General features: G+C 44.1%; 2 protein-coding genes and 1 long non-coding RNA gene across 6 annotated transcripts; 1 reads left to right on the top strand and 2 right to left on the bottom strand.

Moving 5' to 3' along the window:
* Window positions 1–1866: 1866 nt before the first annotated feature.
* On the bottom strand, window positions 1867–17839 carry dbnlb (drebrin-like b). Of its 4 annotated transcripts, none has more exons than XM_064347409.1 (15): window positions 17593–17839; window positions 13272–13327; window positions 12559–12671; window positions 12389–12463; window positions 11621–11767; window positions 10220–10297; window positions 9943–10094; window positions 9677–9731; window positions 9173–9247; window positions 8533–8644; window positions 7545–7724; window positions 5687–5758; window positions 5220–5350; window positions 3949–4024; window positions 1867–3276 (listed from the first exon to the last, which is right to left on the bottom strand). In XM_064347409.1, the coding sequence occupies exons 1-15, from the start codon at window positions 17673–17675 to the stop codon at window positions 3140–3142; spliced, it is 1542 nt and encodes a 513-aa protein (XP_064203479.1). In that variant the 5' UTR covers window positions 17676–17839; the 3' UTR covers window positions 1867–3139. The 4 variants fall into 4 exon arrangements, with proteins under 4 accessions (XP_064203479.1, XP_064203478.1, XP_064203481.1 ...); XM_064347408.1 differs by having other exon boundaries at window positions 5193–5350; window positions 17593–17838; XM_064347411.1 differs by lacking the exon at window positions 7545–7724 and having other exon boundaries at window positions 5193–5350; window positions 17593–17836.
* On the top strand, window positions 13861–15206 carry LOC135261278 (uncharacterized). Its single transcript, XR_010331862.1, has 3 exons — window positions 13861–13927; window positions 14046–14144; window positions 14303–15206. It is a non-coding gene; the product is annotated as an uncharacterized LOC135261278 (long non-coding RNA).
* Window positions 17840–18421: 582 nt separating the features above from the next.
* ube2d4 (ubiquitin-conjugating enzyme E2D 4 (putative)) lies at window positions 18422–34397 on the bottom strand. The gene is made up of 7 exons (XM_064347413.1): window positions 34147–34397; window positions 25823–25886; window positions 25277–25308; window positions 25093–25170; window positions 24546–24651; window positions 22655–22748; window positions 18422–22409 (listed from the first exon to the last, which is right to left on the bottom strand). Exons 1-7 carry the CDS (start codon window positions 34168–34170, stop codon window positions 22364–22366), a joined length of 444 nt encoding a protein of 147 aa, XP_064203483.1. The 5' UTR covers window positions 34171–34397; the 3' UTR covers window positions 18422–22363.
* Window positions 34398–58253: the final 23856 nt, after the last annotated feature.

A 58253-nucleotide genomic window follows, 5' to 3' on the forward strand; every position in this document is an offset into this window, starting at 1 on the left:
TCTCATATCTTCACACATTCTAAAATAGCATACAAGCAGCCAAGCACAGCCAAGCGTAGAAAGGCACAATTGCATGCTGCTTTAAACTACAAGCCACAAAGGCACCTAACTCCATGCATGGAAAATATCTATTTATTGTCTGTTGTAAGTATGGCTGTTTGGAATGAAACCTCTTCACTTTCTCTGCAAAACTCCCAAATGTGCCATTTTCAACCAACTCTCTCCTCTTCTCACACAGAATGACCTTCACCGGTCTGGTTTCAAAGGTAGGAAACGCAACACAAGAAGGCCCTGACTTTGGGGATCTGTGGCATAGTTCATGACTTATTTGCCTCCTACCTCACCACTTCCTAGCAATGCCTCCCCTCCCTTGACCTTTCAACTCACTCACCACCTACTTAACCCAGCTGTTGGTCCAGTTGCTGGTCATTTCCTGAAAGTCAGTCCTTGCACTTTAAAGACCCAGCTCTTGAGACTGCATCACAAGTCCCTACTGTGTAAAGATTAGCCGTGCTACAGGTTAGCCACGTAGTTGTATTTTTGTTTAGAATACCAATATTGTGTGGCAAACTTGTTGATCCTAAATGGGAGTTGTGTGACTGCATGTTGAGACCACACTTCTGTATTCCTGAGACTAAATCTGATATTCTCCACTTTAAGTTGCTTGGGATAAGCGCGTTAAGCGATGGCAATGTGGTGTGAAAACATGTAATAAGACGACACAGACTAAAAACATCCAAGCAAAGAAGAAAGGGTCACAAACCATTCTAATATGAAATGTGTAAGGACTTGCTAATTACATTGCAATATTTCATTGTTTGACTCTGGAATTTAGAATTTTACAATTTACATTAAAATACAAGTGTGAAAAATGAAATTGGAGAGAATTATACAGAATGAAGAGGGAGGGGTACAAGGGAGAAACACAAATAATCTCACTTTTCTTTTGAAACTGAAACCTAGGTGAACACAACAAAAATCCCCAGCCGTTATCTCACTGACGTTCTTATTCCAGGAAACAGCCTGCTTTATTGAGCGTGTACAAAACGGTCGAGGTTTGGGCAGAATTGAGACGAAAACTGATACTCATAACTGTAAAAATGTTCAAAACCGCCATCTTTCCCAGCTGTGTTCTCAGTAGTTTGAACCGATTTGGCATGTTTATATTTAGGGGGGGGGGCATTTTCAGACCGAACAGACGGCGGCAGAGGCAAAAACGTTTAGTCTTAAATATACAGTGTCGTCCGCGTTTCATTTAAAACCTACGTAAACCTAATGAAGCCTATGCAGTTTAATTATTTCTCCAAGTACAAATTAAACAGTTTAGTACTTTGACTACCTGGATGGCTTGCATCACTTGACCAAATACGGTTTTGAATAGCAGACTAGCATGGCAAAAGTCCACAGTTCCACTCCTGGAGGGCTGCGCATTCTAGTTCTCATTCAAAGCAATTATACAAACACCTGTAAACACAAATGCAAGTTCAGTTAACAGTACATCAGACCACAATAAAACATTTTCACCAACGATACATGCACAGCCTATAGCTGTAGCACATGACTTTATCATTTTTTACAGGTTGAGTAATTAATTTAGCAAATAACAATAAAAGCAGAATCTGTCAAGTCATCTTGAAACATACTGGCCCTCGCTGTGTAACCTGTGGTCTGCTTAGTAATAATATTCAGTTATTTCAATTCAGTCGTCAAAAACCAGAAGGCATACTGCCCCCCTGTGTCTCATGTAATTAATTGCAGCCATGACCTCAAAATAATTAGAAGCACAACTTAAAACGAGCAAAATTAAGTCATTCATTTCTTCGATGGTGGGAAAATGAGGTTGGAGAAAAAAAAAGTATGAAATACTTTCCACGATTTTAAATTCCTTTATTATTAATTAAAGTGACAAATGTCCCACAGAATGATTATTCTTTCACAATGATTTTTTCATACAAGTTTAAAAAAAAAAAAAACAAACAAAAAAACTAAACAAGACAAGGTCAGGTGAATGCAATTGGCAGAAAGACTGATTACAGGACTGTGGTTAGAACAAGTAAGTGAAAGCAAAGACATAATTTCACTCTGTGGCCCTTGCTTTACCACCATCGAATGACACTTCCGCGTCCGTAGGCTCACAACCGCAAAACCAGACAACCTGGAAATAAGGTTGCTAACAATAATTTGCAGTGAACCAAAAAGGGGAAGTTGAGGAAGTTTCCAAATTATGTGGGCATGCAAGCAGGTCCGTTTCTTCAGAAAAGAAACGGACGTATAACCAGTTAACTGTGTGCCATGCACCTTGCCCTTGGTTCTGCAGGTTTGTTCGAGTCTTATAACATTAAACGCTCATTCCCAACACTACAGTAAAGTTCTGTTCCAATATCTAATCCGACTGCAATGCAAACTGTGGTCTCCGATTCACACAAGCTATCTGTTTTAGCAATCTCAATTTATATAACAGCTTCAAAGAAAAACAAAACAAAAAACTGGAATTTAAAATCTCCTTAAAGAGTAAAAGGCAACACAAGGCTAGTAACTTCAATGCGTGACTGGTAAAGAAGGCCCACGCACCTTCCCTGCAATGTCAAATCATGGGTACCTTCTGTGAGCCTTAAAACATCCTTTTGCTAGGATGTCCGTGAGGATTTCAAACTGACCAAAACACAGGGGGAAAATAACGGAATTGGTAAAATAATGGAAATGGTTTTTTTTTTTTTTTTAGAGGAATGTGATTTGCAAGTGCACTCAATTTTTCACAGAGGACTCCTAAGCTAAAACATGCACATCGGCTCATAACCTTTGGGGAAACTTCTCAGTTTATAAAATATCTGGTGTCGTGGAAGAACTGGTCTAATGTAATCACAATAGTAATAATAACAATAATAATAAAATCATAAGACCCCTTTCAGTTCAGCTTTCTTTGATGTGGGTATGTTTAAATTTCCCATGGTCCCTAGACTAGTTCTCAATATAGCTGGCCCATATGGAGTTTTTCTAATGATACACCAATCGAATGTAGAAGCCGGTTTTTTTTTTTTGGTCCAATTGGTCCCCTGTGTAGCTAGCCGGAGTCCTAGTCAGGGCTGGGGGTGCAGCCCGGCTCTGATTTGCTGATCCAGTGAGTGGGCGGAGCCCAGGTTTAGATAACCTCCACGTAATTGGCTGGGAACATTCCGTAGCCCCCGTCGGGGCTGTAACCCCGCCACCAGCCCTCGTCGATCATCTCGATGCCCGTGATGATGTCGTCGGGATCGAAGGAGATCTCCGTGTCGTCGGCTGTGGAGGAAAAGGAAAGAGCGTAAAGGTAAATCATCGAATCCCATAGCAAGGGAAAAAATAAAACACCGCCGTCTGCATGGGAAACCGCCTAAAACTATTTGCTGTAATTGATGCTGGTGGACCAGAAGGGGGCAGTATTCTAAGCAAGCCTTAAGCAGTGCAGGAAAAATAAGGGACTTCAAAGCTGCTTTGCTGAACTATCAAGGGGCAGGGAATGGAAACCAGCGGGGGGGGGGGGGGGGGAAGACACAAGCAACACTTGAAATAGACCAGTGCATTACTGCAGTGACCTTAATCAGGGGTGAAACGCCTGGTTTGAAACACAGGAACTTTCTTCTCCTCTCTACTTCAAGTGTAATCTTCGGCAATGTGACAGAGAAGGCAGAACAACGGCGATGGCCCAAGTAAAAACCAAGGCAGACTGAACGCGCAGACACAATGACTAAAAAAAGCGTCTTAATGACAGGTCACGGAGAACAGGCGCTTTGACCGGGTAACAGGGATGAACGATTGAAAAAGCCGCGCTGTAAACCGTTTGCACGCATCGCGCGGCGTCAAACGCGGAAAAGGGCGACTCAGGATAGGCGTGTGGGGGACTCCGGTCGGTGGAGGGAGCGGGCCTCCATTACGGCTCAGACCCGGCGCTTACGCGAGTGGACGCCCACTCACCAGCCTGGTAGTCGTACAGGGCCCTGGCGCAGATGCCCCGGTTGGCGGTGCCATCCGCGGCGTTCTGCTCCTCCGCCTGAGGGACAGAAGGAGCCGGGTCAGAGAGCGCCGCCTTTTTTTACTCACCAAAGTAACTCGCCACACGCTGCTGTTCGGAATAGACCGTTTGAAGGAGGGAAAAGATCACAGGCGTCACCGAAGCAGGGATATTTTTGCAATTTTGCGGACAGATGGTCATTTAGAGCACACTAAAGGGGGTAAGCCAAGTTTCCATCCGAAACACCAGCTTCTAGGAAGAGTGAAATTTGTCAGAGCTGTTAAACAGATTTAGACTTTTCACCATTTACGCACATCTCAAGTCTGTCTGATCCTGGGGTCAGGATTCATTTACAAGGAAACAGGAGCACACATTACTACAATAACATTTCTCTACAATGATGATTATGATAAGTAAGCAGTCCACACTAGCTCGGTTCGGTTGATAATGGTCATCTTCCTTCTCCATAAGTGGCTATACTACTGGCCTTAAGTAAAAGGGCAATCATATCTGCCTCTCAGAGAACAGCACCATGCTGATCGCCATTCCTTCCCCCTCTCATACTAGGCAAGAGCAGATTACTATGCACATATTAATAAATATTTTAATTATGCCACATGAAAAGAATTACTGGTTGCGAAAAATATTACTTGCAAGATATCTGAAGACATATGTGAAGACCCCAAAACTGATGATAATGTACCAGTTACCTCACAGCAAATAAATGCCAGTGTCTCATCCCACAGTACACAGTATTAGTCTCTTTCTCTATCATCCTAACAGTGGGGACAGTGCTTTTATGTATACAGCCACCGGGGAATTGAAATTCCACACCATCAAACTCCATTGTCTGAAACGGATCAATCGCAGGGACTATACAATGAGATCAACACACCAAATGGTCAATACACCACAGCAAAATAATGAAATTCAGTAAGGCAGGTCACGCACCAGCGCAAACCCCCCAGAGAGCCCTTCCCATTGCATCTGGCCAGTTTAATTAGCGCGCAAACATCTGGATACGAGTCATTACCCTGGGGTAAGCGCTGCACGTACAGATATTTACATCACATTCCGGGACGTTCCATCATTACTTCAGCCCTGAAAGGACGAGCCGAAGACAGGCTCGTGAAAAAGCACGTGTCGACGTGCCGCTAAGGGCAGGCGCTCGGCGCAGCGCTGGTTCAGAGGGGGGGGCTGAGCTCACCGTGGAGGCCGGGGGCTCCGGCCCTACCTGGGGGGGCTCCTCGTAAATGCTGTCGGGCTCAGGGACGGCTTCGTAGAGCTCTTCGGCGGGGGCGGCGACCTGGTGGGAGTTATACTGCTTGCCCGCGGCCGGCTGCTCCTCCGGGACTGCCTGCACATCTGTGAGGCGAGAAAGCGCACCGTCACGCTCACTTCCACATGCTCGCCACCAGGTGGCAGCGGTAACAGCGCTCGCTACGCCCAAGTCCTGGAGAGTCACGGAGTCTGCGTTACAGTCGCTAAACACTAAACTGCGCAGTTACAGCAGCTGATTTCCGCAGATAACTTGCCTCACCGGGTCTCTTAAGTCTGGACTGACTGCTTCTTTTTGTGTGAAAACCAAAACTAGCAAACCCAGTGGCTCTCCATACATGTGGCTGTGACATGGGGGATGGACGGGACCAGCAGACTTTCGAGGTGCGGACGCGAACTTGCGTTTGAGGAATTGGACCCCACCTTCGTAATCCTCCTGGGGCGCTTCTTCCTGTTCCTCCCACTCAGACCTGGACTGCTCTTCGACAGTGGGCTCTGATCGTCACAAACACACACGTACACACACTGACACAATGTATGGCATGCAACAGACAACACAGACACACTGGCCCGGACTCAAACCGGACAGAGTCCATGGAGGCCAACTCCGGGGGGAAGACTTGCTCCTCACCTTGCCGAGATGACTCTCATACAAACCTATGGCGGGTTCTCAGAGGCCGGCCTGTTATTTGACATGGATCTCTTCCGTGTTTGGCTCTCATTGTTATCTCCATGTGGATGACTGTTTTAGCTGAATGGTGTCCTGTAGCATTGATGGAGTGACTCATGCCGGCATGGACACAGCCTGAGGCCCTGACACTCAACAGACTGCTGCACTGACAGAGTGGAGGATGAGGGTGAGGAAGACTCAGCTGGTTAGAACTAGTCTCAGTTCCAGCTGTAAGTCATAGTTATGGCAGATAGGCAGAGAGGCAGCTGTATGAAGCAGGTATGTTCAGACCATATGAAACAGAAGAACTAAAAGCGTAGTCACAAAGGGTTCCAGAGAGCGGGGGGATGTCATAAAATGGCCTTCAGGCTAACGTAATGCGCGTGTGCAGTGCTTACATGAATGTGCTTATAATAATCTCCGGTTATGGACACCACATTTCTGTCCGTTTAAAAGCAGGCTTCCCGGCCGCGTGGGAGCAGCGAGCGTGGAGCGGAGCCAAGCGGCCGACTCCACGTCACCCCTCCCTGCTCCGTTCCTGGCGGAGATTCACGATCGCCGCCACAGAGCAGCTGGACCGCGAAATTACCGCGGACGTCGTTTTCAAAGCGCGCGCAGGAGTTCAAAGACACCACGCAAACGTCTCTGGTGCGAATACAGAACGCTCGACGGGGAATATACTATGTGACGTGGTTGCTTATCCGTTTTTTACATTGTAAAGGAGATCAAGAATATAGACTTTAAAGCAAATCAACAAAATCTAAATTATATTTGTAGATGTATAATACTAGAATTCTGGTAGGGATAATACAACTATTAAAGCAGGGCAGGAGAAAAACAGAAACAACTTGTATAATTGGAAGCAAGAGTGACGATAATATCAATATTGTCACAATTGCTAGCGTACCACGAGATTCTGGCATCAAACAAGACTGTCTGCATACAGATGTCTCTTAGGAAAAGCATCCTTATATTTAATCCTGTCTTCTACATCTCAATGTCAGTAAGCCCGTTACATCACAGATCCAAACACTCTTCTTTAGCTATCCTGTTTAAAGGTGTACAGCCAACATAAATACACAGGGGCAATCGCATAACCTGTGCTCAACCTTATCTATGAAACTGGTTCAGCGGTTGGTTCCTTTCAGCATCACTAGAAACAAATTAATTCCCTTTGCTTAATGTGTTTGAGTCTTCCAATATTACAACAGAATCCGGCAGCAACAGAAGGTATTTATCCCTGCGTGGCAACAGCTTTAGACGCCAACAAAAAAATAATGCATAATCTACACTATACTCACGGTATCTTTCAAAACGTTGGGCATGTTTACATAAAGTGGGGATATTTCCAGTGGCTCACATTAAGAGTGTATATTCCTGACTCTCTGCTTATTGGCCAGGTCGTGCTCGTGACAGTTATTATAAATCCCCCTGCTACAGAAGCGGACTCCAGCCTCATCCTAGCCCAGGGCTGAAGGGGATAATCTTTCATATAATTATAAGCTGGCCCCGAGCCCAGACTATGTAATGGGGGGTTTCTTGCTGAGGACAGAGTATTTGCTGCATATGTGATGAGTTTTATTGAGGGGGGGGGGGGGGTGTGACTCAGACCTGCGGCGGGGACGGGCGAGGCAGGGGCGGCGGGTACGGGCGAGGCAGGGGCTGCGGGGACGGGCGAGGCGGGGGCGGCGGGGACGGGCGAGGCGGGCACAGGCGAGGCTTGGCGCAGGGGCGAGCTGGACCGCTCCGGCTCGCAGGGCTGCTTGGACAGAAAGGGGCTGTGCAGCCGCCCTGAGACAGACAGACAGACAGACAGACCCACAGACAGACAGACAGAGACAGACACCCACGCAGACACACAGAATGGAAGAGACAAGAGCAGCCAGGGGGACAGAGGGGTTACTCACAGAGCAAGAGACGGCGTAGGCCCCAGCGAGGCGGCATGGCAACGAGGCGGCACGGCGACGCGGCGGCGAATGAGACGGAAAGGTGAGGCGGGCTCCCTTCTCCCCAGACCGGCTGAGCGCCACCGCAATTAGTGCAGCGCAAGCAATGGGCTGGAAGAGCAGGAGTGTCCGCGTGCGTGTTCCCACACGCCACAGCATGCGTGTTCCCACACGCCACAGCGCGTTTCCACACGCCACAGCACGCGTGTTTCCGCACACGCACCTCATGCGTGCGCGTTTCCCCACACGCACCTCAGTGCACATTTGCACACACGCCAGAGCGCGTGTTTTCACACACACCATAGCGCACGTTTTCAGCGCGCTGCAGGTACCCAGAAGAGGGTGAGCTCCACTCCAATAATAACAGGGGGGAGCAGGCTGTGCAGGACAGCGGTTTCATTTGACTCTCTAGAAATATCTTCTTTTTATAACCACAAAAGGAAAAACACTGGAACTTTCCTTCTGCCTAAAGGCTTGATTCCTGCTGTAGTCACCCAACCCAACCCCCCCTCCCCCCCCTTCCCACCCCCCACTGAGGCAGAATTCCTGTGACCGGGAACTCAGACTGAAATGTGCTTTCTCCGTGGAAACGTATGGATTTGGAACATGCACGCCAAGTGGCTTTTTTATTCGCTTTCCTTTCCGGCTCTCACCTGGCTGGGGGCTGGGCGGGGCCTCTCTGTTGTCGGGGGCCACGCCCCTCTCCCTCTGCTTGAACATCTCCCTGGGGTTCATCGAGCGCTGGGAGATGACGGAGGCCGCCTCCTGGAAAGACAGAGGGTCAGTCCCTGCACACTGCCTTGTGTAGAGCGGAGAAACCTACTACGGCCCAGAGCCAGGGGACATGCAGCCTGCACAGAGCTCAATGACACTCCTGGAAGAAAAGAGGACAGAGGCTGCCCTGCTCTAATGGCAGAGGTCCAGAGCACACAGTCTCTCTCAGGAGAAAAAACCGCAAGCCTAGATTTCACAGAGAAGCCACGACGGGTCGAGCCAAAAGGGTTTGGCTGCAGACAGACGGCAGAGGTATGAAGAAGGAGAAGGACAGAGAGAGAGAAGGAGAGAGGGAGAGAGACAGAGTGAGAGAGAGAGAGCAGCCAGAGTGAACGGAGACCCAGCCTACGCGCTACAGAGAGGAGCGAGAGCAGTGTTCAGATTCTGAAGAGCGGAGCACAGGTCACTGCAAGGAAGAGCAGTGCGGCACCCCAGCCACTGAAGAGGAAGCAGGAGAGAGCAGTTAGCCGTTCTGAGGAGGAAAGGAAGAGAGGACGGCCGCCGGGTGGATGGACTCACTTGGGCTTTCTCCACCGATTCGCCGCGCTTGAACCCCTTCTTCTGCACGGCCTGGAAATCTTTCTCCTGCGCCTCCTGAGGAGAGCGCCACACACACACACACACGTACACACGTTCAACCAGACACCCCGCACACCACACACAAAACACAAGGGGGCGCCAACACACACTTGCCCTGCTCTCTCAAAATGACGGGTCTTCTGTGAAACTAGTGTGAAAATTCTGTGTGTCAGTGCATAATTTCACATTAAAAACACACAGAAAACGATTTGTCTGTTAGCACTAAAAGGAGAAAAGCTCTTTCTCCACTTGTACTGGATTAGCCCCTGAATGTGACACTGTACCAGCGTCATTCTCTGTGGTCCTTGGAGGATATTCGGTAAGAGACGGCTTGAAAGAGGCTTAAGCTCTAATCTCAGAGTAACTGAGTCGCAGAGCCGACCCCAACAGGGAGATGGGACCGAAGCCCTTTAAAAGCTCTGCAGGTAGGACAGGCTCACTCACCCACTGGTGCCTCTCCTGGTCTCTGTTTTCAGAGTCCTGCTTCTGCTGGAACTTCCTGTGAAAGACAGCCAGTAAAACAAATGAGTCAAGCCACTTATGCCAGCGATTCGACTAAACTTTTTTTTTTTTTTTTTTTTGCATTTACACTACGGATGCAGGAGTGTAAAAGAAACCTTAGGAACGGTTTTATCAGACCAAGGGACTGTTTGTAGAGCACCCCTCTAACCACACAACTCCTGTCGCTATAGTAGCTCCGAGCGGCTCACTTCTGCTGGTCGATCTGATTGGCTCTCTCCTTGTCCCTCTTGTCCCTCAGCGCCGCCTCCTTGGCCTCCCGGTCCTTGCGCTCGCGCTCCAGGTGCTGGCGCTCCTCCTCGGCCCTCCGCCTGTCCTCCTGCCTCCGCTTCTCCTCGTCTTTCTGAGGGAGAGAGGGAAGGTGAGGAAGAGAGCGGGACAGAGAGAGAGAGGAAGAGGATGGGGGGGGGGGGTTCAGTCACAGGAGCACGTCCCCCCCCCCCCCCCCAAAAGCTGGTGCTGGCTCACCTCAGCCTGTGCCCAGAACGTGTCCTTGTTGATCTTTTTGATTTCAGATATGGCGTTGGTCTTCTGATAGACAGAGCCCTGTGAAAGAAATGTCAAGTGAAATTAATTTGTGAAGCATATTTTCATTTATCATAAATGCAATACTACAGCACTGTATGTACAATGCAAGGGCCTGTTGAACTAATGCACATTCCATATAGGTATGATAACAGCCTTCCATATCTACAACAGAGGAGGACAGAGCACCAAGTTCTCCGCACAAATGGTTTAGGACGACTTGAAAAATACCTGCTTAACAGGCATGTTAACTTCGTAAACAAATGCAGTCCGGGGGAATGCACGCACATCCGAAATATTCCAACAGGTGCAGGATAAAAAAATATAGCGAGTAAGAAGACAGAGTATATCCGCACGCTGTTTTTTCTGCTCCCAAAGTGATTTAATAGTACAACGTTTTGACCTCAAAGGTTTTCATGAGGTACAACCAATGTACCTGACGAAGACCATTGAGGTTGCAATGTTGTACTATTAAATCACTTTGGGAGCAGAAATAACAGTGTGTGGATATACTCTGTCTTCTTACTAACTTCATAAACAAAAGCATGTTTGCTAGAGGAAGTGGACAGTACAGCCCTTTCGCCAGGCACAGGCGCGCCCAGAAACGCACAGAAACCCCCTGGGACTGCCCCGCTCCAAACAACACCCCCACGCCTGCGCCCCTCACTGCTCCGTAAACAGCCCTTAGAGCGCCGCTGGCAGCGACCGCGCTAGCATGTGCCCACAGCGCCCCTGCCAGCCATCACGGGACGTTCCGGAAAAGCCTCTGGATTACTGCAGTAAAGCCCCAGTGAAGCGCTGGCTCCGCCCCCCCCCCCCCGCACCGAAACAGGAAAACACAACTGCAACGCAGGGAAGGAGTCCACAGCTTTGGCTTCCTCGTGTGGCCCGTTTTTCCAGCAGACGTCCCTCGCACACGTTCTTTCTGTACACAGCGCGAGGGCCGACTAATTTTGCTTTGACCCACTGGATTAAAAAACATTTAAAGGGTAGATTAAGACACGCATTTTTCCAGTTGAAAACTACCTGCCCGCCTCCAATAACTGCTCTCGAACTATGCGGTTCTCCAGAGCGCAAGAGCAGTTTACTGTAACCGTGTCTCGTTTATGTCCTCCGTTTAAAAAAAATAAAATAAAAAAAAAACCCTGAAGGGATACTAAAGCGCTGTTCCTGCAAAGACGCGCACAAGAGAAAACAGATGTCAAATCACAGTAAACATGAAAGAACGGAAGACAGGAACAACATTGCAGGGATTTAAATATTTTAACGCGCCTGCAGGACTCGGGCTTTCCAGCGCAGCCTCGGCGCGCGAGGAGAGACGGGGGGCGGAGCCGCGGAACTCACCACGGGCCCCTGGGGGCCGGAGTCTCGGAAGCGGTTGGACTCTTTGTGGAAGCTGTAGTTGGCCCCGGAGGCCTTGGCCACCTTCTGCATGATGACCTCGGGCTCCGCGTCCTCCTCGGCGCGGGCGTTGATGGTCACGTGGGCCCCCTGGAAGGACACGCGGGCCGGCCGAAAATAAGTCAGGCGCTCCTAAAAAGGCGGGAACGCGGCGTGTCGCGGGAACGACAGGATATACAGCAGCAAACCAGCAGGCTTGTGCTGCGTAGCCTTAGCAGCTGTCTTGGTACGCATGTATTATTCAAGGAAAGAGACCCTGCGGAGCAGCCTCTGAACTGGACATACGGCATTACAGCTGAGAAAATATATATTTTTTTTAATTTTTAAAAAAGACCCCGGAAATTTGGTCAACCCTTCAGGTCATGAAATGGGACAGTATATTTTACCCGGGTTTACCATGAGGAACTGCAACATCAGCATGGCATTTAGTGATATTGGCTGTTCCACACAGTGCTGAAGCACCTTCAGTGAAAGGGAGTTTTATATGACCTGCTGCCTGTGGAGTGGTCTCCGGTTTCACATCCTGTGGTGGGTTTTACGCACACACAGACAGACACAGACACAGACACAGACACACAAAACCAGAAGTGCAAGAACCGACTGATCATGAAGAAGCAAACACCTGAGTGGGTCAGGGACAAATTGGAGTGCGACACAGTTACAGTGCTGGGACTAACAGCTCAACACGAGGACTGTACGAGCTCCACCCACCTTTAGAAAATTGGCCATGGAGCTGACGTGATTGGCACACAGGCCTTTCCTGGCATCTTTCACCCCTTCACCAGTCTGAAACAAAATTTCAGTCAGTTCCAACTCAATTGAACAAGGCGGATCATGGCTGCACACGTAGACTATAGATGATATGATACTGTAGCGCTCACCCAGTTTATGAGGACATATTTGGGCAGGCCGGAGTTGGGGTCCTGGACCCGGCAGAAGGCGTACATAACCTTCCCACTGTTCAGCTCCTCCACCAGCTCCTCCAGGCCCCCATCTGATAGACATTTGACACAGATGTCAACAGAATGCATGAGCGTCGAGAAACAGCCACAGAGCTTGTGCAAGCACAAATAGAGCAACAGAGCGTGCGCACGCACAGATAGAGCCACATGCATATGCATGCACGTATACAGCTACAGAGCGTGTGCATGCACAGATAGAGCCACGTGCATGCACAAATACAGCCATAGAGCATGAGCATGCACAGATACAGTGACAGAGCAAGCATGAGCATGCAGATACAGCCACAGAGCATGTGCATGCACAGATACAGCAACATAGCACCTTCATGCACAGATACAGCGCAGATGAGCACACACATACAGCACAGATCCTACAAACACATCAATACATATCAGATATATCAAGACACTTTTATACTCAACACAGATTTAGCACCAAGATTACTATAAATAGACAGAAAGGACAGCCGGCAACATAAATGCAATACAAACAGTGCAAACATCAAAATACCAGGAATAACATAAGAAATAAAATGATCATGAACCCACAACCTAAAACAGTTAAAGCTGTGGTGGTATGGAGATGCACTCAGGCAGCGTCACTCCAATCACAGGAGCCCAGAACGACTCACCTCCCTTCTCAGCCAATCGAATGTCATTGGTGTTTCCTTCATAGGTGAACAACGCCCTAGAGAGAAATTACGCAGGTTAATCAAGCCCGATAAGACATGCACACAAGACACATTCCAAGGGGACAAGAAAACTTGATTGCAGCAAAACCCTCCCCCATTTAAAAACCTAGAGAATAGCTTGATCCTGGTACTATTCCTATTATTTGAGAATGACATCACAGCAAGTTTTGCTAAAAGGAATTACTTGAGGAATGACTCATTTTTTGTCACTAAAGGAATGTCTGGGGAAAATAAATAGCTCTGAATACATGGAGCTACACATTCAGTGAAAACAGATGAGAGTGAACCCTTGGTGATCAATACTTCGCAAACACCACAGAACACTAAAGAACCGAGGCACTTGTGGGGCCCAGTACGGTGCCCAAGTATAACATTAACCCGTTTGGGTTTTTTTATTATTTATTTTTTAAAGAAGTGTCAGTTTCACAAAATGTTTGAGTTTCTTGCAGTACTCCTGCTTCTCAGTGCACTCTGATACGTGCACTGATCAAGCCACATCCACTTCCTCTAGCTCAAACTGAGCATGCGCAGACAAAACAGGTCACGGCCGCGGTGGAGACAGGCAGTGGAGAAAACCACACCGCTTCTATACATTGGTAAAACTACCAACAATAACCACGCTCCATCTATATTCAGAAACGGTTAATCAAAGCAGTACAATCCAGCATGCAAAAGTACAGGGGTATTAATGTCTCAATGTGTTTACATGTTCAGGCTGTGGGAGACACGTTGAACCACAAAGGCTAGCGATGACAAATACCCATCATCTCCACATAAAGCAGTTCATGTAGAACCATCAACCTTAAGCACCAGGTAAGAATACAAAATAAACGTTGTATCTTCATATTAAGAACGTTGTTCGTGTTAAAAAAACAGCATTATCTAAAGATCCTACCAAACAGACTAGCTTGCGTTAAATCTCTTGATGCTGAAGGCTTACTTTTTAACTTGCTGTCCATTTGTTCTACCAGCTTCAAATACAATCAAGCTTCACGGCCAGCCGAACACAGGGGTGCTACAATTCGGTTTCCACGGACACGCCTCAACGGCAGGTCAGAAACGTGATGAGCCACCAGCGTGTCTGCAGGAAATTAACTGACACTGAAGACGGCGCCAGGAAACACAGCTGCCTTGTGCCACCCCGAGGCCAGCGGCCTGGTGGAAGGCACGTTACGCAATGCAGCCACTGACACAGTAGCTCCTGCGAGAAAATAAACATTTCAACTTGTGTGCCGTACACCAGCTCAACCTAGGATAAACAACTCCTTGTGGCCTTTCTGAAAACAGAAAGTGTACATGGACGATTTTTTAAATCATAAAATAGTTAATCTTATACACTTTTCCAAATACATTGCTAGTTTTTTGCTAATTAAATATTATCCATGTGAACACAGTTAATAACAGTAAAACTATGGTTCAGTCAGCACTTGAGGAGCCCGTGAGACCTCAGGTGAAATACAAACTGCCGTATTGGGTTGCGATAGAGCCACACCCATTCAGCCAATGCAGGATAGGGAAACTACAATAATATCTCCAGCAGCCTGCTTTAACAGGTGTGCCAGGAATAATGACTGTTCTACTACTGAAGCTAGAGCTAGCAGGCAACAGACAGGCTACTTTCTCCATTATAGCTTGTGAATGCCTGGAGATAAGGTACTGTAAACAACATTCAATTCTTGCACATATTTTACATATTTTTGTCAATATTTTACATTCATTCAATGTAATAACCAATAGAAAATGGTTATAATTGCTGTGTAATACACATGTGGATTTGTTTCTATCCTTTTGGCTGTGATTTGGGTATTCAGACCAGCAAGTTCTCTCAGAGTAATAGGTAAACTTGTTCTGGTTGGGCCAGGCATTTGTAGTCTAGTAACCTCCGGTACAATGCCAGCCAGTATCATAACTCTGCTGGAACCTACGGCAGGTAGGCCAGGACAGAGCGCTATGCATACAGCTATGTTCTTTAACCTTTAAACAAAGGCCGTCTGCGTCGAAGTGGAAGCTTTGTGGACTTCCTCTTTGCAGAGCAGGTCCATATACGAAAGAACATTCTCCCTTTCGGTTAGAGGAATTAGCCTATGGTCTCTAAGAAAAGAAACCGAAGAACTCTCCGCAGGAGATTTCCGCAAAATAAGAGTGCATCTTAATTTAGCACGCTCAACACTAGATTAGAACACAAATTTAGCTTCCTTTCAGCTTGTAATCAGGCGTCAAACATCAAGCGCAGTCCTTTCCTGCTTGCCAACAAACGTCCCATCCGCCCTGCTGACATGGTTACGATCCGTGTGTGTGCGCTAGATACGCTCAGCTGAACTCGAGCGGGGAAGTGCGATGGCAAACCTCTCGATGCAGAACTGAGGTTAATTAATATAGGGCACCGTTAAGCACCGCCATCAACAGGTTTCACTGTGGAACTCGTCTACTGCTGCTGTGAAGTGGGGACTGTATCTATCTGAATAATGCCTCTGCTCATTTGGTCTTCTGTTCTACATATGTCAGCAGAAATGTTGCCTGTAACGTGCAGCTAGTTACTGTGTTGCGTACTTCGACGCGTAGGCTAAACAACCCAGTTTATAATTAAGGACTTAAACTGGCGGTGGAGAATTTGAAACACCAACAGTCATCTGCACGGTAGGGTGGACGTCCACTTCATTATCTGCTTGCTTTCGGCCTGACTCATACTCCTCCCTCTATCACTTCCCATAATGAGTCGGCATTGACAACAATTAAGCAAACGCTGAATATGCAGTCACCGTGTTATTTCAAGTTAAGCAAGGCATTATGGCTTCATTTTGCACCCAGTGTAGCAAACACTGAGCAATTAAGAAGCTCCATGCAGCATAATCTACAACTCGATGACTTGGGAGCGCTGTCACCCAACTGATAAACATCTACCCCGTCAAAAATAGACAAGTACAGACTCACACAGCAGCTGAAGGCTGTGTGCAGTGTACAATATGTACAGTCTGACAGAGAAATAATGAACAATGCTCAAACAAAGTAGCCATTGCTAGTAAGGAATCTATTGGCCAAATTGCTGTTCTTTGACAATTTCTTCAAAGGCTTCTCTACAGGAAGCCCATGAGTGTGCCCACTATAAATCATGTGTTTTATTATTATTTATATTAATGTTTTATTAAGGTCTGTTTTGCACTTCCCTGAAGCCTTGCATACATGTTTAGCGTAATAGTGCTTACAAAACTGGCCCGTGAGTATATACAGACCAGTTCCTCAGTGATACCTACTCCTCTGGAAGGATATCTTTGAATAACTTGATTTTAAGCACTACTCTATTAACTGACTATACTTCTTTATTGACACAATGAGGCAATCACTTTGGTAGTTGCATACACAGTAAACGACAGTACATGGTGCATTAGAAGACATTCCCGTTAATACGAGCATGTCAGAATTTTAGTAGGCTAATGTATCGGGCCAAATCGTTTTTGTTACAGCACGCAAGAGTTACGTGTTGTCCGTAGTGAGCTCTGACTAGGAAATGTTACAGTCCAGCAATGTCATTGTTCTACCCCCACCTGTAAGAAAACAATTTTAACATGATGTCCTTCTTTTGGGAGTGGCCAGAAGGCAACAAGCGTGGTAAACCAGATAAAGAAGCACGATTTCCCGAATCATTAACAATAAAGTAAGGTTAATAAGGGTTTATCTCCCTGCGCCAGAAAACGAATAAGTAGTAAAGGGGTGCATTTAAATGAAATAAGTAGCTACTGTGAATTCAACAACACGGGGTTGCGAACAAACTAATCTTAACCGAGGAGGAAGTCATTTTAGACACAGGGCCAAGGAGAAAAGTCTAACATTCCAGCGTAACCTCAAAGAGAAACCAGTGTGTGCAACAACGACATTAGCTTGTTGGGCAACTCGCTAGCTAATAATGGCTGTCCAGCTAGCAAACCATTATAACTGAGATGAGATAATTCGCAGTCTACTAGCAACCTAACTATTTACCCTTTTAAACTGACATGCAAAACCAAATGTGGCTAACAAACAAACTGCGCCAAGACAAATCAGAAGCTAAAATAGTCTCCTCGTCAGCGTAGATTATTTGCCAACCAGGAAATCAGTGTAACGCGTTCGCCAGCTGTAGATGTACATATGCTAATGTAAGATTAGCAAGCACCAACCTAACGATATGTTAGATTTCAGCAACGAATGCCTGCAAGTTACTGATGACAAAGACAAAATAACAGGCTGACGTGAATCGGATAACGCAGCAAATCATTTCGCCCCTTACCAGTTGGTATTGGATTTTTCGTCCACCACCTCCTTGTAAGCAGCAGTTAGTGCTGGGCCGTTTTTGCTTAGGTTCACAGCCATGGTTCCACCACCCTAACCACCGTGTTTCGCCTGAGAGCTCCCGCACCGTAGCTAACGTACAATTCAGAAAAACCGGAGGCGGCTGAATGAACACTGCCGCTGACAGGGACCTCAGTTATGCACACACAGGAAGCGAGCCTCACCACACGTACTTCTCGCTCTCCCCGCTGCGAGCGCTACAAAGAGCCCAAATTTCATAGAATAGACGCCCTCTGCCGGATGGAGGGGAAAATCGTCTTGTGCCCATTAAACTGCAACACGTTAACTGGAGTCTTGCCTGTATTAGTGTAGTTTAATCATACATAAACTCCATACATATGAGAAAAAAACAACTCCGACCTACTTAGTATTACCTCTAATTACACTTTTATAAAAATTTGTCTTAACCTGAAAAAACGTAGTTTGCTTATCAGAAACGTTTTTAATTACCTCGGCACAATAATGATAAATAAAACAAAGACAATGTATTTATCTTAATTAGTTAAATGACTTTGTTTTTTTATTTAGTTTGCAGATAATAAACCATAGAATTATAGGAAGTTGACCAGAAATGTACACCACGATTCATTGAGCATAAATAGGTCCCTTCAAGTGGTGCCAGCAAAAGCCACATTTCATTGTGTTGGCTCAGAAGTACTCCTGACTGAAGTTTAACAAACCTGAAAGCAAAAATATCTCCGCCAAATATTTAATTTGAATTCTGCCAAGAAAGTCTGTTGGTAATGTACAAAAGACATCCAGACAACTTATAAAACAAAAGGAGCTTTATTAATTTAGTGTTGACACCTTGGGGCTTCCTTTCAGTCAAACCAAACCTGAATGCAATAGGAGGGAAACAGTGTTAGTGATTGGGCGGGGGTTGGGGGCAGAGAGCTTCAGCACATTCAGACACATTCGTGATCAGAGTGGAGAGGCGTCTGAACAGTTCAATCTGGGCTAGTCCAGGATGTCAACTTAGCAAGGCCGCTGATTTGTTCCGGGGGAATTCTCCCTCCTCCTCCTCCTCCCGTACTTCTGCTAAAATGAAATGGTGGCTTCCCCCTCAGTTTATTTCAAAAAGAAAGAAAAAAAAAGAAGAAACACAAAGCCCTGATAGAGATTTTACAGTATCTATGTACAGGATAACATAACAGTTAAGGCTAAGATTTCATCAGAGGTGTCAGAGAAGAGGCAAACAAACCGTTATGAAATCCCTGAAATCTTGCAGATGGCTGTATAAAGGTTGCTTTTTTTTAGTGTGCAGAGAATACCAGTAAGTTGCCAGCCTCCTCTGAGAGATCACAGCACCAATCAATGGGACAATCCAACAACAAAGTATGACTCTGAAAATAACAGGCTACGAACTCGGGCTGATTACCCGCAAGCTGACGACCGGAAGACAAATAAATAGCAAATAAATAAAATAAATACAAAAAGCACAAGTGAGCTACAGTTAGTGACTTTTTCCAGTGATTTATACACTAAAATAACTGTCCATTGTTCTACCCAGTGACAAAAGTACTCGGCCCACGTAGAAAGGTACATTCACACAAGCATTCTGGGATACCGTAGGTATGCTGAGAAGCCTGTTCGGTGACATTTCCGTACTTTTATTCCCTTCTCAAATCTGCAAAGGATTTGTTGTACCAGAAACAAACTGGATGCCAAAATCACAGCCTTAATTATGCAAATGACAGTGCCATGCTCTTGAGGCAAAAACAGAAGTTAGTCAAAACTGGGGGAGAGAAAAAAAAAAAAAAAATAATTTTAAAAAAAACCTCAGCCCTTTTAACAGAATGAAGCAAACCTGTGGCATCCAGTCATAGGTAATAACCTGGAATCTGAGTGTGGGGTGGGCTAGAACATGCTGTGAATGCACTGTTCCACCCCCTGTAGCTGCCTGAACTACCAAACCGGTCAATTAACAACCACTGCTGCAGTTACGACATTGCCCATTGAAGGATTGTACCGTTTGTGAAATTGGCTGTTGTGTTTGAAAACGGTTGCCCATTTCCCCCAAAATGGCTATATCAGTCTCCCTATCGATGTCCCGTTATTGCAGATATGCACACTGAAGAGGACCTCAACAGCAAATAATGTACGTTCCACACATTTACCTTAAGCACCTGAATTGTGCAACACGGGTAAAAATGGGCTCCATTTGAATTGGTCAAGGGCAGGCAAATCACATTGATTGGCATTTCAGTTTAATTGTACCCCCAAAAACTAGTGCCTGGATACATTCATTACAGTAAAACACAAAGTAATGGAGAGAAAACAAATGCACTGCTTAAATACAGTTTTTGATTGTGTATACTCACTGTACCTAACAAGGGGATGCTCTAAAATGAGTCTCTTGCACTTGATCTAAACAACTGATAACAGCTAATGGTGGAGGTAAAATGATCAATAGAGGAGTTTCCATTTAGATTCTTGGCCTTTCTATAATATCTTCAAGAGCATTGCGAAGCTCTCAACTTCCACAAGCGAATTGCATTGGAGTTAATAATTCTACATTATGCCAGCAATCCTTATAGTTTTTTGTTTTAAACTGGAGTGAATGAGGTAGCATTCCTTGCTTTCAGATATAAAACCTGTGTTGCCACCTTGAAGCCATAAGACCCATAATCGTCTTGTCCTAATTTTAATGCTCTATCACCACATGCAGATATTTGTAAAGCATTTATGAATGGCCTTGCCAAAAAGTATGTTAAAATTATCAGAATGGCATGGAAACTTGAATCAACTTGAAAAAAACTGGGTCTCCATGCCAACGGGGCAATATATGAATGTTTGCTGGAAAGGAACAAATATCCCACAATACTGACAAACATATACAGTAGCCTCAGCCAAAAAACCTGGTATGGAAACACCTCTATTGAGAAACATTGTTGAAAAGTTCTGTTTGCATCTTCACAGTATATCAGGGTGAGAACCTTGACTATAGTTAGCATTCAAAAATTGTTAGGTTAGCGCAACAGGTTAACAATCTGACATCTCACATAAAAAAAGCATGCTTTTTAAGTTTCATGAGCTTGGAACAAGTCTTTGCCTTAAACATCAGACCAAAAGGGAGAATAAATATGTCAAACCAACAGCCTCTTCAAAGAAAGCTGACGAAAATGTTAATTGCACCTAGATGAGTGTTTATAGTTAGTCCATCCTTTTTCTCCCAGGCTCATCCAATATCAATCTGAAAACTGAATTTAACAACATGTGAAGATGCTGTTTACTGAATGGACTACAGGTGTTAAGCGAGAAAGCACCATTCATTCAACAGTGATGTTAATCAATGCCAATGTGTGCAACAGACTTGTCTCTAAACTGGAGGGGACACTGAAATGGGACCCTTCTATGATCCTCTGTAATGCAAGACTCCTGGAGGAAGCTAGTACCGTCTGAATTGAACCAGCAACTCTGTTTCCAGTGCACACCGTGCGGTTCTTTATCTCACACCATAAAAGCGAATGACAGCTAGTTTAAAAGCAGTTGCGTAACAGCAGCGCATTGCAGTCAAGATGGTGGAGAGTTTAGGGGTGGGGGGGCCCGGCGAACAGAAGCTGACGCTCCGCCCTGCTCTATGGCTACGAGTCCGGCTACGCTCTGAGGAGCAAACACTTCCCAGGTCAAAAGGTCACGGTGTCGCGTCGCCAGCCCCTGGCGGCTCTTTGCGGTGGTTCGGAGACTGCAGAAAGGGGAACAGGTGGCTTCCATTCCAGAGGAGTCAGCTCTACGGTGTCACCGTGACCGAAGGAGTCATCCCAGCTCGGGGAGGAAAGCTCCAGTTGCTGTTTGTGGGGGTTTGGGCCATAATGGATGCTCGCCTGTCACTGCACAAACACAACTACCCCCACATACTAGTGCACCTATGTATAAATGTGCATACAGAGTTCTGCCTTATTAAAATGAGCATCTTTGAATAGAAAAACTATTGCCGGATCCTTTCCCACAGCGCTCGGAAGGCCACAGCGCGTCCTTCGGTAAGACCCGTTTCCCATCAGGCCCGGCGTCACTCGCCGAGTCGGGCTGCCAGACGCAGGCGTGCTCGTCCCTCCTCCGCTTTCGGGGGCTTGGCGGTTTTTTTTTTTGTCGTCTCGGTCCGGTGGCGTCAGAGAAACGGCTGCTCACATTAATACGGCAGAAGGCCACGGCATACGTACACATACAGCAACGCACAACATCCACAGGGTCTCAGAAAGTACAATACGAAAGGAAGAGGGGGGCCAAGCAAAGACCCTCCCTACCTCTCAACCCAATATGTATCATTCATTGTAACAATAACGTATAATAATAACAATGTATAATAATAATCATAATAATAATAATAATCATAATAATAATAATAAAGACAGTTCGCACTTCCAGGGTGGTGGCCTAGGGCACTCAGAGCTGAAGAGGTGACCTCCTTCTCTAAGGTGGTGGCGTGCAGTAATGCCCAGGCCGTATATGGCGGACCCACACAGGTCATGGTAAATGGCACATGGCAGACGCTCAGCAGTCAGCAGCCAGGTACAGTAGCACTGGTGTCTCTCTCTCTCTCTCTCTTTCACTCTATCTCTCGCTCGCTCTCTCTCTCTCCCTCGCTCTCTCCTTTCTCCAGAGTGTGTGGTTTATTTCGTTTCCCCTCTCTCGTCCTCTCTGCTAGTGTAAATGTAAAACATTTTGTTTCTGTGTTCCTTTGCTTCTTTCTTTGAAATTTTCAGGTCCTCTCACATTGCGTACTTTTGCGTCCATTCCCTTGCTAGTCTGTTATACCTGAAATGAGAAAAAGAGGGAGGTTGAGCCAGCTGCATTCACTTCAATTCATTTCACATTTGACGGCGACCACGAGCACAACATGGCTACACTAAGGTCAATCAACCAGTTGCAAAATATAAACTTATTCCAGACACAGTGATATCCCACAAAGTGACCTCAATCTGCGGAACACAGAAACACACAATCTTTTCTAATGAAAGTTTTGTAAGTGAGTGTCTGTGGTCAGAGCAGGGGACACTCACTTTTCCCTGTCTGCTTTGTAGGTGTGTGCGATCTCTGGTACCAGCGGGTCGTCTGGGTTCGGATCACACAGGAGGGAACAGATTGACAACAGTACTGCGGGAACACAAATCAGACAAGACTCTTTTAGTACCTGTCCAAAAAACGTACTGCAATGTTGCTGTGAGGTTTCCAATCTTCCTTAAAAAAAAGACCATTTTAAAGACCACTATATAAAAGGTCACTACAGCAAAACAGAATTCTTACAACGAATGCAGAAAAATATAAATTTCATAAAACATCAATAATTGGATGAGGAGTTTCGGGTCAGGTTCTTCATTTTTGAATGTTAAAAGCAGGTTTCAACATTCAGAAGATTACTTAATGAAGAAAACAACATCAAATATCAGCAAGCAAAAGTACAATGAAACCTACCCTATTCATTTTTCATTTATTTTCAGTAATTCGATAACAATTCTTCAAGGAGATAGATGTTCACATCGACACAAAATCCTTTCTATTTAATCCATTTTGTAATTGAATAAAATCAAATGTATAATACCTACTGGATCAGACTTTCAATCATTCTCTTGTCTGTATTCTCAAAGGAAAACAAAGAGAACACATGAAGGGTATTTATTCACTTCATTTGATGCTTGACCATTTAAAAAGACACCATGGCGTGGAATAGACCCACACCAATTCAGTTTTATAACGGTGCCGACACAACCTTTACCATTTATTTCACTGTCTTCTATTCACTACAGGCACTAATTCATTCTGCACTGCTTCAGTTAACTCACTGAAGAGTAAAAACAGTTAAAGCTACATTCTGAGTAACGTGAGCAGACCAATACGTATGCTTTTCCCAGGAGCATACAGATGCCCAATACAAGCCAATGAACACTGAGGTGATTCACTGGAACAAAAGACATACAGCTAGCTAAGCAGTCAGCCTGGTCTTAATGCGCAAGAACAGAGGACCGAATTCCATCCCACTGAAAAGGGCCCGACTCAAAGGAAATGGCACAATAAAACTGCCGTTGCACCGCACCATAAAGGCCCAGGTGTAAAAATATAACCCTGCTAATCTGGATAAAAGCATCTGATTGCCCAGAATATTTCCCTGTCTTTGGAGGCATGAAAAGCTCTCGAGACACCTACACACAGAGCCCGGGGCTTTCATCTCCATCACTATGACAACAGTTGCTGTTGACCACCTTTCTTCTCCTCACAATGCCACAATAGCGGAGGGACGCACATGCCTGGGAACTCCATTTGGCCCTTGCTAATCCAAAAATAATGCCGCTGTCGCTAAAACGCCACTTTTACAAGATTTTAGCAACTCAATGACTAATTTTACTTGCTTTTATATATTCCACCCCCCCATGTTCTCGGTGGTAACACAAAACAAATACCACAAAACGGAACGGTCTGTCTGCCAAAGCACTTTCTGAACCTATTTGTGGATTTAGTAGAAAAGCAGCTAGTCTCTAGCAGGGAAACCTGATTATTGCTGGCACTGTGTCCATCAATCACAGCTATTATGCCCTGTGTTTGCTTTCAAGTGTTTCCATTTTTAAGGACCAATTACAACGTGTCACTCAAAATAACGAGCTCTAAATTGCATTCTGGTAACTGTAGTGGTTTTCTGAAATGAGCCAGGTGGGGAGCTAGATCTGTACATGCCAGGACTGGATATATCCGTTTAACCTGTGCAAAGTATTAACGATTTGCCTATCAGGACTTTGGCCTTAAACATTAGGGATCTTTCCTCGTTATATTTCCTTGTGTCACAAGTGAAGCTCTGCAAAAATACTGCATGGGTGTACAGTCTCCTGCAGTAACTTTCCCACCCATCACCCTGCTGGAATATTCTGATCAGTCACTCTTGGAATGAGAAAGGGAACTTACCTTTAGATACCGTGAGAGCAGGTGACCACTGTGACCTCAGGATATCCAAACAAATGCTACCGTTGCTGTTAATGTTGGGGTGGTAGATCTTTGTGGTGAATGCAACCTGCAGTACATAAGAGTGACCGCATGAGAACAGTTCTGAGTAAAACGGAATTGCTGAAATGCCTCGGTCTGCAGCGTTATACTTAAGCAATACGGCACGAGAGGCCGGGCTGTATCGTGAATACAGTCCTGGCTACAGGGGTGTTTTAGGCACGACGCGAAACGCAAAGGCACGTCACGAAGCTAGCTTTCCTAAAACCGAGAATGTAGCTCTACAGTAAATGAACTCACTTTAGTATGCACCGTAACACTTTATAACATCAATGCTTTGTTTTGTCCAGCTTCTACAGTTACTCGCTCATTTTATATAATCTGCACTATCGCTGTAAATTCATCACTTGAGACTTGCCAGTGCAACAGTACGTAACGTATGCTAACGCAGGCCTGTCTATTCCCGTGCTCTTAGGATGCAAGCGGTGAAAGGATGTGAAATGTGTCTCACCTTTGGCGGTTTGAAGGGGTAATCTGTGGGGAAGTGAATAGTCAGAAAGAACACCCCGCCTTGGTAAGGACTGTCATTCTGAATGCACACGGGAGAAAGAGAAAATCAGGAAACTAGCTGGTAGACACGCGGAGGCACACAGCTGAGGAATAAATCAATATAGAACAGGGAAGAGTCAACCTACCGGTCCCATGATAGTTGCCTGCCAGTGAAATACTGAAATGCAAGAGATCAGTAAGGTTTAGATTTACTCCAGTCAATTCTGGTGAACAAATATAGGCTTGTACACAATATGACCAAAAGTATCTAGGGCTACGTTTCATGGTTTGGGGTAGGCCCCTTCTTCCAGTGAAGGCAAACCTTAATGCTACAGCATACAATGAACGTTCTACATGATTCTGTGCTTCGCCAACAGTTTGGGGAAGGCCCTTTTCCTGTTTGAGCATGACAATGCCCCCGGACACACAGCAAGGTCCATACAGAACCCCATCCAACATCTTTTGGATCAACTGGAAAGCCAACTGCAAGCCAGGCCTGCCAATGAGTAAAAATCACTCAGTTGTAGTCTGGTTAACTTCCAAGAGGGTAAGTTACTTTTAAGAAATGGATAATTCCTCAATATCAGGAGCCTGGCTTCAGATACAGGGACAAAAAAACCAACAGACCTAAGATATACCTTTGTGGAACACCGTGCTGTATTTTAAATAATGAGATTTGAGCTCACACTTACAGTCATCCCCTACTGGTCCCGCTGAGCACTGCGCTGGAGGATCTCTTTGTAAATCTGTCAGTTCCTGGAAAGAGAGATACCAGAAAAAAAAACATACGCTGGTCATATTCTTTATCTTGACCCAGAGTTAACTATAGAAACCTTGCTTATTAAATAGCCGAGGAAAAACTACAGGTATGCATACAAACTGATATATACTGGAGAATGGCTTCCATCACATCTGGTCAACTTGGCTGAAGTTTAACAAGCTATGCTTACTTGTATCTGTTATATGGCAGGTCTCAATTACACGCAAAAACATTTACTGCTTTCATCTCTACAACGTATGTTCATGCCAATACCATCAAACATAATCCACAATACAATTAACTGGATTCTGAAGTGGCGCCAGATATGGAAGTTTTGACATTTTGATGGTTCAGTTTATCAATGGACAGTTTATTGATCAGATGACAGCACGCGGAATTGCTTAATGTACAAAGTAACATTTTCATTAGGTAATGGTTATGTGCTGCCAGTTTCTTTCGCATTCAGGAAGTCAGTCTTTGCACACTACAGCACTATGAGCCCAAGGCATTTCTGGAAGGAAGTGCGACACATTACCATATTTTATCAAAACTGTACTGTTCATTCAGTCCAGAACACACAGCAGATTTGGCACACACAAAGCGTGAACACCTGGTATGTTATTTCACATAAAACAGAAAGAGAAATATATGGCTTCTGTTTTGCATTTCAGCAGTTGTCGCTCAGTGATAGCATTTTATTAATTTGATACGTTTTAAGTTTCGGGATTTGTCTCCGGAGAAGGATAATATTCAAGGAACCTGGAAACTCATCATTTTTTGGGAATTATATATAACCTGAAAGAATTGAGTCGTCTTTGTCTTGTGTAGAAAACAGAGACCAGTGCCAGTTTTTCCCCCTTTTTTCTCTGCAGTGACTGATCAGACAGGTAATTGTCTTAGACAAAAAAAGAAAAATTAAGGTGAAATAAGACGTCAAATACCTCTACTCACAAAGTGTTTGCATCTCAAAAGGTTTTACTATATTTATTTACTCATATTGCCCAACCACCCTCAGGGTCATGACGAAAATCAGAAGGCATATTTCAGTTACAATACTTCCAGTCAGCTTTAAAGTTTGCTTTTCAATTAAAAATACTATCATTGCACTGAAACTAAACACTCCGACTGTTTCACCTAAAAACCTTAAAATCTGTACCACAACTCACCACCAGACATGCCCATAACAAAAACAATTCTGAAGATCTCTCCGCCAAGTAATATGAGGACCAGTTATTCATGTTCAGCTTCTGGAACTTTCTCATCTGCTCTGACACTGCCTTCCCAGCAACCTGCAAACTTCACTGACGTGTGTCATTTTGGACAAACACATTGCATTAGCATCTGACTCATGACACCAGAAAGGGTTTTTCTAAAGTTAGCCCTGACAACTCTGGTGCAATCAAGCTCCGACGTGCCTAGATTCAGCACTGGCAGACGCCAATCCTAAATAATGGATACTTTATACCTCAAAAAGCAGACACCTGCTTATACATTGGCACACAGTCAGTGGACTCACACTGTTCCAAATAAAGCAGCAAAGGAAATTATTATTATTATTATTTTTTCAGATAGCATAACTTTAATTGTAATTGTATGAAGCAATGCAATTTCCCAAAACCATAAAGCATAAAGCGATTCTTTCTGCTTCCAACAGAAACGGCTGTATTGCTGTACTAAGAACTGAAAAAAAAAGTGTGGCATTAATACCGGGTCTCTTCTCTCCTACGGCTATATATAGCGCCCAGCATGCCTTGCAATATCCAAACAGAGAGAGAGCCAGCATTACCATTGATTAGCATATGCTGAGGGCCGAGATCCGATGGCTTACGAGAGAGCGAGATGCATTTCCCAGAGAAGCACAGCCGGGGAACTACACGCGCTGGTATGACCTCTTACACACGGGGCCTGAGATCACACATTAAAATTAGGCCTGATTGTTTGGTAGATGTGATGTAATTAATAGGGCTCGGTGGCTACTGTGTCTGCCTCGGCTCAACTTCGGCATTTGGGACGCACGCTGGCGCCCGCCTTTTAAAAAGACAGGCCCCTGCTTTAAAAGGCCTGGACCGTCGAGGCACTGGGGCGACAGTAAATCTGCCAATGCAGCCGAAAGGCTCTCTCTGCAGCCCACTGCCCTCCAGCCCACTTCATTAAGGGCTCTCTGACACAACCTACGTCCGAAAGTTGACCGCGCTCGGGATGCAGACGGTGGGGCGGATGTGAAACCCGAGTGAATCGGAAGCCGTCTCTCACAGAGAGCCAGATCTGCAGGCAAAACCGCGCTGCCCTCTAGGCAGGCGAGACTCCTCACTTTTTCTACTCGTTGACCCAAAGTCAGCGCATTCAAATAAACAGCCGTTTACACAAATTTCACCTCTGATGAAAGGCACGAGTAAATTTTACTGAACATCACTGAACAGGCGTCAAGTCCCCAAAATTTATCATCGACAGAATGTGGCGGTAAACGTGTGGTGGGTGAAACGCACAGACCAGAAAAAAAAATTTTTTTTAAGTGTGATATTTGCATCTTTTGAATTTTCCAGTCTCACTTAAAATAAAAAAACAAAGTAGTCTCATTAGCCTTGACATGGTTGAATGCTTGCAGGTTCCCGAGTCATCTTGTGTGCTGGAAAATAGTTTTTTTTTGTTTGGTTATTTTATTTTATTTTTTTTACAAGTAGAGGTTACTTCAAGATCACACATTTGACACATTTGATAGAAAACGATGCACAAGGATTCAGTTGTCAGATATGAACTCCATAGACTCCTTAGAACGGGGCTTGTTTTGGTATAGCCTATAACCTAATACCCTTTCATCTCCATGCCAATCAAGCCTGTTTCCCATGGTTTCATGCTGAACATATGACATTCCTTCTTTGCGCTACTGTGTCTTTAAAAGACAAAATGGCAATACATTCACATTTTACATTTTTAATAGAGAAGAAGGATTTTTTTATGTTGCATGGATCAAATTAGATTTCTGCCAGGTCAGTTTCCACTATACAGTCCATGCAAGAATAAACAGGAGCTTTTAATGAAACCGCAGCTGGTTGAAGGAATCAACATACAAGACACAGCTGACCCCACTGACACTACCATGCTACAGCTACACCATAACTTTTCACGCCCCCACCATACTAAGCGCATTCTATAAATACCTCTGGCAAGTCAGTGGAAAAAAAAAAAAAAAACTTGAAAACCATGCTTCATATTCACTCTGCATATAGTGCCAAAGATCATGCATATTAGCTTATAGCCTGTGTGTACCAAATAGTAAAACATTGTCCCTCCAAAATGCAAACTTGCTGGAAAACCTGTCGAGCAGCTTGGTGCCTCTAAATGCAAAGCAAAAAGTTGCTTTTAGCAGGCTGGTGAAACTCCAGACAATTTCTGACAATTGAACGCTCAGCTGTGACAATTTAAACACTCAATAAAATGACATCTCAATGCGCTGGTAAAGGGATCACGCCACTCCCCTTTAATACCATGTTAACGACGGACAGGCAAGACTAACCACATTCAAAATACAATGGATTTGGCTGTTAACAATTTCTCCTTTGTACAACACTGAAGGGTGGCATTATGGTTAAGACGGAATAAGCTAGGTGTCATCTGAAAATAAAGAATGCTTATTAGACTTGCTTTTGCTTTTGACTTGTTTTTGTATAAAAGATTAGTTTATCAACATAACAGTCCAATGAAACTGATATAATTCCATGTAAATGGTATCATTTCATATAGGCCTATCTGCATCTGTGTAAACACCCATGACCGTAGGGGTGGGTGATATGGCCAAAATATCTTATCACAATATCATATTTTCAGCCATTTTCCAGATACACAAAATGTATTGAGATATTTTACATTTAGCTGTTCCATTGCAAATTTACAAGTTACCGAACCGGCATAATGCAATTGCTAACTATACAGTACTCAAATGGCAGCCTTTAAATCCAAAAAAATACAAGAAAGCCCAAATGAAAGATTTTAATAAAATAACATGCTGATCATCTTACTTTCTAATGTTTTACATAACATTACACAACAAGAGAACACTGAACAAACACCAAAAAAAATTTTAATGTCCAGGTAGACAATTAGGCTTCTTTGTGGTAACATGGTACAGTAAGTGCATACCGAAGGTCACTGGAACAACTACAAAACACAAGTCCGATAAGGTACAATACTAATTTTGTAATAGTTATTCACAGCCAATCACCATGCCGGGAAAAAAGAAAATTGTAGTGAACAGTGACTCATTTTGTAATATCACCCAGCCCACAATGGCAGTATCGGGCATGACGAGCAAAACACGATGCACCAAAAGTGCCATCACTGATGACGCGGTTTGTGTCATTTCCTTATAAACAACAAGCAATCCTCAATAATCTCTGCACTCAATATCAGTACTTACAATCCCGGCATGCAATTCAGGTCATTGCCCCATGTTGGGGAGTATAAGATTTGGAGTAAAACAGCAAACCTGTGCCAACAAAACAAGGCCACGTCTTCATACAATGGGTCAAATCTTGATGATCTCTATCTTTGGGAAAAGAGAAAAACTCATGCGCCCCATTCTGATCGCGGTTGCAGGCAGGGGTGCAACGCTGGCTCCGTTTACAATACGACGCCCACCCACAGTCTGCCGTCGGCCCACAGAGGTGAGGTTTGTGCTGCTGTGAAATCACGATTTACCAGCGCAACTGCAGTCACTGGTCCATTCTTTTGAAACGGGTTTATTTTCCTTTGAATGCAGGAAGTTCAAACCAATTAATTACCAAAGAACACAGATGAAGGCTTACTACATTCCTATAAAAGGCATTTTGTCCATTCACAATGTCCATCTTCAGTGACAGAAACAAACTAAGGCCTGCTAAATGCATTTCAATGCTTCCGCCATAAACATTCATATCTTTGCTAAAAAAATGTATGTCTACGGAACCTAAACCCAAAAAAGAGGAATCATTCTGTTTCCGGATATAAATAATGCTTTGCAGATGGGCTATGTTATTCACGGTTAGGCCACCATATTGTTACACTTTCCCTTTAAAAGGGCTGAACGAAATATAAAAAGACGAAATATGCATTAGGACAAACAAGAAAACGGCTCTTCCTCAAAAAAAGAAAATTTAAAAGATAAATAGACAGAGAACTGAATAACATTTAGGCCCAGTCTCCTATGACCTCATGTTTTCTTCCTTTTGCTACTGTCCTCTCCGTACAGGAACCTTACAGGTCAATCCATTTTCAGTTGCAATTTCCGCTAGATAAACTGGATAAACGCGAGGCTCATAACTGTCACTCAACACAAGGGGGGAAAAAACTAAAAGCAAAAACACTCACCTTTAACAAAAGCACACAGTGAGCCACATAAACATTAGTCCTACTACAACTTACATCACGAAAGCACAGGTCTAAATGAATGAGGGATGTCGCTCTTATCTATGGTCTTTTATCAGAGTAACCTGAACCCAGGATGGCATTTCAGAAATGCCTCTGGACTATACCAGTGACAGGTAAGCACTCAAAATAATATACTCTAAAATATCTTCACAGATAATAAATAAACGTTTGTCATTGTATTGTATCCAATTTTGTAGCCTCCAGCTCAGGCAACATAAAAATGAGACGTTCATTAAGCAATAACATAATTTAGTAGTCTCTGTCAAATGCAAGAGTAAGAGGCAATTATTTTAGAGGGAATGTGCACTCTCTCATAGGAACACAGAAGGGTTCCATAACATAGGAACTGCAGGCACCTTCTCTATAGGTCTCACACAAAAAGGCAAAAACAAAAGCCATGAACATTAGTTAGACAATGCAGGAGAAGTGAAGCCCTATAGAAACCATGACCGATAAAATCATTTCCTCTTGCACCGGCTATTGAATAGTACAGAATACTTCAAAGTGTGTTCAACTAACGTCACACTAATGGCCTTAACTAGAATCTGTACATGTTGTTCCTTTATTCGTTTTTTTTTTTCCTTCTTCTGATATTTTTTGGGTCAAGACTGGGTTTTAAAAGGCAACACTGCAACTGGAAAACACTGTCCATAGTATCTCTTACATAACATCTCTCACCCCCCCCCCCCCCCCCCCCCCCCCAGCTACTACATAAATCACTGGTCCTGTCCTCCCCCTCATCTTAGCAGAAAGCATAAGATACACACGCGCAATGGTTCACAAAACTCACAGTTCGGTTCACGGTTTTGGTGTCACCATTTAAGTTCGGTTCTGTACATTTTTGGCAAATCAGAGAAAGAAGTACAGTTCCTATGCCACTCTAATTTTAATTTATTGGACAAAAAAATATATATCAACAAATGGTTATCAAAATGTAATTAAATCAAAATCATAAAAGAAACGTTCCACTCCATTATTCTCAAATAGAAAATAATACCAACATTATAGACTATGGCCATGAAAATAAAAAGCAGCATAAGCTCAACCTGCATAAAACTATGTAAACAAGACGAAATAGAGTACATTAATTAATTTGAATCTCAGATTAAAGATGGTCAATTCTTAAATAAATAATAGTTTTTCGAATTGAAATTGAAATGCAGTATTTACTCCATCAAAATGAACAGAACATCGTTCTAACTTAAGTTTAGTCTCAATAGGCAAAGAACCACTTTTTAAATTTGTGCTTCATGAGGTTGTAAGGGGGGACACCGGGGAGACGTAAAAGGGCTATCACGTTCTACGTGTTTTTAAACATTAGTATTGGGCAGAGTTGCGAACCAATGCTTGTATATTCATTACTACCCCATTACTACTGTTGTTACTTTAAATAGCTACATAATGCTCCCAAACAGCAGATTTAAACGATGTTGGAGTATCTTCCAACTGGTTTTTCTTGCCCACATCCCATTTGGCAAAATGACCGACTGACTGGTGCTTTAGCTATAAGCTGTACTCACGGAAACTTCATCTGTGCAAATAGTTCCGCTGGATTTTTTTTTTTATTTAAATAAAAGGAACACGATTTAAGTGATCCGTGTATTCCTAGTTTTCAGTGTTTGTATGACATCAAATAGAAACGAGAAATTTCGCTGCTAAATGGCAAATTTAAAAAAACACTAATTTATGAGTGCCATTTTTAAAACATAGCTAGACATAAAAGCAAATCGTTGAAACAAGCGAACAGAACACGTGAGAACCGAACGGTTCGATTTTTACATGAACCGTGGCGTGTCTAACACACACACACACACACACACTGCATCAGCTAACGTGTCATTTTGTCACTCAGTGTTAACACTTTGGGGTGAAGAAACTCACAAAAACACTGTGTACGATTTCTGACATTTCACATGCACACGGTGGGCTGTCAGTAAAAGAAGCACCTGACACTTTCTGGAAAGCACTTTGGCTTGCTGTCAAGTTATTGCGAGGCACGACTTGTATCAAGGGCTTTCGTTTTATCCCATGCCTGGCTACAGCCACAGAGCACACCGTGTGCCATGGTGGTAGAATGATATTTCCATTTCATAAGGCACAAGCTTCCTGAATCAAGGAAATATATTCTACACTACATTGGGTCCAATAATGTAGCTAAAAGCCTGTGTATGCTGTGCACTTCGTTAATTCTGTTAAAAATACCCTTGCCTGCCCCAGTGCCCCATTTGCCACGCCATATATGGCAACATTGACATTGGGCTTCAGTATTTGGCAACCTGCATCCAGCTGTCATTCATCACGCCTGCGCATCAGCTTTTCACTCATTCATAACCGACGGAGGGGGGGACGCGATTTAGCAATCCCCTCTTTTCCTCCCCCACCAAGCTAGCTAGGAACCAGCCATAATAATAAAATCGTAGCTAGCTATTTAGCCATATAAGCAACTATCAGGTTGTAAAAATGGAACGCTCAATTCACCCACGTGATATTTCTAGCCATCATGGTAACAGTCGTTACATAAAGTGATCCTCTAGCTAGCTATCTAATAATTTAGCTTGCCGGCGAAAAAAAAACAGCTGTCGGTGCTAGTTAGCAAGCAAGCTAGCATTGTTAGCCTATGCTACGGTGCGTCAATATAAAAAAAAAAACCATTGGCTGCTGATCTTTTGTTTTATTTTCTGGCCTTTTCAAGAAAATGGCAACAAAAATGTTAATGGATTGGGTAAACCAGATAGCGTGAAAAATATCAGCTTGCTTGCAAAGAGTCTTAGTCAAGCGATCAAGTAAGCCATCTAGCTTGCTAGCTAGCGTTAGCCAGCAAAGCAAAAATAACCAAACAATACAAACACTCACCTTTTGAATTCTTTTCAACGCCATTGCTCGTTAATACACCAGGTCTTGCTCTGTAATAAATACACTTGGTCTAAATATTATAAATGAAACGAAGTGCGTCTGTTTTTGACTCCCGTGTCAATACCCCTTGACAAAATTGTATGTTTTATCGGATTTAACTGCAGTTTCTACGGCACTTCTTGGTCTCGTTCAATCGTACTCCTCTCTCCTCTCGCCGCTGACAGCATCCAGCGTTAACCACTGATACCGCGAGAAATGCCGTGAATACGCGTAGGACACGTGGATGGTTAAATGGACTGGAGGGTGTTGTAGTTTTCCCAAAAACGGCGGATTTAATGGGACGGATGCATTACGCAGGTTAATGTGTGTAACTTCAGGAGGTTATAAGAGTGAGCGGATATATTATTATTTTTACTTTGCAGGAAATATGCAGAATAAAATACTGAATGATGCAGACCAAATTGCATTTAACTACGGATTGTTGTCACTTATGATCAATCAAACTATGCTAATTCTCTAATATATGTAATTAGCCCCATCATTTATAATTGTCAGTTGCTACTGCTTTAGACAGCACAGCCTAAATGAAAATGTCTTACAATGCTCAAATATAGGAGTGTGAATCACATCACATATACCTATGTTTAGAAAAGTAAACCAAAATAACTGTCTACAAAAATACAACACACAATTAACCCCTTATTCTTTTGCAGGCAAATAATTTGCTTACAAATACTAACAGTGATTTATGCACCAAAACATATACAACTTTAAAAATACAAAATCCAGTGAACCGATATAATGTCACTAGCAAAACATAAAATAAATCCTAATTTAGATCTCGGTTTCCTGAAGTTCCAAGACAAGGTATTAGTTTAAAATGAGATCCTTCATTCAATGGCCTATTTAGGGATGGTCTATACTACCCTTATAGTATCAAAAAAAAACCATGTTAATGTAATGTTAATATTTTATTTCTCCACAAGATGTCCCTATATGGCTTGCTTTAAAAAGACCTGCCAGTTATCACCACAGTATACTTACCAAGATTCAACTGAAACTATTTTTTAACAGCCATGTGCCACTTTAAGAACTAAAGTAAAACACTGAAAAGTTTATCTTTGAGTTGGTCCTTGAGAATTATAAGACAGACTGAAAAATACAACTGCAAGAGGGAGCAACAGCCATACAACTGAGACTGTTGAGTTTTCCAAATACGTTTCAAAAAATCTTTTAAGTTATGAGTTTTAGGCCATACATGTTGTATACATTTTATTCTTTTTTTTTAAATGTTTTGTTTGACTAAAGTTAATTAACATTGTAATTAACATTATTAATTAACATTAACAGCAAAGGGATTTGCTAAAGCCTTTTGTGCAAAACCTTTATCACACGCAAAACCAATAACACCACCAATGATTGGTCATGGTAATTATTTTGCACAAATCAACAATTGTGTTATTAGTTTTGCATGTGCTAAAAGGATTTGCATATGCTAAACCTCTTAGTAAATCAGGCACAAAATGTGTTTTGTTGGTGACGGGTGGCATTATCATTGAATTGCCAAAAGGTGGCACTCTTTCCTGTAGACCTGTGGGGTCTTTTAAATTAGAAACAATCTTGACTTACTGTGGCCATTAAAGTGTTCATTGTGCGGAAGTACACATGCTCTCCAGTGAGCAGGCAAAATTGGTAATCTGATTCTATCGAACAGGCCATTTCATCAAGTCCAGTTTATGTGGTTAAATAGATCTTTGCTTCTGTACCACAAGTGATCTCTGATGAATGCTCTGGTGCAAAACTGCTGCCATGCATAATGGGTGTTGCACAGATACATTATTATTATTATTAGTAGTAGTAGTAGTAGTAGTAGTAGTAGTAGTAGTAAATAGCTTTAAATTACAAATTTATACACATTTTTGTTGACGTCTGAAATCTAAACATCTTGTAGGTACATTTAAATGGCCATAATTTGGTTGTTATGGTTGTCTTTATAAAATGAATCATCAGACAATAGGCAGTTATCACAAAGAAAGGACAGTGCGTGACAATAAAGGAGAAAGAAAAAACACCACAATCTTATACAGACAGAAAAAAGCATACATTTACAAGCTTTTGTTTTCCTCACGGTGCTTTCCTAAATAACATGGCTGAACTATATGGGTGTGGTGTGGGTTACATTTTGAATTCACACAGCATATAAAATTGCACCTAAAGGCAACCTACAATGAATCACGGTTAACCTGAACCTTTTACTTAATGTGGGCAAGGGTGCAGGTGTTTTTGAGTGGTGAATTTGAGATGAATGGATGCCAGCGAAGACCAATATACGATAAAGAGGAAAATGAGCTCTTTTAAGCTAAAGAAAGGGGGGTGTGATGAATCTGTCCCTTGACCTGCTTTGCATCTGAAAGTTGGGTTTGCACACAATCTCTGCCCCAGCTTGAGCAAGCATTCACGTGGAGAACACATTGAGTTACCCGTGCGATACTTGAATGTTTGAAGAAATGTGTCAAAATGTTACAATGAAAGCGTCCGTGCAAAAAGGTCTGTGCACGCATGGGTGAGCGGGTGCATTTGTGAGTGCAAGGATGCAGAATCAACAACTGACCAGATTTTCTAGTAAATCTGATTTCTCCTCGAAATCAGCTTAACACATTTGCTGAATATACAATTGCATAACCAGACTCACAATTATACACAGTTATTTAATTTTTTTTTTTTAAACTTACTGAATTGGAATTTTTTTTTATGTACCAATGGAATTAAAAACGTAGTTGTGTGTTTATTTATTTTAAACCCAGGAACAAAACTTTCATATAACTGAGCTGACTGAATTAAAAACGAACCTCTGACTATATCTGTGCCTGTTACTGCAGATCCTGCCTTTTGTTGAGACATCTTTGCATCAACAAGAAATCACAATAGGCATTCAGCGGTTTCAGCAGAATGTGACCCCCCCGTCAGAGGTAGAAAAATTCACCCAAAGGGGAGAAAAGGGGTGGCAGCAGTGTCTGCCTTATATTGCATTTTCCATTTAGCCTTGTTGTGCACCACGTCCACAGACCCGGGGATTGTGCAGACGATATCTAGTCATTGTAAAGACGCATTCATTTGTTAGTCAGCTGTGTGCTCCGATTTCTGCGCGGCCTTGTCTTGCAAACCCGCATGAGTTTCCCTTTATATGTCTTCAATAAGGGTGAAAAAAGAGCTCCCATTATTTTTCGCCGGGATTCCTGAATGGGTGGCACTGTTTGCTCTTCTTAAATGGCTGATTCAATGTCAGGTTGAGGATCCTCTCGTCAATGTGACACTGAGAAGGACCATTTTCTTTGGAAAACCTAGAGATTCCTTCAGATAATATCTTATTGTCTGCTCATCCCCGTGCTGTCAATGACCCCACTGTCCTCGGGGCCTGCCTGTAATCAGATTCAAGCGGCAGCACTGAGAGCAGGTCGGGCCTGTGCAGCAGGGGACTCGGGTGCTCAGCTTGGCTGCTCCGCCAGTCCCTTTATCAGCAGAGCTTTGCAGCCAAGTCCCCTTCCCCCACCTCCTTCTCCACATGCCTTACACCTCAGCAGTCCTCAGTGAAGGCTATTTATTGTTACAGTGAACAGTGGATTAAAGACTGCTTTGTACTTAATGTGACGGTTATGGTGATATATGCAATAAAAGCATTTGTAAATCATTCACACTAGTTGTTCTGGCAATACAGTTTTGCTTGTTTCCCCAGTGTTCACAAAGAGCTCCAGTCTGAGTTGAACCAGTGGGGGAGTTGCGGGGTATTCACCACCAGGGGTCACTTCAGGCCGTCTGCTCGCTACGCGGCTGGGAACCGTCGCAGCAAAATGGCCTCAGACCTCACCCACGGGGCGTAAGAGCGACACAGGCTGGAGAAGTGGAGTGTTTTACGAGCACCTCTGAATGCTTCCCTTCCTTTCTTGTGTTACCCTTACAAGCTGAAGCTATTTTTTTTTGTTTTTTGGCCCCCACCCCCTGCGCAGATGGAGGTGTTCACTTTCACCGTCCCCGGGTCTCCGCGCACCCCAAGGCTCCGTGGTGATATATGGGTGCCGGTGTCCACGCCTGTCGACAGATATGATGGAGAGGCGGGGTCTGACCTCTCTCACACTGCAGACAATTGATTGCTGGGCTGTAACAGGAGTACGGGGCCTGTGGGCGATCTCGGCCCGGGGCAGGGTGGGGCCTGTCTCCGATGTCACGTCTCTATTAGAGTCAAGGCTAAGCACCCCCACCCCCACCCTCGCTCCCCTTGTTGCTGTTGCATGTTGGTCCTTCCACCCTCCCACCTCCCCCAAACACAGATATGCAGCACTTGGGTCTGTTCGGCTATAGTGCCCTCTGCACTCCATTTAGCTGGTTTGAGTTATCTTTTGACCCTGATTGTGGCTTTGGCGCTAACAACGGCCCAGAACTTGCACTTTAAAATGTTTTGTTTCGCAGAGCCCTGGGCAAGCTCGCGATTGTTCTGACTGAAAACAGAGCTGAACGCCAGAGCCTGGCTGTCGGGTGGATTCGGCAGGTTTTTTCTCGTCCGAGCGCACGATGAACACTGCGGTTTTTGGTCCTGCGGCCCCGTATAGCCAAGCGCTGCCCTGCGAAACGTGTGCCTGTCATTCCGAGCCCGGGCCGTAGCCACAGCAAACGCAGAGGGCTCTTTACACCTCTTTGTCCACATCTGCTGATGATTTTAGAATTATCAAATTAAAGCACTTACAAGGCCGAGCACAGACCCTGCTCAGAGCTTAATACCCTCACAGGGCCAGTACCCCCTTACCCTGTCTGCGGGCCTTCGCAGAGTTTTGTGTCAGTTTCAAAGGCCCATTGTTGCTGCTAACAGCAACATATCTGTACAATTCCTATACGAATGTGCTTGATTTAATTAAACGCTCACAACTGTGTGCAGCCAATTCTCGTGTTTACTGTGTGGTCAGCCCCTCCGCGCACAATCCTAAGCTTTCTCTAGCCATGCTAATGAAAAGGTCACATTATCCTGAGTGCAAAACTGTTTCATGGCCCATTTCCTTCGGTCTGATTTAATCCTGTTTGTCAATGTCACCAGCAAACCAATGCCCCTTATGCATTGTTATGAAAGGGTCTGGTTCATTTCCCCAATTCATCATTACAATCTAAGTGCAGGGCTCTGCTCAGTTAGATTATAACACCTCTCCTTTGTTAAAGCATATCTATATGCTTTGCATTGCTTGGGTTTATGTCATTTTTGTTTGTCCTTGTTGAAAGCTAAACATTAACACTAACACAGTGTTGTTATGGGTTTTGTGAATACAAACTTGCCAATGTGAATTGATGTTAAATGAATTAATGAATTGTTGGAACACCTGTCCTGACAAAATATGCATACACACATTAACACCCCCCCCCCAGACACACACAAAACACACACACACATAGACAGTTTTGTCTATGTTGAGTGAGTCCCAAAATCTTCAGAATGTATGTAAAGCAGAGAATTCACCACCTCCCCCCCTCCACACACACACATACACAACATCCCCATTAACATTAGCCCACACACCCCTTGGACCCCCTACCCTTCTATACATCAGCCATAATGGGGGGGCTTTCAAATTATGCCCCACTGCCATCTTGCTGGGACCGTGACGCTCTGTGGGGGCCACAGCTCTGCCTGCTGGGCCACAATGGGCCCATAATTCCATGCGCACATCCCCCCCCCCCCCGCTCTGCCGACCTGCCTGTTCGTAAGCACATGCAAACATGCGTTTGAGCGGTCAGGTAGGCACCAGCGGTGGAGGCCAGGTGCAGCCGGCCAATCGCAACAACACCACCTTCACCACCGATATAATTAGCGCCTCGCCGTTTGTCTCTGTCCCATTCTGTTTGTCTTGAGTACGGATTTAGTTGGTTAGGTTTGCCCGAGTTTCCTAAAATTACTTTCTGTTTGGCAATTCAGTTTAACTCAGTTATGTTGTGTGGATTTAGTCTCTAACTCATACATAACACCTTTGGTGGACTTAAGCTATAGTTTGATTAGTCTGTTGATTTATCTAGAACTCCTGCATTTTTGAAACCATAAACACATATATTGCAAGCATAAAGATCTCTTTAGTCTTACTGTTTTTTTATGGTCAATTTCATTGCATTGTCGATCAAATTCAAATGTAGTCTAATATAAACCAAAAATATCAACCAAAAGAAACCATTAAATGTAATATTTGATGATTTAAAAAATTATGCCCATCACCAGCATATGTGGATGTTTCACCGCAGAACAATAAGAGATGCAGCACTGAGCAGAACTAAAACTGGCTTATTCTGAAGATCTTTAAAAGTATACTTAGATGAACTTCCTGTATAAAAATAAAACACTGGAAAGTGGACAAGCACGCTCGTTCAGTGAGCCTTCCCTCTCTCTCAAGCCTTATCTTTATTTAGCCTTGTGCTAGCTGGAATGACAAACACATTGTGAAAACACTGGGAATTTAAAGTGAGAGAGCCAGAGGCATGGCCCGGAGACAGCCGCTCGGTTCTGACCGGTACTGTAGGTCCGAGGAGCTTTGGGCGAACTTCTGTCTGCTTCCCGGTTAAAGGAAGCGCGAACCGTGTTCCGGTGCGTATTCTGAAAATAGCGAGAAGATGGTATGTCAGTGTACTCTGTGACAGACAACATAAGTAAACCTCTGCATTTTGAATGAAGTTTCTTGCTGAGTGCGCTGGTATTTAATCCTCCAAATATGTGGACTTTTGCAGTCGAGCGATTTTGCGTGCAGGTAACGGCATTTAAAGAAACTGGATACTTTCCATTCACAATAAAGAGGCCTTGTGCAGAACAGAATTACTTCATTGCTAGCTGGTCATATGGGTGGGGAAAACACACAAAAAAATGTATTTAAAAAAACAAAACAATAATGAACACATGTACAGACAATTTTTAAACCGAAGCTTTTCAAATAATTTCAAATCCAACAGCTTTAATGATTATGTGGTGGGGTAAATAACTACTTTAATTACTCGCAGGCTTAGAAACTGTCCATACAGTCAAGCAGGATGTTAGTTTGCCAACATTAGTCCAAATACTCCTGGTGTGATAGCTGTTTGAACAGAAGCACAGACCAGCCAATGCTACTGCTTTGCGTTGCTCTGCGACGATGCGGTGGTGTAGAAGCTTTGGGCCTGGGGGTGCTCATTTAAATTGCATTGTTTGCTTTAACAGTTACCAGAGCATGCTCTGCAGCGTTTATAATTGCCTTAATTGGTGCCCTGGGTAGGGGGGAGGCTGCTTTAGTGGTGGGAATCCTTATTTTAATAACTCCCCATTTCCTTCATCGACGTGAATGGCTGTGGTAAATATCAGAGTGAGCCAACATGGATACAGGTTTTTTTTTTTTTGTAGACATGCTAAAACCACAGCCACTTGGCCTGACATCTTCTCTCTACTCATTGAGCTTTAAAGAAATCCTGCTGCTTGTTACCACAGAAATTCCATCATTAATGCGTCATGGTTTTTAAGGCCTACTTTGTTTGCTGTTTTTCAGCATTGCCTAAAATTGGCCTGAAGAGTAATGTTAAGAACAATATAAAAATGTTTGGTTACAAAAAAGCCAAGTACTGTTGTAGAAGTAGGAGGGAGATGATTCTAGACGCAGATTTTAAATAGTCTCTGGCTAATTGAATTTACTGTAAATAATTTATTTGTTTGAAAATCAGCAACATTCCTTAAGAAGTCAGTACCTTTTCACTCTGGGTGTCTGATCTTGCACATCAAAATATTTGAAAAGGATTTTTATTCCCTGAAAGAAATCACATTTTAAGTATTAGTCAAGGAGAACTAGTAATCTTTTTTGGCTGCAGTTGCCTTCAGAAATATATAAACTGTAGCAACATTTTTTGAATCAGTATATCACTGAAGACAATCTCAATTGAATTAACAGGCTATTTTAACCTCATTAACTGCTTTTCATGAAGTCGCAATCTGTTGTTTTCATATGCTCTGATTTGATTTCATTACACAGAACACAGACGACTACAACATAACGTTGAATGGGGAGGCGCATATAAATTACAAATGTAAATATTTCCTTTAGATAATCTGCCTTCCGTTACTTGGCCTTCAATTAGTCAAGGTCTTGTCTGTGTGAGAGATGCTGAGTTGGAGCATCAATAAATACCAGTGTGTTAGATAGTTAAGAGAGAGCGATATGTTCAAGGGGAAGCCAAATCAAACAAGGCCACTGGGAACACTTTTAGCACCTTATTGGCCAAACAAAGAGGCCCATTGTCCACGACAGGATTACATCAGCAGTTCATCAGGGGAGACCATTGTGACAGCAATTAGACCAGCCGGCCCCCTGTCCTCCCTCAGATCAATCTGTTTGCCCCATGTTGGCTCAGACAGGCCTGGGCCCATGCCCCGGACTCCAACCTGAAGAGCCACATGCCCGCATGCATCGCCCCTCGTGGAAAAGAAGGAACAGGAGGAGACACAACCAAAGGGCAGCTTTCCCAACGTCTCTTTTATATCTGCTTTAACCACAAAGCCGGGTTAGGTGGCAGTCGCCATTCCTCTGTGCCTGCTTGTGGATTTGTCCACCTAACCCCTCCTTATGGTGAGTCAGTTACAGAGCTGAGAGAGGGGTTTCATGTGGGGGAGGAGGGAGGGGCTGTTGCATGACTGTTAACTAATAAGACTCTTGCTGTTTCTGCAGGGTTTTTTTTTTTTTTACAGTGGAGGCATTGGTAAACGTTTTCCAGCTGTTTGAATTTGAATGACACATTCTTCAGCCTTCCTCCTTCATTCTGCTTCCTTGAGGAACAAAAGAGGGATTTCCTTTTGGGGACGCACACCATGGCTCTACTAGCTAATGTACATCACATTAACCTAACCTGAAGACCACGGGTATGACGTTTTCAGCAGTGCAATTCCTGCCTGTCCCCAAAGATTTATTGACAAGATATCTAAATAGGCCAGAACCGAAACACAGAAAAAATCTTGACATGAAAACCAGAGCTCTGTCAGAAAGCACTGGATGGATTACAGAGACAGCCTCCCAAAAATATGCATGTATTCCATAGTGACCCCCCGCCCCCCGCCTCCCAATCCCCCACCCCTTTTCCCAAACTCCCCCAAGCGTCCCTCTGAGTCTGGCAGGCTGGAGGCTAAATCTGTGCACCTGGCTGTGCAATCGACTCTAATGCCCCCCGCCTACACTACCACCCCTCCCGTCACATCCACAAACCACCCCCCCCCCCTCAGTTGTGTGGGCTAGCTCCAGCGCTCCTCCCCCACTCCTCATTCCACTTTCAGCATGGAGCCCCACAGTCACTGTGCACCTTGTGGATCCAGCTGCCTTGTTAATCCCCTTTCCATTCTCTCTTCCTGTACACCCTGTTCTGGGCGGGGGGGGGGGGGGGGGGGGGGGGTGGGGAACTGGGGGGTGGGGGGCGCACACTATACCCCCTGCATCAACAGTACCACAGAACCCCCTGAGGGAATAGACCACAGTACCTCTGTGTACCATCCGGCTCTTCAAAGGTGCCATCCTGCTTATGGGCGGTGGGTTTGCAAGACCAAGGCCAAACCATCCAATGCGCAAATTACTGGGTGCTAGTGTCGGTCTACTGTTAGAGTCAACTATTTATGTCAAACTTTGTTTCATTTGAAAAGCCTCTTTAGTTTTGACTGTCCCCCAAATCCAGTCTTCTGGTAAAAGAAATCAGGTGTGCCTGTATGTGCTAAAAAAAATAAATAAATAAGCTCGAAAGAGGAAGCTTGCGTTTGCTTGCTTGCATTATATTGCAATTTCATGGCTGGGACCTTCAACATTGCTAAAGTATATTTTCCATTTGCCCATAAAAATCAAACCCAAATAAAAGGGGTTTTGTTCATTACATGAATGTTGTTTTCTGCTGAAGGCTAACAAATAGATATTGGTCTTCCTTGTCATCCGAAATGGTATTTATGAACTGCTTATGATTTGTATAAACCATGAGGCAGAAAAGGAAAATGCACTTTATTTATTTTTTAAATTATTTTTTCATACAAAAGATGTTGCTTCTCTATTGTGTGTATCCTTGAGACTCAGAGTAGTTGAAGGAGGGCTTTTGTGTCTTATTTAATAAAAAAATCACAAAAGAATGAAAATGCCCCCTTTACGAGTCAACCACGACTGGAATGGATGGCTGTGGCTTCCAGATGCGGAAGAGAAAAAGTTACCATTGGAACTTATGTGCTGTGTCTTGACAAACGCCTTAGGAGTGTGGTTTGTCCTTGGAAGAAGAGCTGGCCTATGCTGTAGTGTGATTTGTGTCACTGAGCAAGAGGTCTTAATATCGGTCATTCTAAATCTGTGTACAGGCTACACATTACTCAGGCTTTGGGCCCTAAACTGTTACTATTTTTAGTGAGTGCATATTGTTTAATGGTAAGCATTCTCTATTAGTGTTGCTGACTTGGCTGGTGTTGGATGTCCATCCCCTTGCACACTCAGAGGAAGGTGTGGTGGCATTGTGAGTCTGCTTGGTGCACAGTGTTTCCAAATGAAAGCTCCCCTCTCGTGCACATACAACACATGCACACACACACACACACACACACACACAAACAAGCAGGCGTTGGGGCCTCATCACAGATTCCTTGACCTCCAACCAGACTCACACTCATCCTCCACATACAGGAGAAGCAGGCACAGGCATGCAAAGGTTCACACTCTCCTCTGAACACAAGACTGTCAACATTAATCTACAGAATACTGCATATTTTCCCTTTCTGTTTGGCCTCTTTTAGTGGCACATACATGAGCAGGCAGAGCGCAGGTCAGTATTTTGGAATCAGTGTCACCGTAAGGCTGGGACTGTGTGTGTGTGTGTAGCATTTTAATGTGTATGCATGAGTGTGTGTATATTTATGAGTGTGTGTTGAGCATGTAAGTGTTTATGCTATGTGTATGACTGCATGCATGTGGATGTTTCTGTGTAGAGCGTATGAATGCATTAATGTATGAGCTTGTGAGTATATGGTTATGTGCGTGTTGTGGGAGTGTGGGAAGGGGGAGGGGGAGTGCCCAGGGTGCACAGCGGCAGAGTGGGAGATGGAGGGGCCTGTCCATCCTGCCACACAATAAACAGTTTGTTTCCCAGGAGCGGCCCTCATGTTCCTGTTGTTCGCTACGTCGCTGCACACTGGGAAACGGCCCGGTCTCCATTGTCTGGGGGTCAAAGGTCACAGGATGCTCCTGGGGGACTAAAGAAGGAGGTGAGGGGTCGGATGCGAGTCACGATAAAGAGGCTTGGCTCAAAAAAAAAAACATTAAAATGTATTCTTTTTCTGCCTTGTCTTTCTCTCTTTCACTCTCCCACTGCTCTTCATTCAAGGGCTTGAGGAGACTAAAGGGAGGTTTGCAGTCACAATAGAACGACTGACCATTTCATAATAAACTTCCTGATTGCCTGTAGTCAATTCTCCATTTGTATAGAATGCTTTTTTCCCTCTCTGGATCCCCTTTGTATGTCTTTATTATGTGGCTCAAAATGGCGATTTCCCCTAGAATAGTCCAGTGAATGTGTTCCCACAGATGTGTGGGTATTGCTGTTTGGTCAGGGAATATAGAGAACATAGCTTTCAATGCACAACAAAAACCACTATGGTTAACTTTGACTTGTTTCCTAAAGGCAGGTAGGGGAGACCTTTGGTGGTCTAATGGTCCAAGATATGCAAGGTTGGTTAGTTGCGTTGAATGCATGTAATTTATTATGCAACACGCTCCCTCCCCCACTCCACCAATGTTGCATTTAATATTCATTTGACATCAATGTCATCTTGCCTGTGACATGAAAACTGTGACTTGGAAACCACCAATGAGCAATTCTCAGATCCAATCGCTGCTCAGCGACAGCCAGGTGCGATGATCTCATTGGTGGCATCCTTTGTGTCCGGTGCACACACCGAGCTCCCGTTGGCCCCGCTTCGCAGCGAAGGCGGGGGAACGTGCAATCGATCGGGGCACACGGCGTTCCCATGCTGGTCCAACGAACAGCCTTGACATTCGGATAATGCGCGCAACTCAACACCAAGCAATAGCGTAAGAATTTCTTTTACGATCCACCGCTTCCGTGTTAAGCAGGTTTTATTCGCGCGCACAAAAAACAGGCCTCACCTTGGCTGACCCGATAAGGATTTTTTCTGGAGATACGATGGAGTCAGTCGGGCCTTTGTGCTCCTCGGCAGAGCTCCGGACTGAGTCTCGGCGCTCGGGCTGAGAGCGGAGGGACGCGGCCGCCGTAGGTGACCCGCCGACTCCTGTGTTTCCCGGGGAACAATGCAGCGCTGGAATGAATGGGTCCTCATCGGAAGAGACAAGCGGAGCGATTGTGTAGTGACCAGGTGCGCCGCGCCAGCGAGGCGGAAGTGAAGTGGTCGGCGCTCACGCCCTGATTGCGTCTCGTCCGGGCCGTGTGGCCTTCGCTGCGACACCGGAGCTGCCGGATTTGTCTTGTGATCGGCAGGGATGTGTATTTTACAACACTAGTGTATTTGTGTGTGTTCACTGTTCACACAGGCAAAATGCATGTGTGCGGGTGTGTGTCCGTGCAAGTGCGCGTGTGTGTGTGCGTGTGTGTGTTCACACATGCACGAGTGCATGTGCATGGTTGTGAGTCTATGCAAGTGTGTGTACATGTGTGTGTATGTGTGTGTTTGTGTGTGTGTGTGTGTGTGTGTGTATGTGCAGAGGAGGGAATCTTTAATTTGGAAAACTATTTTTGTCATTATGCTACACTTAAATTTGTTTTTCTCCACCAGTCTAAAACACGCCCAATTATGAAACCGCTCTTTAATGATGCATTTTAAAAGCCTATTTTTCTCAGAGGTTGCCAGTCATGTCTTACTTTAGTGCCAATTTATTCTTTTTAGATTCAGCAGTGTTTAATGAATGCTTGTACATACCATTTTTAATGCAATTCACATTGAAGAATCATAATAATTAACAATAAAAATCAGCAGATGTAGCATAACATAAAGAGATAAATTGGAAATCATTTAGAAAACATTTGCAAGAAACTTTATGTAAAAATAAGTGTTCATAATTTTGTTGATAAAATTTATTCACCAACTCTATTTCAGTTCATTGGTGGCATGACCTTTTCCTTTTGTCATCATTTTGTTTTTATTACACATTGAAAGCTTTCATTCAGCTCTATTTATTGTACATGTCCTATAATTCAAGAGCTAATAAAGTTGTTTTTCAAAACAGCTTGCGACCAGACCGTAATTATGTGTTAAACTGAAAGAAGTTTCACTCTTTCTGAGATGTTGTGCAAAAATAGCTTTTGCTTGACGCAGAAGGTATGAACCCTTTCAATGTTTTATAACTAATAAAAATATTCCATAAAGACTTATTATAGTCTGAATTAACGACAGCACAGTCTGGTACAGTTCAACATCAACTGTGCTGCGGCTGGGATTTTGATAATTGTTTCATATGTTTCTGTGAATTGGATATGGTTTCTTGCCTCTTTAGGTTTATTTGAACATTAACCTCACTAAGTATGTTTGAAAATGCTATCATGTTTGAACAGATGTTCAGCTAACTAGCATTTTAACATTTTTAACATGCTTGTGAATCAGTCATGTCTCGTTTCCTAATTGTTATTGTAATTTAACTGCTATCTTTATTGAATCTTTAAGGGTGATATCAATTAACTTGTTCTCGAAATCCAGACTTGTTTTATATAACAATTTTTTTGCAGACTTTGGAACCAGGGTTTAAACATAAAAAATTGGGTTTTTGTGGAAATATATTTTTAGAATATACTTTGTTTCTTGATGTGGTGTGCACCTGAAATTATCCATTCAGCATTAATATAATGTGTGCACAAACACAAATGCAGTACTGTGCTTACAAATGCACATGTGCATACGTGGACACCACTTGGGCTCAAAAGTTATGCTTTAATTGTTTTAGCCAAACGAGGCACCCTTTTGACTAATTAAAATTTCACACTGGCTCCACTGCCCTCGAGCTTTGCGCGCTTAAAACTAAAGAGATTTAGTACATCTAATCTGCCCTCATAATGTGTGCCTCCGGGGGTCTGGGATGAGTCTGTGTGCTGTCCTTTGGACATTCTCGGAGGTGCATATATCTTCTTTATGACACCGGGTCCGGGGCAGTGTGCAGTATTCCAGATGTGGTCTGACTCGGCCATTGTCTCCTCCACACTGGCCCCTTTTTTCAAGCTTTTGCCACCTGAACATTGCACAATTGCAGCTGCTTGTTTTCTTCCGTTAGCTGGTTAGAGCATGTTTTGCCACCCAAACCTTTCCCAAGTACAGAATTTGTGTTTGATGGACAGGAGTACTTTCATGATTAAGCACATAAAGTGAAATTGACCAATGAAACCACATGATCTACGATCTCATGATCTATGATTCTGAAAGAGCTGTAGCTTGCAAGTCTTTGAGTATATCTGCAAAGAACTAAAAGGCAGGTAAGTATTCTACGCATAAGTATTCTTGAAATGGGTCGATTCAACATGACATGTTTGAATCCCATGTGGCTGGGTTCCTGTTTTTGGATGGCCGACTAGAGGTTGCTATGTGTGGTAGAATTCCAGCACATGATTCATTCGTCTTGAATTTTCCTGGATGCTTAACCTTCACCCTGTCTTGCCCTAATGGTACCAGATTGTAATCCAGCGAAGGGCCAGGGTAACAGCTGGAAGTGGTTCTGAGGGCTGTCAAACGTTTGTTTTCTTATCGAGCTGGAGGAAATGGAGCTGGGAATAGCGTAAGTATTAGCTTTAGTAATTCGGGGCAGCAACGCATTCCTTTCACAATGGCCGCCACCAATCTGCCTGTCCGCAAATCATCTGAACATACGTGTTGTCATTTTTGTCCAAACTGGTGGCCACCCTGCACACACACAGCAGTAGTGCATGCATCTGTCATTACTGAGAGTGCCAATGCATTTGGTCCGTTCCGTAAGAATGTGAGTAATGTGTTACGATCAGAGCTGATTAGGGCATTTATGGCATCTATATTCTTCGCTCAGTTTGACTCCTCCGGATTAATTTCCTGCAGCGTCGCGTTTCTCTATCTGCGTCAGGATCTGGCCGCGTCTGTTCCCTCACTTCCGTCTCTCTTTCGGATGGCGTTGTGTTTTTCTCCCCTCTGTGACCAAATGAATCTGGTCGATGCCAAAGAGCAGAAAAACACAGGATTAAAATTCCCCTTTCGCTGTGTCTTCAGGAGCCCAGCTGCACGGCGCTGTTTGTTTTTGGAGCCCGGTGCAGCTGCGGAGAGCCCGGCATCATTGGGAGAAGTAGGCCAGCACTCCACAGAAATAAATTATTTTCATTGGCAGGCCGAGGGCCCTTTCTCAAACTGATAATTGTACAGCAGAAAAAGAAAAAAAGAAAAGAAAAAACAGTCTGGCTAAGATAATTCTGTAGCCAGGTATTAAAAAAAAGAAAAGAAAATGAAATGAGGTATTAAAAAAAAGAAAAGAAAATGAAATGGCATTCGGTATTTTTAGGAGAGGTTCTTGGCAATAAATAATCACTTTTGTGTGAGTTCTTAACTCTTTACGCGTGCAGTGCGCTTCTGCGTAAGAACTTTCCGGTAGCGTGGCTGTACTGGAAGAAGGAAGAAGGTGGGGTGCTGGGCCTAAATGCCTCTTAATGACAGGATTGACAGGGCGTATGAAAATGCAGCAGGAGCATCCTGTTGAACGGGACAGGGTGCGAGGGGGATAGGAGTGGATGGGAAAAACAGGCTCGCTGTCCAGCATATGGAGCAGGCAAGAGCCTGGCGAGGCCCGGGGGGGAATTTTGAGGAACCAGCTCCGAGCCTCCGTGCCATGGCGTGGCTTCAGGGAGATGTGTATCTGCTCGCCGATACGTCCCCGTGCCCTGAGACGTTCGGTACGGTTTGCCAAGGCAGGTGATCTGTGAATCAACAAGATCTTTAAACAGGTTTAGTCGGTTCGCTCGCACGTAAATAGACAAAGCACTCTTCTTCGCTGCTTTCCTGGAAAGTACGCGGGCATGACTGTATAATTTGGAGGAAAGTGCGGCGAGATGATCAAAATACTGTTTTGGCTTTTCTGCATACCATGTCAGCCTCTCTTCTAAAACCCAGATTTGCTGTGTTAAGCCAGCACTGTTATGCCAACACGTTGCTGCTGAGACGGAAATATACCGACTCTGCCTTTCAAACGTGTTGACACTTGGAACTCAGGGGGAAAAAAAACCTTCGGTACTATTCCACACCGCGAGAAAACACGGTAGACGTAAAATGCATACCGTTTCTCAACACAAAGCTCTTATTCTCCAAGCTCAAAAAAGTAATAGGGGTGATATAATCTCAAACCAAACTGGTGCCCAATGTTTCTTTCCTGTTCCTATTAGTGTGTTTTGACCAGTGGCTGAAGCGGAGCCCAGAGTTGTTTTATTCGCTGCATTCATAGGCCTTCCACACCCTGTGCTAATGCGCTGCGGTGGACGCAGTTTAAGCACTCAGCAGCTTAAGCTGAGCAGCTAAAGTGGCCCATGTTGTAATTTTATGGTCCTGACTTTTACACACAACACATAAAAATGATGGCTTCCAGGCACCGCTTCTTTATGGAGAGGGGCCGTGAGCTGGCAGTAATCTGTCGTAAAAAGAGGTAATTCTTTACAGAAAAGAAGCTTCCAAAATACAGAGAGTTTCTGCTTCTTCATCTACGTTCATACTGAGAAAACCGGTGCGCGGACCGCAGAGAACACACAAGCGACTTGCGGCGCAGTTTCCCAAGGCCAGAGAAAGGAAATAGACAGAGTGCATCTCTCTGACCCTTTTACTACCCCCCTGTGAACCCTGAACAACCCCCATGGGGCATCTTGTCCCTGTTCGTAAAAAAAAATCAGACCAACGGCACGCATCCTGGAACTCCTAAATCGAATACCAGCAGCGAGACGCAAGCAAGTTCGACAAACCAGAACGGCGCAGTAGCGCAGCGAGGAGGAAGTCCGCGGGCCGCATAGCCGAGCCGTCCGGCTCGCCGCTCCCACTCTCAGCGAGGCCCGCGCTCGGCTGCTGTCGTCTCTGCTGAGCCTTTTGATGGAGAGGGCAGCTGGGTCTCGCGGCGTGTGAAACCTGGCCCTCCGTCCCGAGGCGTCAGATTCGAGCCCTCGCGTTGACAAACGGGCCAGGTGCTAACTCCCCTTTTTCGCGCAGGGGGTACGATCCCTTCCAACCACGCGAAAAAAGCTCGTTTCTCCGGGGCCCCCGCGGAAAACAGGATCTTCCGCACGCCCACGGACGTGACAAGGAGCAGGGCGGCGTCGACAAGACAGATCTACCATTTTCTTAAATATCTCGGCAACAATCAGGGACGCATTGCCTGTGTTCACACAGGGCCCTCAGAGAACAAAACAAAGGGTGAATTCTTCTCAGAGGAGCGCAGCTCTGGGAAATGGTGGGGATGCCAGGGCTGATAAGTAACTGTAGAGTCGGGTTACTTCCAGCTGTCTCCGGCAACGCATGCCTACCAACGTATGTTTCATGTATAACGCGAAATATCTCATGCATGTAAAGCTCATAAAATCAGCAGGACGTATTGAATAAGGCCGGTGGCCTCTCGCTCTCGTACGGCGCTTACGCCACATTGCGGGGACCTCCAGGCTTTTTTGTGGCCTGGCCTCAGCTGAGCAAACACTGAAGACCAGGAGACGTGTTTCAGCGGAGCGAGCGAGACCAACCGGCTCAAACGTACGGACGGAGTGGGAGCATATCGAATTGGACGTTCAACGTTAATGCTGTGACATGATGTTCTCGTAATAAGGTTGCGCCAGTTAATAGAATAAGTCATAGCTGTCTGTTGCTCCCAGGGAAAATCCCACACTCAGGGCCCGTAATTGCTGACCAGCGTGTCTGGAGCTGGAAGGATCCTGATTGGCTATCCCTGTGCTTGTGTCTGTGGTTCTATGATTAAGGGCTTATAGTGAAACACAGCAGGAGTGATCCATTCAAGAGCCATCAGACTCCATAATTATTCTTAATTTGCTTAGCACATGCTATTATCAAGAACTACTATTACAGTTTTACAATGTTACATACTAAACTTTAATACAAGCTGATAAATCTATTAAAGTAGCTTAGTTTTATTTCCTTACTCAAGGAAAGAATAAAAACAAAAGAACCACCAGGCCTTGCCAAAGTGCTTAACCTGATACCTTATTACCTGTCCAGCCCATAATGCGCTAGTGGACCCCCATCACGTATCCAGTATGTCTACGGTTTTCCTTTCCTTCTGTTTCATCTTGCATCTTGACGTGTTTATCACAACTCTCAGTTCAATAAGCTGTTTCAGCAAACTGGCGGAAACTTTTTATCCCTTGACCACAACTGTGAGATATGATCCCTTTTCGAAACGTAAGCGAAGATTCATTCCTGAACGTGGAACCCCGCCCTCTTCCCTTTGTTCCGGCGTGCAATGCCAGGCTTGCATAGAGTGTGTTTTATTTAGGTGTTCATGGGATGGCCTGGGGGGCGGGGACTCCGAGGACCCGGCAGTACCACTCTGGGGAGGGACGGGGGGTGAGGTGGAACTTGGCCAACGTGCGAGGAAGGGGCAGAAGCAACCTGTGTAGACAACATGCAAACGACAATGCGAGACAAAATCTCACACCCCCAAAGAAAAGAAGAGTTGAAAGAACGGCAGTGGGTATAAATCAGCTGTCGTTCGTAGGTAAACTCAGACCCTGTCTTTCTAATAGCCCTCATAAATTTGCCAGACACAATAACCGCCTGACAGTCTGGCTTTCACTCTCATACAGCAGAGGGAGACACAAGAGTTTGAGCATCAAACAGATTTTTAAAGCCAGGTTGAGTTGCGGCATTGAATATGTAAGGCAGACATGCATTACCTTTTACATAACTCAACTGCAAAGGGGGGGGGGGTCGTGGGGGGATTGCTGTGGGTCAGCGGGTACAGTATTATGTTGCCACCTGGCTCTGTAACTCCCCAATTATTCCCCCGCTTATTTAAAAGGATTATATTAATCTGCTTTCCGTAACTAGTGGGGATGTTTCCCAGCTGTTTAAATCAACAGACATTCCTGATATTTCTTCTTGCTTTTATTTATTTTTTGTTCCCAATAATGGGAATGGATTAGTCCATAAAACCACATCACAACCGATAGAACCATAAAGAAACAAGTGTGAGTGATTGGGGGGGAGGGGGGGAATTCACTGAAATGCCTCAGATCGGAATGTGCACGATAGTCAAGGTTGAGTTTGAGTGTTCTGCTTCCGCTATTGTCTAGCAGACGTATGTCACTACCTTGATATAGTGTTACATTCACTCTAGACTATTGGCTAAGGATGAGGTAAAATGGGTTAAATAACAAGTCTTCATCATGACTTCTCATGTTTAGTCTGACAAAGACAATGCATGCATCTGTCTGTGTATGTCTGTGTGTGTGTGTGTGTGAGGGTGCGTGAGTATGTGTGTACGTGCGTGTGTGTGTGTTTGCGCGTGTGCCTGTGAGTGCGTGTGTGTGCGGGTGTGTGTGCGTGTGCGCATGTGTACTTGTGGCCTTCATCTGCATTCACAGCAACGTTGGGAACTAGACACAAGAGGCTGCCATTGCATTATGGTATGAAAGATTAACTCCAAAACATTGAAATGGTCCAGGAAACATAATGAGATGCATTTCTTTCCTACAAACTGAGCACCTGGGCTAAGTAAAAGACCCTATTGAATACATCACAGAGAAAGTCCACAAAGGGTTAATTCCAGGAAGCTGCACCGTATTAATGACACAAAAAATCACAAGTGACTCACTCAATGCTACAAAAAAATGGTATGTGAACAACAAGCATGGCAGGCGGCTTTGGAACACTGCATTAACATCACCTCAATGCAGCCTAGCACCTCTTCCTGTCCATTTGGGACACGTGAGGATCCTTTCAAGAGGAGGCGCACTCATGAGGAGGATGCATTTGGAAGGCTTTGAAGTTTTCAAAAATAATACTCCTTAAAAGCATCCGCTGTGTTCCGGAGGGCACAGACTGGTATTTCAAAAGCCTGGCCGCTTGCAAACAAGTGGACAGGGCGCAATGTAAGATCTAAAATGTAAAAAATATTTTGTCGTAATGGGCCAACACATGAAGTTTGTCTTTCCGCATGTAGCATCTCTCTAAAATACGAAATGTACGGTAGTGTTCAGTTTTATATGTCATGGGAGTGCAGCCTTGCTCTATCCCATCAAATCTTCACAAATACAAGAATAAATGCAAGATCATTAAAACTATTTAAACCGGTTAACAGCTTCATCTCAAACTGGGCTTTTGTGTGACTGCATGCAATGGGGGTTTATATATCTGAAAATGGATATATTGAACAGAACGCAGCTTTTGTTGAGTAAGCCAGCAGGTGATATTTTGATCGACAAAAATAATTCAAGCAGAGCACGAGGGAGCCGAATGTCGAGAGAAGCATACTGACAACCTTTCATCAGTTTTCCCTTCTTAGCACAGTTTAGAATTTCAGTCAAAACCTTTGGGCAGTTTAAACCATCATCTAATGCAGTACACTCCTATTGTCATCGAATAAAGCACACTCACATAGTCCTAAATTGCATATCCATCCAGTTCTAAAAAACTGAATTACTGCTGAGAGAACTGGATATACTTCTACTGTATGTAATAAAATGTATGGTCGCGAGTAGCTCTCCCATCCAGTTGCATATTGAAGTTATGCCTCAAGTGTGGGTGGAGAGCTAATGAAGCAGATTGATAGGTGGAGACACTGGAGGGGTATTCTAGGGCACCAAATGACTGTGGAAGGCTGTGCACGCTGGTGTTCACACTTAGCTAAATCACTGGGCTCTCTTAACTTCGCTCTTTTGCACGTGCTACACAGCAACGCGTTTGCTATCATGCATTCAGGCCTTGCTGGTAATGGTCATAAAGAGATAAAGCCACTGGGAAAAGACCAAAGAGAGTTCCGAAGCAGTCAAATTACGACAAGGGTGAGTCCAAAGACAAACTGACAAGTCTACAGCTCAGTTCTCCACGGCCTTGATGGCTCTGATTATGCACTGTGGGCCCATTTCAGTTCTGGCAAAAACAATGCAGGCTTTGTTTCTGGGCAAAGGGATGAGAGTTCACACTGATACAAAATGTGACACCAGCTCTGGTCCCACCCATGGTGGTGAATCAGTTATATCTCAATCCACACATTAGAGACACAGAGACACGATGGGCATACAGGCAATATCACGCCCAGAAAGGAGCAGGCAGAGTCACTGCAGGACACAAAGAGGGGCTCTATTTACACATACTAAATGATTGTGCGGACCCCCGATTTGAACAGAAGAACCAGGCCACGACTGGAAAGATAACATTCATCCTGAAATAAGCATCACTTTGTTGAGAAAGTCTGATCAACCACATCTTGGCAAAACATGAAAGAATGACCTTGAACACTCTAACACAAGGATTCATCGGCACAAAACACGCACGCGCGCGCACACACACAAACACACACACATACTCACACACACACATGCACACACAAACACGTGCACGCACACACACACACACGCATGCCCACACATACACACGCATGCCCACACACTCACACACACACACACGCACACACACAAGCTCACACACACAGACTGACACACGCTCGCATACCCTAGAGTGTAATGAAATAATAGACACAAAGTCACGTATTAGAAGGCAGAGTTTAGAGAGCAACTTCAAAGCGAGGCAGAGGCAGGGATGGCACCCTCTGAATAAATTTGTTGGCCACCAGTCGATCTGCCCCCAGGCTAAGATTGTGGCTGTCTATATCTCCTGACCCCTAGTCAACTCCTGGTTAAAGTAATCCTGCACTAATAAGGAGAGAGAGAGAGGAAGAGAGAGAGAGAGAAGGAAATATAGAGATGAAATGGAGAGAGAAGAGAGAGGCTTCTTTTCTGCTCATTAAACAGTACCGCTCTGTGCGATATTTCCTTGTGTTGCTGGTGTCCAGTTTCTTCAAGAATGAATCAGATTTTGGTGATTATTTATTTGATGATATAAACATTAAAAATGAAGGGGTTTGCATTTGTGGACATGCTGTAACTTCTCTATTTTATATTGCTGAGTTTGAATTTCATATTTCTTCAAGTTTCTCTTTTCAAATGTCAATGCTTTCTTATACAGTGTATATCATGCTCTCTATAACCACATTATGCATTCTAGTTCATAGACCAATGTTTTCTTGTGTTATGTTGAATTTGACCCCACCAAACACTGCATAGACAGCCACATAGAGGTGTGTGGTATAACAAATGTTATCGATGAGGGGTGTGTTTTGGTTTAAATTACATCTCTGGATTGTTCATTTTTTTTCTTCAGGAGGAACTGAAATCCTTTATTACAGTGTACCAACAATTAAAAGTGCTCGTTCCTGTGTGAAGTTTGGTAGTTTGATTTTGTTAATTATACATTGCACTCTGAGTGTGTGGCCTCCAGTGAGAACGAAGCCAATTATGTCAGTGATGTTACAAACACACAAACACGTGTATGTGTTCATATGCAGATGCATACAGCAAGCGTATTTTACAGTGTGTGGTGCGTATTAGCGTACCTACTGTACATTGGTGATCTGTCTGTATAGCTACACAAATTCATCCTGAAATAAGCATCAACTGGAACGCTCTTGTGCTCAAAGCTGCTTGCTTCAGTATGTGTGACTACCTTTACACCTTTCAAGGACTCACAACAGTAACATCAATGACACCAAAATTATTTTAGACAAAATTAACCATGCACTTGACTGCAATAGCATTCATTTATAAAGAACAAGATCATATTACTAACACATGCTTATCTACATTTCAGCCCTTGAACATAAATGGCACGTAACTTATGCATAGCATTATTTACTGAAGAAGAAAAGAGCAATGATTCAGAACAGTTTCTCGCCTGTGTTTAAAAACTGAGAGCAATAGAGACAAGTACAGCCATTTTGTCACTGATTATATTTCATGGTATTGCACGCCAATTGATTGCATTGTTTGTGAGCGAGAAGTTAGCTGACGGAGACTGTGAGAAAAATTTACGCAACATACGACATGCAGGAGAATGAGGAACTAGCTTTTGAACTATATATGCGGTGTGCAGTGCGACACATGGACATGGAGAACAGTGTCCACAGGCACTTTTCTCAAGGCTGAGTGGGAACATGTAGCTGGGCCATTTTCTATTTATTTTTTTCTCAGAAAAACACACATGCATTTTCTGAGACCCATGCATTTGCCCACAAACATGCAGGCACACACACACAAGCAAGGACACACACAGACACACACACACACACACACAAGTAAGCACACAAGCACACACACACACACACACACCATGGGGGAGTGGGGTTCTAATGAGGCCCTTGGAGACCAGGCTGGATTGTCAGTCAAGCCACAGCTCGCTGACACGCGGTCGACAACATCAATAAGAGATTTTTCTCTTTTTTTCCAGAAGGGAGCCTGTCAGATTGCATGAGAGTACAGAAGGACTGGGGCTCCATGGAGCTTGAGAAAGAGAGATGTGAGAGGGAACGAGAGAGGCATAGAGAGAGAGAGAGTGAGAGAGAGAGAGAATGAGAGAGAGAATGAAAAAGCAAGAGAGTTAGAGAGAAGGGAGATGAAAAAGAGAAAGGGAGCTGGAAAAGCAGGGCGAGATGGTATGTATGTATGTGTGTGGTGTTATGTGCGTGTGTGTGCGTGTATGTATGTGTGTGTGATGAAGAGCATACAATTGTATACAATACAAACAAGATAAGGGGTGGTGGTGTGGAGACAAATAAGAAAACAGAAATAACATTATTCCACCCATCCCAATGGGGTCTCTGTTGTGCTAACCCAGTATGATCTGCTAGCCATGAATCCATTTCACCATGAGGACGTTTATCACTGTGTGCCTTTCACGGAACAGATTAAAATGCTTTTCAGTTTGGCATAATGGTTTAACAGATCTCTTTTCAACAGTTTTTTCAACAGTCCCCCACTGTGGAAAGAATGGGCATACAATCATCAATGCACAAAAATCAGACTTTCTGAGGCAGTGTGCTTTTGTG

Source organism: Anguilla rostrata, chromosome 8, assembly GCF_018555375.3.
Source record: "Anguilla rostrata isolate EN2019 chromosome 8, ASM1855537v3, whole genome shotgun sequence".
In the NCBI taxonomy this organism is placed as follows: Eukaryota; Metazoa; Chordata; class Actinopteri; order Anguilliformes; family Anguillidae; genus Anguilla; species Anguilla rostrata.

Excerpts from the sequence above, each read along its gene's own strand:
- dbnlb (XM_064347408.1), bottom strand. The coding sequence starts at position 17,675 with ATGGCTGTGAACCTAAGCAAAAACGGCCCAGCACTAACTGCTGCTTAC. Across the intron at positions 12,464-12,558 it reads AATATGTCCTCATAAACTGG|ACTGGTGAAGGGGTGAAAGA; the intron begins GTGAGCGCTACA and ends ATTTTGTTTCAG. Across the intron at positions 5,759-7,544 it reads CTCGCCCGTCCCCGCCGCAG|AGCCCACTGTCGAAGAGCAG; the intron begins GTCTGAGTCACA and ends TGTGACGATCAG.
- ube2d4 (XM_064347413.1), bottom strand. The coding sequence starts at position 34,170 with ATGGCGTTGAAAAGAATTCAAAAG. Across the intron at positions 25,309-25,822 it reads GGGACCAGTAGGGGATGACT|TATTTCACTGGCAGGCAACT; the intron begins GTAAGTGTGAGC and ends CTTGCATTTCAG. Across the intron at positions 25,171-25,276 it reads AGGCAACTATCATGGGACCG|AATGACAGTCCTTACCAAGG; the intron begins GTAGGTTGACTC and ends GTGTGCATTCAG.